Source organism: Phasianus colchicus, chromosome 13 (genome assembly GCF_987193195.1).
Source record: "Phasianus colchicus chromosome 13, bPhaCol1.hap1.1, whole genome shotgun sequence".
Classification (NCBI taxonomy): domain Eukaryota; kingdom Metazoa; phylum Chordata; class Aves; order Galliformes; family Phasianidae; genus Phasianus; species Phasianus colchicus.
Genome location: NC_143448.1, coordinates 9,275,149 through 9,347,237, shown reverse-complemented (window position 1 = coordinate 9,347,237; position 72,089 = coordinate 9,275,149). Strand labels below are relative to the sequence as shown.

The 72,089-nt window shown below is 39.7% G+C and overlaps 1 long non-coding RNA gene across 5 annotated transcripts; it reads right to left on the bottom strand.

Annotated features, from left to right (window-relative positions):
- Positions 1–30,458: 30,458 nt before the first annotated feature.
- Positions 30,459–65,861, bottom strand: LOC116243754 (uncharacterized). Of its 5 annotated transcripts, none has more exons than XR_016470750.1 (5): positions 65,661–65,861; positions 35,441–35,554; positions 34,495–34,704; positions 34,074–34,404; positions 30,459–31,109 (listed from the first exon to the last, which is right to left on the bottom strand). It is a non-coding gene; the product is annotated as an uncharacterized LOC116243754 (long non-coding RNA). The 5 variants fall into 5 exon arrangements; XR_016470749.1 differs by lacking the exon at positions 30,459–31,109 and adding an exon at positions 31,500–31,823; XR_004170048.2 differs by lacking the exons at positions 30,459–31,109; positions 35,441–35,554; positions 65,661–65,861 and adding exons at positions 31,500–31,823; positions 42,487–42,553.
- Between the last annotated feature and the right edge of the window lie 6,228 nt (positions 65,862–72,089).

Sequence of the window (72,089 nt, the reverse complement as noted above, 5' to 3'; positions counted from 1 at the left end):
TGTTCCACAGAAATAAACTGATTTCTTGGAGTCTGAGACTATGCTTTAAGTTGCAACTACACTGATTTACTGCTTCTCTTTGCTTTGTTAGCAAAAACAAAATATTTAGAGTTTCACTTATAAATGGCATCACTTTAAAAATAGTTTGGTGAGCTCTTGAACCGAAGAACATTGTCCCTTGCAGACTGACTAGCTGCCCAGTGCAGCTGGCCTGGAAGAAATTCCTTTCTTGATCATTTTGTTTATAGGATATTTTTTGCTTTGCAACTTCTGCCACCTGCTCTTATTTTTCCAGTGCTATGTGGCCACATAAGCACTTGCCTGCTTCAATCTCTGCTTACACTGAGAAAGCAAAAATATTGTTTTCTCATAATATAAACTGCACATTTGTTTTTTCATTAGTCAAATTTGCTAGTTTGCTTTATGGTTGGACAAATGGGCACCAGTGAGTCCATATAAAGGGATGGGTTTCATATAAGGCTAACTGGGACAGAACCATGCACATTCATTCCACATCCATGAGCCCAAACAGAAGTCACTTGCTTTCTAAATGCCATGCTCACTCATTTGCAGCAGTGACTGGGTGGAGAGACATTAATACGTTTAGCAGTGACAGAGTAAAACTAGTGATGTCAAACATAGAGGAGAGTGGCATCCTTCACCCCACCCTCCCTCTCCCATCTAGCCTTTATAAGTTGCTGCCCAAGCAGCAAGCAGATGAAGCCCCATTACCTACAGTGGTGGCAGGAGAGAAATGGGACAGCCTTGCTCGCTTCTTCCCCAGGGCTCTGGGCCATGTGTCGCCGAAGGTAGATAACTGCAGAATGACTCGATGCAAATCAGCCAAGGGAGCTGCCGCCTGCTTCACAGCTGCAGCAGAACTGCAGCAGCAGCAAGACACTGCTTCAGTAAAGCCACAGATTGAGAATGATTATCCTCCACTTGGGTTTGCAGCCATCAGCAAGGTTGGAGCCAAGAGGCGACATCCTTTCACCATGCCGTCACTGCCAAGGTAGAACCAGTCACAGTGCTACTCTGCATGCCAGTACAGCAAACTCACATGTTAATTTTTAGTGGGGCTTTGAGGTTTCCTTAGTGATGCTGGTTAAAGCCCTCTTATGCTTCAACACCAGAAGAAAAAAAAAAACTTTTTCCCCCTCTTTAAATGCAGCTGTATTTTACTGCAAAGGAGAGGGAACTGAAAATAATTTTCTGCATCAGTATTATCAATTATCCAAAGCCCATTTGCACCATTATGACTTTAATGTTCTCCCAATAGAAATATAATTCTCATTATTTTTATTGGTTTTTATTTTTATATTGCTATTAAATGCATATCACCAGATTTTCTGTTTTCTTAAACTACATGGGCCAAATATCCAACCCAGTATGATAACCTGACTTTGAAACTGTGCCCCTGGGCTTGGCTATGTATGAAACACGTACAGCGGTGATGCTGAGCTAGCTTAGGCATGGCATCTTTTAAATAAATAAAGCTATGCAAAGAAATGTTCTGCTCTTGTAGAACGATAGTCAGGAATTTTACCACAACCACGAAAACATACCTGATAGCACTCATAGTTCCAAATAATCCTCTTTCTTGACCAGAAAGACTGGGAACATTTAATGATGCCCTTCATCACAATTCCCTAAAACGTGCTAAACTGTTAACAGCAGTACTCTAAAAGAACAAGAACTGTTTGAGGATATGATTTATTTGATATATTTCTACAGCTGCTTTAGAAGCAAGACAAATTCAGTCCCAGTTTTCTCTTCTCCAAAGGCAGAAAGGCAGAAGGAAAATGGGTGTATTCCAGCAAGGGACAAATTACTGCTGTGATTCTGGTGTAAGACCAGAATCTGTGTTTGTATTGTAGTCTTCTACGATTTCTTTCCACGTGGATTTGCTAATTTAGTAAGTGGGGACAACCTCTCTTTCATAATCCAGTTTTTATCTGTTATAGCTGTTACTAAGATGGCACTCTTTTCATGTACTAAATCAAAAGAGCAGGCATTACAGAAATAAAACATCTTCTTAAGAAAATAGTGCTCTGCGTCCAATGAAAAATCCAAAGCAGGCACTAGACAAGTATGAAAGGAAGTTTTCAGTGCGCTTGTTTTGCTCTTTAAGTACACTTGCTAAATAAATCCAGAAACAACGTGCTTTAATGCAAAACTCCCCTTCTCCGGCCCCTCAGATCTATTCCTTGGATGTTACTTGCAGTGTTTCTCCAAGTATCACCTATCTCTTACACGTGTAAAAGGGTGGTCTAAAGACCCCTCTGGTTGTTGCCTCATCCTTCATTTTCATTTCTGCTTATGAACAAGTGCTCTTCCAATATTCCAATACATAAGAGGCCAGGCTGGATGTGGCTCTGGGCAGCCTGGTTTAGTGGTTGGTGACCCTGCACATAGCAGGAGGGTTGAAACTAGATGATCATTGTGGTCCATTTCAACCGAAGCCATTCTATGATTCTATGATAAGGCTTCATTGTTTCATGCAGTAGTAGCTGATGTATCAAAACTATTCTTTTTTGCCTTGCAATTCCAGCTTAGAGACTTCTATTAGCCTTAATGAATTTTGTTTGCAGAGTTGACTGGCATCAGGTTAAGCAGGTATTGAAAAGTGATATAACAACCTAATCAACTGTTAACAGGTATAAAGAAACCCAGACAAGGAACAGTCTGAAATCCGTTCATGATGAGATTCTTTCTGATAAAGGGAAAAAGAGAAGTGCAGGACCAATTTATGCATAAATTGGTCACATTTTCACACCTATCCCCAATTATCTAAAAAGGGTTTAACATTATATTTATATTGATAAGCTTAACAATGTTGAACCACGACTCTGGGATGATCTGTTACAATTCACATCCAAAGCGACCAGAAGGAATAATTGGAAACCCTCCAGCATTTCAAGAAATAGAAGCAGCCTTGAAAAAGATGAAAACTGCCGTACAAGGTCTGGCTTTTGCTGAAATTACAACATAAATTCCGAATGAAGGATAGCCAAGAATAATTCAACAATTACAAATTCTCTCTAAAGACAGAGGGAATGCTACAAGATTAGAGAAATTGAGTCATCCCAAACATCTCCAAAGGAAAAAAGTGATTGTAATGACTACAGGCTGACTGGGACACTTGATAGACTGTATCACTGATTGATTGCATGGGGGTTGTAGCTGAATGACCCGGTTTATGCTATGAATATCAATATTTGGCTGTATAAATAGAGAAGGTATTTGCCAAACAATTATGGAAATCCTTATACTCATCAGCAGTGTGCGAGTTAGCCTCAAGGTATATTAGACTGTCTTTAATGGGCTACAATCATTCTGACATCTTCTCCAAGGCAAGAGCAACCATAAATGCCTAACTGATTTCCTGTACAGGCCAAGCCAGCAAGGACAGCCTGTCACATGCAAGTATCTCAAACAATCAGAAACTAAATATCCATCCTTAACCCCCGCTTCACTTCCCAGCGTTAGCCAATGAGATTATGGTTCCTCCTATCTACTATTTCTGTTAACAAGAAAGCATTCAAACAGCTCTGCCCTGAGTACTGCCTACTGGCCAAGAGAAATCGAGGTGAAGTCATGCACAGGCTTTTAAAAACGAATTGTAAAGGAAAGCAAATGACACCATCACCCATGAAACAAGACTGTATCTGGAAGATGCGTGGAAAACATTTATTTTCCCTTTCTCCAAAACACAGCAGAGAAGTACAGTTGTCAGCAGCATGCCAGTACAAGGCATATAGGGGGGAAGACCCATATCTTTCCACCAGTAGCCTTCCCTTATCCACCTCCAGCCTCTGCATGGGCAGCCCATGCTGCTGCCCTCATTTTTCAGGGATCTCTCCCATCTCTCAATCCTATCCCCAGCTTCTCCCATTCCTCCCTTTGGCAGGAATAGTTGGGTCACTGCTAGCCCTGAGCTGATATCCTTACCAAGCAAAATTAAGTTTTGCATATGTGGGTGAGGAGCCTTGAGCTGTCACAGGTCAGGTCCATTCTTGTACCAGAGGTTTTTGTGGCCCACATCATATCTAAAACAATAAAATGAACTGGAACAAAGTGAAAATGATCTTTTCTACCAAAACTCTTGGTAAAGGGGAAGACTAGAAAAGAAATCCTTTGAAAAGGAAAACATTTCTTTGTTTCAAAATATATTTTCATTTAGACTAAAAGTAAATAATGAAATCAACACGACACATAAAATTGAATGAAAATTCAGGGCAAAGTTGACTGAAATAAAGCACTGTTTACTGTTTCAAAAACATCAGAATGAAACTGAATAGAACCAGCGAAATGTCAAACTTGGAAAATTCTTTGTGAGTAACTTTGCTGAGACAAGAAGAATTTAAAAACATTTTAGCATTACTGATCCTTTTTTTTTCCACACACGTAACGATAATGAAGGATTCAAATGAAAATTTTGCTTTGCTTTTTGTACATCAGCACATAGACACTTACACAGCTGATCTGGAGAGGTGATAAATACCAGCAGCTATTGGTGACACATAAGAAATTAGAGCTCATCTTTGGAGACATGCTGATGGCAATGCTGGGTCCCATCCTGAAGCAAGCTGCAGAAGTGTCTGCTATGCTACTGCACAGCATCAGAAAACAGTAAGTCCTAAACAAAGCTATATAGTTATGTAGGTGCACATAGCAGTGGTACCACAGCCCTTTCCAGCATGCACTGATGACACAAGCAACATCTGTCATCTGTTTGCTCTCTCCTAGTTCCCCAGGGGATTAAATGTGTGGAGTATTTAGCTGTTGTGGTCCTTGCCTAGTCTTGGAAGCCCCCCAGATTCCTGATGGGCTAATGGGACTTTGTACAGCATCCAAGAATTAGACGTTGTTTCACATCACAGCCAATAATGAAGCTCAAATTTCTGATCTTTTTTTTTTGGGCAGTTCTCCACTTCTGCCAGTCGCTAGAAGTTGGGTTTGTAATTGCCAAAATGTTCTGCTAAGTACACATCAAGTCAACTTTCTCATGAAAACCAGGTCACCTCTTATACAGACAGAGAGGGATCCAGGTGCCCAAGTGCACAGATCGTGCCATGGCACTTTATAACCACAGTGCCAGCACCTTCTTTCTGAGGGATTTTCAGGAGTGTGCCTGAGTGCTAGAGAGTGGGACAGGAAGAGTCAGTGATTCATCACAACCTTCCAAAGGGCGCTCCTTAGAGGACCTCTAAAATACATCATTGACATTTATTAACAGATCCATAGGAGGCTCTCCTTGAAAGGTAAAAAGACAGTACTATTGTCCCATTTTATAGATGGGAAACCCAAGGTAGGAATTTAAAGATACACACTACCTCATAGAGACACTACACAAACGAGCAGAGACAGATTCCAAACATTTCTCTCCCAGAGTAAAACTGTATTGGAGTGCATTTCTGCAGGAGCTTTTACTCATGGCCAGCAGGAGAGAACAGCAAAAGTATAGGCCACGTGGTTACACAAAGATAGCCAGAAACGTTCATTTTGTAGACTTGGCTCAGGGTTGGAGGCATATCCTTACCATGGAAAAAAGAAACACACAGATCAAACCCACCACCACTACAACAGAACTTTATAACACCACCCTCGTCAGACACAGAAGCCTGGAGGGGTAACAGCCTGACGCTGCCCTCCTGTTGGTGTTCTCCCATCTCCTGATATTTAACATTTCTGTCAGCCCTTGAAAAACAAAATCACAGCATGGAACTGTCTGGATGTTGGCAAAAATAAATCAGTATGGTATGTGTTATCAAAAAATCTAAGTTTGGGAATAGGCAAAACTGAAGTTACTTCTTTTCCCCCCTTTTCCCTTCTCATTTTTCTTTTATCCCGTGATTATCAAATACAGTATGTAACAAATTCCTGTGAGGAAAAACTTTGTCCTGGTAGTTTCTATATGGTGATGCTGTACGTTAGTATTTCTTACACTTGCAAAGGACTTGTTGGATCTCTGAGTAATCAAAAAAATACAAAGTAGGGCAAGACATTCCCACAGTTCATCTTCACAAAACATGATGTCACTTATGTACAGACTCTTAATCCTATTCCTCCTCCTATTTTCCTTTCAAATGTGTGTTTTGTATGGAGTTATCCATCAGACAGCACATTGTCAATGAGATGTGTCACTGCTGTGTGTGCATTCTGATAAAATGAACCTAATGCATATGTAAATCCGCCTTCTCAGGAAAAGTGTGCGGAAACACATTTGACTTGAAATCTCTGGCTGCAGAAAGATTTAAGAAGAGTCGAGACGAAAATTTCCCCCTCTCAAGACTGAAGCGTCAATCTCCGAGTTCTGAAGAAACCCAGTTCTTGGGGAGAGACTTCAAAAACAGGGGCACCCACCTGGACCCGATGCTGCAAGCCCTCGTCTCCCAACCCACCTGGCTCCCATTGCAGAGTTGATGCTGATGCTGCAGAGCACGGGCCGGAGGCAGAGGAGTGCAGCCCCAGGCAGCAGTCCCATAAGTTTGGCAGGGCGCTGGGCAGCCTGGCTCATATGGTGCTGTGGGTGAACAGCACACTCTGCTCGCCAAACCATGCTGCTACGGGCTGTTGGAAATGTGGTCATGGAGGCATTACTGTGAAAAAACACAATAGATCCTGATCAGGGAAACAGGGATACAGCCTTCTAATTGATTTTTTTTTTTTTTTTTTTTTTTTTTTTTTTGCAAAGGCAAAAACATTAGCTCTTTTGAATGGACTCTTAAATACAACCATTTACAATAATTTGTACGAAAAACAATTTGAGGAAAGGATTTAAAGATATCATCTGGCAAATTGCTTTGTTGACAACAGATAGATATTAAGTGCAGTTTATCCCGGCCATAATTAGGCACCACTTTCCCAGCTTTGTGATTATCATGGGTTTTTTTTTTATTATTATTTTAAAGAGTTTACAAAAACATCATAACACTAACAGACACCTTTTGAAAAGATTAAAAACAGGCATATAAGGACATTAATGAAAAGTTTATTTGAAATTAAAAAGTGCATTCCTCTCACAAATAAATAACACCTACTCAAAATAGAATATATATCCAATTGAAAAACAAGCCAGCAAAGTTATTTCTGATGCACAAGGGCATATTTGTATGCAACTTGCCATCTGCATGAGCAAAATTTGCAGGTAGAGGTATAATGTTCCATAATGTGGGAGGAAATTTCCTTTTTATACCATTACTTACCTGCTGCTCAGAAAAAAATAAAAAAGAAAAAAAAAAATTAGTTCTTAGCCCCAAATCAAAGTTTACAGTGCATACCTTAAATGTTATAGACTACATATACAAAGAAAGGCTTTCTGTTCCCTAGCACTGTTTTTAGGATCAGCTGATGGCTTTGTGTAAATCCGCAGGCTTTGAAAGCGCGGAGGGTATCCTTTACAGAAGAAAAGTGAAAACCAAAGCTGTCTGTTTATAAAGTATTTTTATGAGAGAACAAATGTCTCTTCAGTTGGAAAGTGGAAAATATAAACATGAGGCCTTTGTGATCTGAAAATACGGTCGTTTGTAGCTGCACCTTTTAAAAGAATATCTGAAAAAATGAAAATCTTCTGCTGTGCCTTGCTGCTTAAAGTAACAAGGTGCATCCTTCTTTACAGTGAGTTCTACACTAAATCACTCGCACTGCATCTCTCTTGGAGTACGCTGCGCCTGAGCTCAGTGAAAGGCTTTGTTTTGGGCTTTAAGTGCTTTCTAGTTTATTTGAAATGGCAGTATTTACTTCTCATAGCTTATTACTTCTAACCACCCAGTTCAGTAATTAAAGGAGGCAGAGTTGTCTGCTGACATTGATCACGATACAAAAAAGCTGTGGTAAGAAGAGTCTAATAAAATATTTTTTAAATTGTAAAGAAAGTGTAATTACGGGTACAGGCTCCCCCTAACTGTATAATTCTTCTAATGAAGTCAATAGGATATTGTTCAGTTAAAGTAGCAAAGCAAAGCTGGGAGAACACAGAGTTTGCTAGGACACTGACAGATGTACGAATGCTTTTGCAGCTTTCTCATTACTTCATTGGATGACACCTGAGATTAAAAAATATATATGGAGAGAAAAAGCAGTTTAAAAACCATTCGCTGTTTTAAAAAGGGTGTTGAAAAAGTAAAAGCAAAATGATCCACCTGCTGAAAATGGAGCGAGTGACACTGAAATTCATCTGCAGGAGAAGGTGACTGCTTCATTCAAAAGAAGTTCTGTTCCTTTTAGTGGTAACCATCTGTTGATGGTTTCATTGTAAGGGATATTTTTGAAATAGAAGACCGATACATTATGACTTTTCCTCCACACACAGCATTGTTCAAATTTCAAAAGACGCTGCATTTGATAACTAACACTTAATACTTACTGCCCTTTACAAAATATTCTTGGCAGAGGTTTAGAAGCTGACATTTCCAGTTGAAAATAATGCACTGTCAAATAAGAAAACTGCAGGCTATAATTTTTAACACATGTATCTATTATTTTAAACATGAAACATTGCATCGGTTTGACATTAATTTATATAATAAGGACAGAAAAGGATAATGCAATTTTCAGGGGCTATCTACATTTAATTAACTAGCAGCAGTCGCCTGTAACAAAAGAAAACCGCTACAAAAAATAAAGCCTGTTTGTACACCTTCCATCATGCATTATTGAAACGCTCAGTGTCATTATGTGAAATAATAAGTGCTTAAATAGAGGCAGCAACTAACAAATGCAAGCACCAAACTTTCACAAAAGTTTGTAAATACAGTACTGTATGGAAATTCCGATGCGCATTAGCTCTCACATGCACTGTAAAATGTTTTATTATGAAAAAAGTGGGTAAGATACTTATCTTTTAAATTGGAGTTTAATATTTTATTAGTGCCAGGCACATAATTCTCATCAAATGGCAGGAAACTCTTTTTTGTATGGATATAAATGTCTAGAGTTTAATATTTCAAAGATAAGTACCTACTACTGCATCTATCACACTGCAGCTTAATGGAATTTACTTTTTCTTAAATATTTATACTGTATGTGTGTTTGGTTGTCAAACGATTGTATAACTACTGAGGCAGAACTGATAAGCTGGGCAACGATCTCGTGAATTATTATTTTGTAAATTTCAAATGTTTGAAATCCTGAAGGCGGTAAGTAAATAGAAGCTTTTGAGAATTCTCAAACAAGCAATTTTCTCGGAAAAATAGTATTTTGTAATTGACAAACAAACAAAAAGTTCTGCTACACAAGCACTAGATTGCAGAAACCGTCTGACTTTCCTAAAACAAATTACATTTAAAGAAAAACAGAATGACATTAGTGAGAAATATTTCCTGAGAATCCAAAATACACAGTAGTGAGCAAATTAAACCGAGACCAGTCTCTGATATTTCCAGTGTAATGTACAGAGAGCATCATTCAGGCTCTGCAATACTGCAAACTATTTCATCAGTTCTGAGAAATGCTTTCTGATCCATGCTGATACAATTACCTAGCCTTTATTGGCAATTTAGACCTGCTTTTAGGGACATTTTAGAGCAAATGATGTTTTCTTGATATTTTAAAAAAGCAGCACTATTTGCTATACCTTTGGGATAAGGTAGAAATGGAGTTAGAGGCTCATTAAATATCTGATTGGTACAATGTGGTTTTTGTTACTGTGGACTAAACTACCAAAAATGAAGATATGTTCCTGGAGGTTCTGTTCCCCCTTGCAATCAAACGGTATTTTTATTTTGAATATTTCTGTCAAATATCCGCTGGCCTTTACTACTACCGTACTACTTACAGCAGTCCTAAAATCGGCCTATTAAACGAAGGATGTGGAAACTTACCTAATGCATTTTTAATACGAGCATATGTGAAGGGCATACCGCATCTTTCTTTGTTCCTATAAAGATGTGATGGCCAGACTATGACCAGGTGAGCCTGAATTCCTTTCGATGTTGCTGCAAACAGAAGAAAATGAAGCAGTTGTAGTTTAGGTGGAAAAACTAAAATGAGATGCTCTTAATTTTTTTTTCTTTCTTTTTTTTTTCTTCTTTTTACATAGGGATTCAACTGAAATGACATCTGAAATCTGCTGAGTGACATAAAGCCCAAAAGCGCCTCGCAGTTTGTCTCACAACTGGAGCAGCTTTAACCCAGAGACTTACAGACAGCTGCGATTGACTTTAATTTCAGAATTCCATTCAAAATCCTGCTTTCTTAAACTCTGGTAAAGAAGCTAAATTAAGTCCGGTTGCCCTGATTAATTACAACAGCACATATAGTTGAAAGTAGTCTCAAAATGCATATCAGTGAACATTTCTTTGATATTTTCAACTGCCTTCAATTTTCCCCCCTGCTTTTGGAAAATTCACAAGTGTTTCAGAGCTCACTATATTACACAGCTATTTTTTGCCATATTGGTCTGAGTAAACAACATAGAAGCAAGTGTGATAAATCAGGAACGTGCCATCGTGATAAATAAAAGCTGATAATTTAAAATTCTTTTAGATAGAAGTGAGATGCCTCGTGAGAATACTAGTGTGGTAAATAAAATCTGCTAATTTAAGTCTTTTAAAAATAATGCTTCCTGCTGTTAGCATCCAACACAACAATTATTAAGCAGACTTATAGAGGAGATGATAACATCACTGTCACTGTTACCGGAGGAAACTTTTGTTCTGTGAGTTTCTCAAAGGAGACGGATCGAACTCTGCGAATGCTTACATAGCTGACATATATAAACAATTTGGTATAAACAAACAGATAAACAACTTTAGTTTTAAAGCAAAGTGGGTTCAGTTCTTTCAGGCTGCGTGGTTAACGGGCAGGCAGGGAAATTATCTGAAATTCACGTCTTCTGAAATCAGGCACAAGTCCACCAGATAAAGAAAGGTTTTGAATCCTGTTTGTATATTCATAGATATACATATATTTCACATTCAGTAATGTTGCCAGGAATGCAATTACAGGTGCAATCTTAAGAAACACTAGCAGCTATCTGGATAAAAACGTCAGCGGTTGAACAGAGCCAATTATGTTGTAGAAAGAGTTCAAATTTTGGTAGTAGAGTCTGCAGGACAGACATTTGGGCAAAAGCCAAATAAACTCTACTATTTTGAGAGAAGGGAGGTGGAGAACAGAGTTTGTACTCAGCACAGCATGTCTGGGGCTGCTGGGGGGAGAGTGGAGCTGATCCCAGTTAGAAATGTCACAGCTAAGTCAGAGGGAGGAAGAGAAAAGTGATTTGCAAAGCCCAGTATGAGATGCGCAGTGCTCCTTTGACCACGTACACAAAAAAGCTTTTCTCCCCCCTTGTGTTTAAGCAAAGGACATTCAGAGGAACAAACCCACAGCACCTGAGATCACAAGGATTAACTATGCCCCTGCAAAGCACAGAAATTCTCTTGCACTGGGCAGCAGAATGGGAGGACCTGTGAGTGCCAGAGGAGCACATAAATATTGCAGCTGTATCCGAGAGACACACGCTACCAACAGCATTCCTGCCATGATCAAGCAGCCATCCTGCCTCTCTGCATAAATATCAGACCACTGCCACAACAAAGTTTGACACAGTTTGGAGACAAAAGCAACAAAATAATTGCTGCAGTGCCATACGGCATCTGTATTAACACGAGCAAATTATTTTGGTAGGGATTCAATTTCATAAAAGCAGTTTCAAAGGCTGTTCCGTGAGCACTATAATGTGTTTTTTTTTCCTTCTCACCAAAATGAATAAAAACTTTACGATATGTTCAGCACAGTACTTAAGTATTTGTTTTGTTAATTTCTTAAAACAAATTGGATTCCCAATAAATACAAAACTTGGACAGCTGCATTAAGCAAGCAGTGGGGAAGCAATCTCATAACGATTATCATGCAGAAGTGCACTGCAGAAGAATTCCCAGAATTTCATCCAAACTGTTATTTGCTCTATTATAAACCTTCTATAAAACCCAATATAAAAATTCCTGAAGGAAGAGAGAGCATTTCTAAATATTTGCAAATACCCTCCAATGATTAAAGAAGCGCACAAAGGATGAGATGTTACCAAATGACAGCAGGCTAGGAGATACGGTCTTCCTATTTATTTTATTGCATGGTGGAGTATCAGGGTGTTGTAACCATTTTCCTTCCAGCTGGAAGCCCAAGGCAAGGCAGCCCAGCCTGTAATAACACAGCCCAGGTCACAGACCTGATGATCATAATGGGCCTTTTCAACCCGCGCCATTCTACGACATGATTCGGTGATAGGATACGACCTCTTGATTCTTGCAGGTTCCTGCATGATGTGACACCACGCACAACACTGGATCTTCAGGGCTTGGCCCTGTGTATGTCTCATCCACGCTGTGTGGCTCTGGGACTTCAGCCGGCCACAGACACTGGGTAAAAATATCACAAGTCTTGTTGCTTCAGAGAATTACTGCATGCGAAACCAATGAAACTCAGTACCACTCATTGTGCTTGGGATTCTGTGCAAAGACTTTTGTGAACTTCATTTAAATTTGCTTATCCATGGTTGCAGGGAAGCAGAAGACAGGACTGGCTAAAGAGCCTGATGTTCTCACCTCACCAGTACCACCGTACAGCCCCTGCATTGCCACAGCCGCAGCATGTCTCTATAGGGAACCCCTCACCTGTTGTCTCTCACCTTTTATATGGACTTTGTCTTTCAGACAGAAAATAGCTTTGCACAGCAACTTTCATAACACTTCAAGGGGACTCAGGAAGCTTTCTGCAGTGATATATGAATTTGCTCCCCTTGGTGCTGCCATAAGGGAGGTCAGCAAGGAAATATCCCATACAACCGATTGGATTAGAACATCCACAACTCTAATTATCATTTATTTAACCTTGGGAAAAAATCCCACTGTAAAGCAGAATAATAAAAAAAAAAAGCCTTGAAAATAAAATCTGTCATCCCATGGAGCAGCCCTTTGCGGATTTCACAGCTAAGGCAGATTCCCAGGAAGCAGGGGTTTGGGATCCTTCCAAACGAAAAGATTCAGCCAAAAAATTGAATTCTCTCTTCTGTGAGTAACTAATTAGACTTTGACAAGTCTTATAGCCATTAACATCCCTCCACAGGCCTCCTCAGGACACGTTTGCACATGGAATGTGATTCTGGAGAGCCCTGCAGCCTCTGGGAAGAAAGGGTTGGGCTCTGCAAGGCAGCAGTGCCTGGTCAGCCCATGGGCCATACTATCTGGCAGAGCTGCTTGGTATGGTACAACGCTGCGCTGACCTTTCCCCATGGCCAAAGGCAGCATGTGGGATAGCTCAATGGTTTTTGCACCTTGCTCCTTTCACTTTTTGCTCTCTGCTCTGGCTAAACTGGACCCATCTAGTCACAGCCACAGATTAGTCGGAAGCAAACAGGTACACAGAGGCACAAAAAAATCTCATTTCTACCAGCATAGTAAGACATGCTCTGTTTTATACAGAGAAGGCTACACCAACCAATGCATTCCCACACCTCTCAGCCTAGGAGATCAAAGAGACCCTCCTCTGGGTCAGGCCACAAAGGTGATATCCTGCAGTCCTCCTCCATGCTGGCAGGGACACGGGAAATGGGCAAAGCCTGGTTCAAAGACCATAGAGAAAATGCGGAGTGTCACCATCAAGGTAATAACCAGCCCATATTATGCAAGCAGTACACTAATTTACCCACAGGTTACAAGTGTCTACTGCTGTTTCATTAAATAGTAATTCCTGTAAATTTGAGAGTACAACTGTAATCAACCCTAAGGGCACAATGTTTCTATTGTCACTGTTGCTAAACCCCCCACACTTACTCTGCATTGCACGAGGTGTAGTTAATTTTCTCTCACCTGCAACCTGCCTTACAGACAGAGAAGAGCAGCTGAGGGCTGCATGCATGCTCTGCCACGTGCTGCTCTGCTCCCACCCGCACACCTCCAGGCAGGACGGACCCACAGGGCTTCAAGCAGGGGCACGCCTTGAGGGAAAGCATGTTTTGCAAACATTAACATCCCTGGAAAGGGTTACCAGGAGCAGAAGGCACCCATTAGGTCCAAGCAATTCAACCGCAGCTTTTAAAACGGCCAAGTTCTACACCCTGTACAAGCAGATGCAACTTTCTTCATTTCAGCAACAACAAAAATTGCACCACAGTAATACAGAAATACTGGGCAGATTAGTCCAAACCAGAACTCAGTACGTTCTTGAAAGTAGTAGGATTTACCTATTCGGTGCTTTATTTTTAAGTTAATTAGAAATTCCTTTAAAAACTGTAATTTTCACTCCTGGATGTCTAAGTACCACCTGTCTTCTGCACATTTATTTTTAAGACAGTAAATGCTGCAGACTGTAACTGTCCGTATTGTTTGTAACGCGCAGCACTGAGTCAATTGTCAAGACTAACCAAATAAATGAACAAACAATAATGACCTTAGTGATACTAGCTCATATCTACGCAGAACTATTATTTCAAATGATGTTTGATGTTTGCTCCTATACCACTATGGATTTATACACATTATAACATGCAATAAAAACTAATGTCAAAGAATAAAGGGAAATACAGTAGAGATGATACATTTTTCCACCCGAGTAAAATGTCTGCAGACTTGCTACTGGTAAAGTGGAAGCTGTGCAAAGTAATACAATAAATGAAAATGAAATGGGGAAATCTCTTTCATTTGTGCCTTCTCTCTATCAATGAAGTTTTCTTGCTGTTTGGGGATATATTAGCCACGAGGGAAAACCGATCTTTTGTTTGAAATAGAAATGAAGGAAAATTTGCCATTAACACAAAATGACAACAGTTTTAATCTCCAAAATATATTGAAAATACAAACAAATATTTTGCATGATTTATAAGAAATACGTATCTGGCAGGAGAAGGTATAAAACAGATGAATACTACACGAGGCGCTGCTTTACTGTGGAAACACAGTGCCGGATTCCTGTGCATGCTTTCTCCATCTAGACTGCCTGCTTTCTGTGGAGTTGTAGCTACCGAGTATTTTAAATTCCTCACACTGCATCAGGGTTATGGTACTATGTTACAAAGTTATTCAGAAACCTGATTGGCCATGTTCCTGCAATACATTTTCCTAACCCCAAGATAAAGATCCATGCATCTCTTTACCCTTTAAACAAAAAAGCTATTGTAATAGCATGTAGTGTGATGCATGGCATGAATACCAAAACATGTACATGCACTGCTAAACTGTTTAAGTATGGAAGAAGTAGTGTCTAATAGCATCAGGAAATTGAAATTTAAAAATTTTTCTCACTCACTTATTTGATGAGAACTGGGCTGCTGACAGGTGAAGCAGAAAGTCATTTTTCAAGTTAAATGCCAAGTGGTTATATAGCATAATATTCAGTCAAAATTAACCACCTCACTGCTGCATTGACATACAGCATATTTAATGGCAACAGTTTCTGCAAAGAAAACTATAGACCTTGGGGAGTTCTAAGAAAATGGAAAGAAATTCTTGTGAGTACTTCAGTTACTGGCTTGAAACAAAGCACGATGGTGTGCCCTAACTCATGGCAGATAGAACAAAACATAACAATTCCTCAAAATTATAAATACAGGTTTTTGGAATATTTAACTTGCAGATTCCATTTTTAAGTTATCAGATTTGCTAAACTAATGTGCAAACCATGCTGGATCCAGAGTGCATTTCAGACGCAGACAAAGGGCTTTTTGGTGCATTTCCAAAAGTTCTTCCCCGTATCTCAGGCACAGACTCAGGGCCCTGCTTCTGCAAAATGCCATGCCTGAGATTTTGGGACTCATTGCTATCTCTAAGGACTTCACAAAACTCAGCTTCAAGAATACAGTAAATCTCTCTCTGGTTAGATCTTTGCTTCAATCTGGTGGATTTAATCTAGGCTTAATCTTTACAGCACAAGCCAGCAAAATATATTTTCTTTTCCAAATGCCTTCCAAAGTTATGGGGTATTATTTTCTTTAATGATAGTAACTATTCCTAAAATGCAAAAACTTCTTACTAGGATAGGCTACAGGGAATTGCGTTTCTTTTCATTGTGCCCCAAAAACCCAACCCATACAAGGAAAGCTTTATTGTCCAAGTAATCAGAGTATATAAAAAGTGATCCAGAGATGAAGGGAGCATACTCTTTCAAACGGAGAACTCTAAATAGAATATTAAAATGAGAATAAGTTCTTAACTGTAACAGCAAAACAGAGGGAATGACAGGCAGTGGTACACTAAAAAATGCATTTACTTTTGCTAGCCTTTCCTCATAAAAATTTACACTACAGGTGGTAAAATTAGAAAAGAGCAGTACAGAAAAGAAACCAAGAAAATGAACTTCAGTGACTTATCAGTCTTTTCAAGAACACTTAGGCTAGATTTGGAAGAATTTTTCTCCCCAGTGCCACAAAAGGGCAGGCACAGACCTGGCTACTGCCGCTCTGAACCATGGCCATGGGCAAGATCCCCATGCAGGAATCAATAGGAAACATCATAGGATGGGATGGAAACAGCACATGGGTTTGGGGCATTGCTTCTCTCCTGACAAAAGGATTGAGAAACTCACAGCAGGAGGCTGCTGGGACGCTGAGGAAGCAATGGGAATTTCTTGAGGATAATAGAGCAGGAAAAATCAGCAATCTAACCCAAAGACTTCAAGTTATCTGCAGCAAAGGCAGAGAAACTCTTAAGGCCAAAGATCTGCCTGTCCCTTCTCATCAGTAAAGTCAGGCTTCATAGAAGAGTATATTGTGAAGGGAGATTATTAAAGAGAAAAGCAGAGATGGCTTTTTGTTTACATCAAAATTCTTTCTTCTGCCTTGACAGGATCAAGCAAATAATTCCTCAGAAAGTCACAGAGCTATTCAACAGGTGAACAGCTGCCAAGACAATTTCAAAACTCTACATTATGGTCCATCATGTAACTCATGTTTGCTCAGTAAATATTATTCTCCTGGGACATCTCATGCAGAGAAACAGATGCCAGTTGATGACCCAACCTTTTCCTGGTCTTTCACTCTTGTTTATGTAAAAGAAATACAGGTAGGTATTTATAAATACTTATTACTCAAATCTCACCTAAGTGATGTTTCCTTATGTTCCAGTCCTGTTCTGCGCAATATATCTGAGGTTTTGCTGGTAGAACTCCTGGGAGGGGTGGTAAGAAGAAAAATTGTATTTAACATGTATGAAACCATCTCAAGGATTTATTGGTTATGGGAAGAGTAAAAACCATAGATTTGTATAATTTTTACTAGAAAAAGATGTATTGAGCTGGCAGCAGCAGTGAGATGAAGGGAAATCATGAAATTCTTCATAGTATTATATGAAAATTGTCAAAGAGTTGGGATGCCCTAATCATCCATGAGCCAGCTGAAAATAAAGTGTATTTATACTGGAATTTTTCAGCATCTTTGGACAGTAGCTTAGCTTTGTTATGTGCTGTAATGTTTCACAAAATACTGTTTATTTTATCTTGTCATATTATATAGCAATAAAAGAATTGTAAATGTATCATATTTATCAGCATGTCTGCACGTCTGGGTTATCACAGGAGACATAGGCTGTTTTTCCTTGAAGGAACTGAAATGTCTGGTGGTTACTTTAGATGAAAACAGGAGCAACAAAAAGCACTACAGAGATATTCCTCCTGGTCGTTGAATGTGAAGCTTCTCACCAATTATATGTTATACACAGTTATTAGAATATGGTTTAAGGGGTTTTATGACAAAAAGAGAACACATCTGAAATGCGCACCATTATTAGCAATACCCAGTAATGTTGTATTGCATGCTGGAATTTATGCAATAAAAATGTTAAACAGCCAGTGATTGGATTTGTTTACAGGATCTAAAGAGGAAAATTGGGATGAACCCATGAGTAACTTGCCTTGGAGGAGTCTGCTCTAACTGGATACGGATGGATTAGGGCTGGAAGAAGAGACTGATTCAAAGTGACTGTAAAACATTATTCACTTATATTATTACTTGGAGTATACTGACTATCATGAGTAGGTTTCTTCATGGTCAATCAATATCACCCTAGTATTAAAATATTTTTAATGTGAATCATGGAACCTGCTCTTGCAGAAAAAAAGGAAAGAAAAGGAAAGAAAGCACATAAAAAATATCCTGTGGCAATCTCTCTCTGCAGAGCAGGAGTGGAGTCAAGAACCACCAGGCACACAGCGTAGGATCCATCCAAATGGGGCCAGTGCTGCACAGAAGGGCTTCCCAGCCCCATACTACTGGGTCCTAGGGGCAGCAAGGAGGCATTTGTAGGTGCACTGCACATGGTAGAAGTATTGCCCTCAGGAGGACAGACTGTAGACCCCTCCAGCTCCAGTTCTGAGCCCTGCCTATTCTCGTTCCCCTGCATCTTATCCACAATAGATACACAACTGTGGTCCCAAAATTATTAAACTTCAACTGTATATTAATGATCTTGCTGTACACACATTATTTCCACTGCTGTATTGTAGGTAAGAACTCTCAGGATTTTTGTATCATTGTTATTTCAGTTAAGCAGCTCAAAGTTATTTTGCTGGAATTTGCATTAAATTCTGTAGCATGAATGCCGATGTGAGTGGATATGTGGACGCACGAGCATACAAAGCATTCCTGAAGAATATTTAGGCACTTTTTAAAATCAGTTCTCTCTTAAAATAAAATAACTCCAGAGATTAAATAAGATGGGGAAAGATTCTAAAGTGACAAAATCTGAAAACGCTATCAGAGAGTTATGTGATGGCAATGTCTTGCTTCAGAGGCAACACAGCTACCCACACTTTTCCTCCTAGAAAGGAGGGATCAAACTTTTGGATGCAAGGCAACATTTAGTAGCATGTTCTGAAAAACGTATCCATTCAGCAATGCTTAATGTTTTAATTTACTTTCGATGTACTTTGACACAATGAAATCTGTATTTTAAGATTTGATAAAAAACTGGAACGAACAGAAATTTTTGTTGTAACTGTAGAAAATGGCAAGAAGCATTAGCGCTATCACTAGGTGAATGGCACATCTCAAAATAAATTCGGAAAAATCATTTCATTATTTCAGTATAGATATGTGATTTGTGCTACCTGGCTTTGGACGTGAAGGTTGATATTAATTCCTGACCATTTATTTAGTCTTTGAAATGCTCTTGTCTGGTTATTTCCCTGTGCTAATTATATCATTATCTATAAATAATTTAAATCGATACAAGACTAATAGTACATAAAAAGTTGTACTACCGGGCCTTCAATACCACATTTTTTCTCCTGTCATTAAAGTCTATAGATATGAAAGTAGTAAGCTACTCTCAAGATTTTGTAAATGTAAATGCCGAAGTTGAATTTACTATCGTAGCTGTGTCCCTCATGCTGTCATACATCACAGATGTACAAGACCATCAATATATATGATTATTACTCCTATTTTAGTGGGTTGCTTTAAAGATACAGAGGACCTTTATATATCAATCACTTCTTCAAAAATCAGACTTTCTGTGCTGTAGGTCTTGCGCTGACCTTTCAAAAGAGTGACTATTACCCATAAGGAACTTGATCAAGAAAACTCCATACCAGTGCTATTTTTTCTTCTTTTTCAAACTTTAACTTAAAAAAGCAACTCACCAGCAAAAATCTACTGATTAGCTTCTCTCCTCCTCCCTCTACCATGAAAATATACTGATTAGCTCCACCACACATCCTACTCCAAATAATGCTGCTGTCAGCTTTGATATAAGACTTCAACTTCATTAACATGCAAGGTGTGCTCTTACATTTTTTTTTAACTGTAATATCTGGATGGCTTCATAGAGATATGAAACATTAAAAAGAAATGAAAAAAAAAATAAATCCAAAACAACTTACCACGAAACTGGGCAATATTAAGGGGCTTTCTGCTCCCTGGGAAGTACTTCCATGTTGTTCCTGGTTTATACTCAAATGAAAAGAACGGGTCAGGGATAACACAAAGTAATTTAAAAGACTTACACTGCAATACATAGTATTGCCCACAGCTACACCTTGCAATCACCCAGTTCATATTTTAGGTCCTGACATAAGAGTTCATAGTATTTTACAATTCTATGTTCCATGTCAGTGGCTGACTGTGGAGTTGAATATCAGTCCTATTTAAATCTGCAAGAAAATAGCTGCAGGTGACATAACCTTTCATGTAGTACCACTGTGTACATATACAAATAATTGAGGCTCTTGACCCTGTCTATGCACATACAACTGTAAGTACAAACTTGACATTTTGATACTGCTTGTAGCCTTTCCCGTTGTTATTTTCTGTTTCAATAATCCATTGCAGGTAGAAAAATGAAAGAAGGAAGCATGAATGATTAATGCTGTCAAGGTAAAATAATGTATTTAGAAAAATCTATAAATCTGTTATTTGTGGCATTTTAAAACTAAACACGACACTTAGGTGCCATTCATCCTATTTTACAGCAGACAAATGTAAACGTTTTGCAGCAACAATGGCAGCATAACCCTTTGAACACTGAGTTTGGCACCAGAAGTCAAAGGGATCGGCTGTAAACTTCCATGTACAAATGAATATTAAACATATATGAATATTCATACAGTGTTATTAATATTTGATATATATGCATGATGCAAAGAGAATGTGAATAAACCATCCTTCTTACACAGCCTTCCTGCCTTTCTCTTCCTGGCTGTGTCCACACGTGCACTATGCCCTTATGTCTGTTATTTTTTCAGCCTGCCTCTGTAAGAAGAAGGATGCTTGCATCTGACTATATATTTAGTGCTCATACCTTCCTGCCAAACAGGGGACGCTGCCACTTCAGGCCAATCGTGTTCCAGCAGACATAAATATTTTGCTGTGTATTTAGTAGTTGCCATTAAAATTTCAGCCACTGATGGCAGAGCTGAAAGCGTGATGACTGATCCTGGATAGTTACAATTTTTAGTTTTCCTCAGGGAATTTTAATATAAATACATATATTTTTAATTGCGATGGAAGGACAGGTGCCTCGCTTTGCCTTCCTTCCCACGAGCAGCCTGCAGCCCAGCAAGGCAGCCCAACGCCTGCTCCCCTGGTCCCAAAGCCCAGCCATGTGCCACCTCTCCTGGGGCTGGAGCTGGCATGGACCCACACGCAGGGCTGGTTCCCTGTGGATGTCCCGAGCACATGATCAGCTATCAGTGTCATGTGTTGGAACCAGATCTTTGCAGAACAGAATACATGTTAGCGTTACATCAGCGCCCCAATCAGCACTTCTGTTGTTTTCTTTCACCTCCAAAATAACAGTCAGGCAATCAAGGCAAATGTTAATGCATAAACAAGATTTCTCTTTTAAAGCAGTAAGGGGCTGTTCAGGCTAACAAGATGTTTTCTCACTCTAAAGACAAGAGTGTACAACAAAGCTGCAGCTATCTGCTAAAACGTCTTGGAGATGTTACATTTGTTAGGTGCTCTAGCAAGTAATTTGAAATTAAAGTTAATTAAATTAATGTGATATTAGCCCAATTGTTTCACTTGATAAATCTGTAAAACTCAAACTGCGCAGCTCAAGTTTCAGGAGATAAGTGAATTAGCAACACATGTAAATGATCATAGCTGTTCACAGATTCAAAAAATAATTAAAGCAGATCTCTAGCTCGCAGCAAGTTTCACCTGAAGTCTCAGCAACCAAAGCGCTTTCAAATGCAGCCTGTCGCTGGATATCCATGCTGCCTGCAAAGTGCAGCTTCACAGTTTGAAGACAGAAGTAACTACTTTGCAGTATGTCCTGTCTCATCTTCCATCCGTTATTTTCCATCTCCACTGTGCTCCTTTGCAATCAAAAAGTCTTCTCAATTTCATTTCCCAAATTACTATAGCCTACCTATGCAGACTGCACTTATTAGATGCTGCTCTCTGGGATAAGTAGCTTTGCTGCTGTTTATCCAGCCAAATGTCTGAAGAAATGACCATTACCAGAGCACTGTTTTCACGCAAAAGTTACACTCCTACCTAAGTCATGCCAGGTAAGCACTGACTGGAAGCATTAGTCTTTGAACAGCAAATTATTTTCTTCTGCAGGAAAAAATAAAAATAAAAAAAATAAAAAGAGGAAACTAATATAAAAATACAAAGTAATTACCTATTGTTGATAGAAGAAGTTAGTTTTCTTACATAAGTAAGCTTATACCATGAGCTTTCTAATTTTTTCCCTCAGAAAAAAAAAAGCCTTGCAGTTGCTAGTGATTCTCATTGTCTTCAGTTGGAAGAGCTGCACAGCCCAGCACAGGTTGCTCTCCGTACTGAGAGAAAGCTTCCCTTAGCAAGCTCAATGCTGTATAACTTCCCAGACCAGCAAGCAAAACCTTCCAAAACAGCTGTCACATATAGGGATAAAAGCAACACAGGCAAAGTGTTTTAAGTTTGCAGTGGTAGTCAGTTGGAATGTACCTGAACTGCAGAAACTTCCCTAAAGATGCTCACATCATGCAGCCAATGGGGTTTAATAATTTAAAATTAACTAAACTCTTTTAGTATAAAATGTAATGGCTCTGTCAGAACCGAAGTGCAGAATGCTAATTTAGGATTTTAAATAATAATTCTGAATAAATGGAAATGTCATTAAAAGGAAGGGTTTTTTTTTTTTATTTAAGTGCATAAAGGGACACCTTGAATTAATATAAGCCATTAAAGACACTCCTAGAGTGAGCAAAGACTTACAAATGTCAAAACCTTGAGTTAGGTAGAAAGAACTTAGCTCACAATTGAAATATTCTGGGTCATAAACATGAGCACATTCATATTGAAAATACTGTAAAATTCATGTGTGTATTTTGCAAATCATGGAGGTCACAGGGAAGAATCCGTATTTCTACAGGCAATGTTTTCGGAAGCTCAGCCCCCTTCTGGAAATTCATCCATGTGCATATCACTAATCCCCATCACTGCCAGCCACCCTCTATCTCTTCTCCACACTCATGCTTTTGGATTTGTGTGGTCAATCTCACACGTAAGTCACCCCCATCCTCACCAGCACCTGTGACCACAGGCACCGGAAGGATTTTTGGCCAAAATTGTATCTTGTCATCAGGAAGGAAATGCAAACCCTACGCGCTCAGTGGGCTGGGGAGTCCCTATGCAGCACTGCTGGCAGCACCACACACTCATCTCTAATTTGTGCCAGTGCACCCAGCATACCTGACAAGCAGACTGCTGCACACACTGCTCCAGCCATTGCCCTTCCCACAGGTTTCCTTGCAGGTCATCACAATCTTTGTTATCGCAGTGCACGGATCTGGGAATGCCAAACCTACAGTATCATACACAAGCATTTTTAATCATCTTAGCATATGTCAATGTACACGCAGTTTCAGACTACAGATTGCTTTCCCCTCAGCAAACATCTATGAAAACCCTTTATTTCTGGCATCGGCTAACGAGCATCTTCACATTATGTAGTGATAGAAAATGCAAAGGCATTTGAAGCAAGAGCTTGGAGGACATGAAGAGGGCCTCCTTCTGTCACACCAAAGTTTTCCTATTAAAACTGAAAGGAATGGCTTCTTTATCAAATGGGAGATAAGTACTCAACTTGTGCCACGTCCAAAGGATTCACTTCTGAACCCTGTCCATTCCAAAGAGGGAATGATATTCAGTATTTATATACAACAGTGCATATTAAGTGCAAGTTCAAGCCCACGGTACTGCACAGCATGCATGGATTCTGCTGGACTGAAAGACAGCAGGAAACAAATGCACCCATCTGGCCGCATAAATCAATCACTGAAATCTGAAGATACACCCACAGAAGGGAAGAAATGATTAATAGATCTGTGATGTGTAAATTTTTATTTAACTCTAAAATCACACTAGAAACTGCTATTTTAGAGAACACCGTGTCAAGGACATGAGGATTTTGCAATAGAGAGTCTTTTAAATCTGTCAGAAGAGGCAGGTTGGTTGAAGGCACGTGGTGAATGTGGAGGAACCAGCTGGAAGGTGGCTGCCACCACGTATCACTGCCACCTGTGCCCTTTGGGTGTGTGCTGGGGATACTGGGGCACGAAACCCTCACCTGCAGACCACGTAGCATTCTGCTTTAGCAGCTCCTTGGCACTGCTCTCCATCAGTTTTTCTCCAAGTCCAGCCATACCACTGCTGCTGGACCATGCACATGGTGCAGCAAGTGGGGCAAGTCCAATGGACATTTTCCTGCCAACAACATGCTGATACCTTTACAAGCATCTCTGTCAACCGCTTGGGGAGAAACACGACCATGTACCAGAACACTGATGCAGCTGAATCCTTTGATATTTAACAAGTTTTGTCATGTCACAAAAATAGTAATTTTCTCCCTGAAGTTTCAGGCCCAGAAACAGCCTTCTTAATCACAAAAGCCCATCTTACTGCAGGAAAGCCTGGCAAACACTGTCCTTTTAAATTGGCTGACATAAAGCTCACCCCTATCTCTATCAACATTGCAATAAATAAATGATTACAGTCAAAGTACAGCCACTGTCATTATTAGCAGGCTGCGAGACAAAGCCGAATCTGAGGAACGCTGAGGAATGAAGAACTTCTCATCTCTATTTCAAGTCAGTCTAATCCCACTCAAGAACACTTTACATACTCACCAGCACAACGATTCCAGCCTAGGGCTCCTATCACTGTGGCATCCTATTTCCAATCACCACAACGTTTTATTTATTTATTTATTTGTCTTCCTTCGTTCACTGACTTCTGCAAACCTTTGGGAGGAGAAATGAAAACTACGATAGCAGCTTTTAAATTGACTCTTGTATTAAGAATGTTATGTTTTTTATATCTGCTCCGAAAGGGTAATATGAAACTTATGAAATATTTACCAAGTGTGATGCATAAACAACAAATCACCTCTTTTCCATTAAATATTTTTTGCGAAATATATTTTTAATAAAATACTGCAGCTTGCAATTTAATTACAATGAGTAATTAAAACTTAGAGGATAATCATTTTTGGCAAAAAGTCAGTTTTTGTTAAAATTTTAAGATAGAAAAAAGATGCATATTACGACCATAATACTGTTAGTAATTAAGATAAATGCATCAATTATTAAAGATGCAAACATGTCAAGCAAGCATAACTAATTATTTGAGCATGTTAACAGTTGTTTAATGTTAACAAGCAGTGAATTATTAAAGACCCCATGTGTCACATTTTGGACTGCATAAAATATAATGTTCTAGAAGGGTTTATGATTTTCAGGTTTTGCTTAGATCTTTCCAGTCAGATAAGCAATAAATTTAAGATAACTTGCATTTAAACTGTATTTCTAAAATAATTAGCTGCAATTGTGTAATGAAATGTTGTATTTCTCTCTTTATGAAGACTTCCAAATTCCATTAAAATGACCAAAATATATCAATAGGTGTTCTAAGTAGTAAATACACGATTTTTGCAAGCGTGCAGTTTCTTCATTAAAAAGAGATACAGCATTTGGGAAGTTTAAACTGTCAGAGTAGCAAGTAAACTGAGATGAAAGGGAACATTTTATGTGAGCTAATGCTCATGTTGATACCTAGCTTGGTGTCTTGTTGTTTGCATGTCGGCCTTCCCAAGGAGCACAGGTTCTTGCATGCCATAACCCAGTGTCCATCGAGGTCCTGGTGCCAGGCGCTGTGAGGTCCATCGTGGTGTCTCTGACCTTTCATTGTAGTCTCTGAAACTCAATATTTATTTATTTTTTTGTTTGTTTGTTTCAGACAAGGATAAAATTAGGTCTATTTCATGTGAGATGGCTTCTTTGATCTGGATGTTCCTTCAGCAGACTGAAGAGTAAAATCTTTACACCCAAGCATTAATTGTTAAAATCTGAATGCTGGTGAATCTCTAAAGGATTTACTGAAGCTATGAACTTTTGAATTCCTTTACTTTTGCCTAGCAGAGTTAGCAGCAGACAGACAGCTGCTTGCCTACCCTACACCCAGAGTCCCACACTGCCCAGGGCGCTCAGCTTGCTCACGGCTTGCATGGCTGCTGCAGCCCTGCAGGCACAGGCCTCCTGCCCTCACACTCAAAGCAGTCTGTATTCACTCTCACGCTGTTGGTAACAGCAGTTGTTAATCCAGATTAACAGGAGCAGGGAGGAAGCGCACAAGGTTCAGGACAGGTGCTCCCCTCCACTCTGGGGATCCCTGGTTTGAATTGGTGCCGAGGTAGGAGAGCCCTGGAAGCAGCAAGGAAACATTTGTTTGATTGTTTTCGGCAACATATTAATATGAATGAACGTTTGCAAAGCTCTTTGACATCTTTAGATGAAAGACACTCTACGCAAATATTAGGCTGTTAATTGGGTGGCTGGAGGGTATGCAAACAGTGCAGGACAAGTGTAATGCTCATAGTTATTCACACCAAACCCCTCTGCCCTGGAAGTAGGCATAAGCTCCAACCACATTGCAGAAGGCAAGTCCAATCCACAAGCATCCTTAAACACAGGCGTCCTGCACCAACCCTGCCAGCAGCAGCCAGCAGGAGCCATCACAGCAACGAAGGCTGGCTGCACCACCAGCCCCAGTGCCTGCCAGGGGCCCACAGGAAGCCACGGCGCAGGGAGGGGAGCAAAGCCTTTCTGCCATCTTCTTTTTTCTAATGACAACCATCTGATACATCCCCTTCTCCCAAGAATATTCAAAAGGCTACTGCCCCAAAATACAATTGGAGTTCATAAATCCAAGCCATCATGAAAGCACAGAAGTCAAAGCAGAGAGACGAGTGGACAGATGCTGATACAAGTGTTACAGGATTTAGAAGAGCAGCACCTCGGGCCCAAGACAACAGTGGAATTTAGGTGCTGGAGGACAAGCACGTCTTTTGCGGATAATTTACTGCTTTCAAACACACACAAAGGAAGTTTGGGGACCCTACTGGTCTTCTTTTTAGTTTATCTTATTTAGTATTTTTCCCCCAATTTTTCTTCCTGTTTCTAGGTGACCTCCCTCCTGTGACAAGGTCTCCCCATTACGACAGTGAGCTCTGATGATAATGTAGGTAACATTCAGACTGAGACCAAGTGCAGCAGAAAGCTATATTTCACTCCTGACCTTCAGCTCCCCCTCTAGTGCAATGCACACATTATATTTCCCTTCACTCATAGCAGGACCAGTGAAACAGCACCAGATGAAATAAGTGACATTTCTTTAGCTAGGTAGCAGGGAAGAATAAAACAGTTCTGCCATTTCCACTGCGCACGCGATACTTGTCACACAACTTTGCCCAGCCACATTAGCAGCTGGGTTGGCTGCTTAGCAGAGCAGGAGAAGGACAAAGAGGAGGCAGATGCACTCACAGCACACCTGAGATGCTCTGGGGAAGCTCCCAACCCCACCCCACCAGGTTTTCATCCATCCCCACCCATCCCCGCCGAAATGACAAACCCAAAGTTCATGAGATGCTCCTATGGGTTCGCTCCTCTCCACCACCAAGAGCTGCACCGCACAGTAGCTCTGGCAGAGCTCCAGGCACATCCCTTTATGTGTCAGGCCTGAATCTCTTCATATGCTAGGGTAGAGCTGCATGTACAGTACTTTCTTTACTTCCAAGGCGTTTTTGCCATCTGTTTCTATTATGGGAGTTTATGGCACAGAATACCTCAGACAGTACAGTATCTGTTTCTTTTCTCTGCTGCAGTTATGGTTGCTGTACTGCTTTATGAACAGAATGATAAAACTTAGAGCCTTCTTAATTCTCTCCTTTCCACCCCCATTTTTTTCATAGCATGTTGCAGAAATTGAAGGATTTTTTTTTTTTTTTTTTTTTTTTACAGTTCATATTATTATGATGAGAAGTGATTTGAAAGAAAGTATGGAATTTATCAGGAAATGGAAATGTGACTACAAGGCAGCTTTTAAAAATCCTTTAATCATATCATGATTAAGAAGGTTTTTATATTGTTACTTCTACGTTCTGAAGTATATAGAATTTTGTTATAGTCTGAAATTTGCTTTTTACTTTTTTTTTTTTCTAAGAAAGAAGATCATTCTCAGTATATATAGTCCCTCATTCACATCCATTAAGTTCCTACACTGAAGCAGAGACCCCGCAAGGAAAATGGCTCTCTGGATTTTCATGAGTAATACTGCACAATTCTTTGCACCCCCAAATCAACACATTCACCTGAAACCAGCGCTGTGTCAATGCACTTCTGTCCCCAATCCCCCACCATGCAGTCTCTGAGAATCCCTCATTCTTGCAGAGAATCATTACTTTTCTGCTGTAAAGTGGTTTTTTTTTAATTTTTTTTTATTTTTATTTTATTTTTTTTTTTTTTGTGACAAGGAGAGCTATCATTTGTATGCAACAGCATTTTATTTTAACAGCACGTAGATGGTGGATGTTTGCAATCATCCTCATTGTCTCTAGCCCAAGAGGAGGCGGAGCTGTTGCACTCTTCTTAAAGAATGAATGAATGCAGACTTATGGGCAGATTAGATAGGTATGAATTTGGCAAAGAAATCAAATATAGACACAAAGAAATATCCTATTTGCCCATGGCTGGTTTGATCACATGGTGACCATCTGGAATTTAGATCAAGCCTCCAATAAAATGCAAGGGACCACACTTCTGCAGCAATGATAAATTAATATCTGAGCTGGAAGTACTACAAGAAAACAGTGATAAAGAAGACAAAAGCCACATCTCACATACTCCAATTGCACTCCATTTCCTGGTGTTTCTTCACTTCCCCTCCTCCCCCCACCCATTAATATAAACATTATATGAGAAGTATAGTGAGAGCAATAAAAAATAAATGGCAATTAGAGCCAAGATCCAGAGCTAAGACAGGAGGAAAAAAGGAACAGAAACATTGGTCCTGATGGCCTTTTCCTGTTCCAATTTTTTTTAATGTTCTTCTGACCTTGATTAGATCTGCAGCTTCTCATGTGAGGCTTTGAGATGAGTCCTATATTTAGATTTAAAAAAAAGCAGTACCACAAATGAACTGCAGAGCATGCAGGGATCCATACATATTTTGCCACATTTTCTGAATCACACTATTGCTACTTATTTGCCCTCTTGCTGGAAACTGATTTACCACATTAACTCTCCGAGGCAACCTGCAAAACCCCAACCTTGGACCCTCTGAGTTCCTTCAAGAGGGACTGCATCCATGGGCTAATTGCATTCTGGCACATCCCCATTTCCTGCAGCACCTGGTCAGAGCAGCAGCTGTGGTGGGAATCTCTTACATCAAGGCCAAAGCACAAAGCTGTCCCCAAAACACAGAATCTGGTGGCACTGGCAGAGGTGACAATCCCCTTCTTCCCATATGCCCAGTCCTCCATCACTGAAATGCCACACATGGCCAGTGTCCTCACTTGTGGGTAGCACCACACAGGCAAATGCCTCTTTAGTTAGACTACCATGTTGGTTCAGCTGGAAACCAGTTTAGGAGAGCGAACACATTCATTTTCAGCTCACTCTGCAGCTACATGAAGGTGGCACAAAGGATGCCCCAGGTTTAAGCAATCCCAACCTCCATCAGCTTAACAAAATGACCGCATCACACCCCAGTCCTCCCTCCTCCTATGAAGTGCATGGTTTCTACATGACTTACAGGTCCTTTCCTGTTCTCAGGCCAATAACTCACACCTCATGGCAAATTCCCACCTTCCAGTCAGAGATATTTCTGTGGCCTTAAGAACACGGGAGTCATCTCCTTCCTCTGCCTTCTTCCCGAGGTATGGAAAACCACTACATGCTCAGCACATGCATAGTGAAGGCCATTAGAAAGGCTGTGGGAACCCAAAATTCACTGCCACAGCTTCTGAGGGCTCAGTGCCATGGTTTGGACTGCCCCAAGAGCCCCGGCAGAGGCACCACATCTGCACAATGCATTCTAAAATCTCCATCATTACCATTCTTGCGATCTTTCACTTCTTGGTGAGAAAGGCAGAAGAGAAACAAAGTAATTACAATTGCCATTTCCAGAAATATGGATCAGAATACGATTCATTACTCCTTTTTGCAAATCCACTGACAAGCACGGGGCTGGCATCCCACCATCAGCCATGACTATGTCTGTTCAGAAGTACAGATGCCCCTTTGTAAGTCTTCTCCAAGTGAAAATGAAAAGACCTTGTTTTTCATGGACAGGATGGATGCATGTCACTTTGACCCATGGAAGTAAACACTTGTGATGGATAACATAAAACAAATATAATCTATCATGGTAAAAGGTAAAAAAAAAAAAAAAAAAAATCAACAACAACATTTGAGAAAAAAAACAGGGTACTTTGTATTCCTCCTTAACAAATAAAGTGCTCAAACTATGCTTTAATTCAGAGGTAACATTCACCTTTCCTGTGATTTCCTTTCAGTTCTATCAGAGGACATTAAGAAACTCCTCTGTGGCCGTCAGCTCCTCCATGTTGTCAGAGAACAGATTTTAAGAACTAAACAAAAACTAAAGGTTAGAAAAATCCAACAACCTTTCAGTTTCATTTGTATTTTAGGCTTAAAGGAGTGAATTTTTTTTTTTTTTTTTTTTTTTGCTCGCTGCTTACAGATCAATACATTATTTCAGTAATAGAAATACTAATGTCCTTAAATCTATATTTTTTCTGCAAATCACCAAAAAGTCTCTCCCAGATTAGGCCTCCCAAACAACTGATTTAGTAATGTGTCACAGGAGCCTCAGTCCATCATTTTTCTCTTTTCCAGGGCTGAACGAAATGCTTACTGGGACTGTACTTTAAATTCCAGCCAATGGAAAGCAATGATTCACCATTTACCTGCCCCTGACACGTTTTTATGTAAACTGTTGCAAAGGGAAGGGATTCACATATGTTGTACAAACTCCACTGAAATATGAATAAAAGGCATCCAAGGTTCAAAGAGTTAAATTACCCGATGGTTTCCCTCGCTGTGCTCGCCCCCAGCCAGAGCCCCTCTTCCCTCTTCCCTCTCCAGGCTGTGCTTGATTTATGGTGTGATCCATCCCTGTTGGGAGTTGACAGTCACTTTCATTTTCTAGTATTTTTTTTCCTTTCACTGCCAAGGTCACAAGAGAGAGGGCCCTCCAAGTTTTCTGCATTCGTCCTCCTTCACCCTTCCACCGGCTTGGCCTCATGAATCATCCCGTCTTCACATTGAACTCCTGATGCTTCTCTTCCACCAAACTGCCCGACTTCCGCAATTTTTCTTCATTCTCACTAACAATTTGGTAATGAAATATTGATTTTTAGTTAGATTCAAATAGATGTTATTAAGTTTGCATTGATAAATCGTTCCCTTTCTCAGGCTGGAAGTACTTCAGTCAAATTCTAACTGCGCTTTCATACCTGGTGATGTATTAATTTGACATATTTGTCACCCAAGCTGCCTGGCTCAGAGTTAGAGGAGGGCGCCTGTCCTAATTGCTGCTATTTCACACAGAAGGTGTAATTCTCACTGATTTCTTCCAAGGGTTTTATCCCTAAAAGATCTATGTCATTATTTTCCATGTTTTGCTTTTGTTGTTTTTTTCTTAAAAAAAAAATAAAAAAAAAAATTAGGAAAATAAGAAAACCAACATTGTTTTCCAGAATGGAGGGACAGAAATATTAAAAAAAAGAAAGTACTGGACAATTCATCTAAAATGTTTTCTGTTAAATGTACTAGTTAAGATGTTTTAAATACCAGCAAATCAGCCAAGGATTCAAAGTAGTTTTAATACGTCTCAGTGAGAGCTGCTGAAGTATAAGATTTCCATACTATCGGCTAAAAAGTAACCACTCCCATAACTGGTTAAACGAAGTGACCACTGTCTGCTGCAATAACCCCTCAGTCAGAGTTGAAGGTGCTCCACAGAAACAGGAGGCAGCAGAATCCATGTCAGCATTGCATCATCTTTCACCTACGCAGGGGATAAGGTTCCTGAGAGTCCGCTGAGGGCAAAAATTGATAGAAACACAAATAAATTACATTGAAAAGAGACATGCACTTGTCCCCTCTGAAATACCCAGGCCTTGTTCTCTACTTCTGGGCTGCTTCAAAAATAGCTGCTTCCCGGCCCTCCACCCTCTGCAGCTGGCGGTGGACAGAGGTGCCCGATAGCATGGCTCCTTCTGCTGCTCAGGGCAGAGCTTGCAGAAATCCAGCTCAAGCCCAACTGACAGAAAGGGCAGCAATGGCACACACATTTTTGTTCCTGCTCTGTGTACATCTCAAGTAACAATTAGTTTTAAATTACCCACAGCTCAGTTAAAAGTTTCATCTGAGGTTTGCCGTTGCATCCACTGCAGGCTTGTGTTTCAATCAGACTGCAGCTTGAGCTGCCTTTTGCACACAGGTGCCTGCACCAGTGAAAATTCCCCCTTCCTGCAGTATTCCTGCAGCAGGGACCAAGACATGTCCTTTGTGCCACACGTACAAAATGAACTCCATGCTGATTGCGACTGGAAAAGCACAAGTGCGATTTCTTACCCACTGAAGTCAAAGCTAAGAAGTCAACCTCCAAACCAGGAAAAAAATCACCAGCAATATGCTACTACCTGTCCTCTCAGAGGAGTATCGAGCTCTGTTTGCTGACTGATTTCAAGAGACAGGCATTGATGAATAAAGCCCAATTGCTTCCTATGCTCCAGTGTCACACCTTTTTATTTACAAGATAATTTAGAATATAAGAGGAGGTTATTCTTGGAAACTAGCTTTCAAAATGTCAAATGCATTTAGTTGGTGCCAGCAGAAAGCTTAATTTTAAAAAGAAAAAAAATTATAAAAGGAAATGTTTTTCAACACAACAAAACTCTAATTCTGAGCAGTGGAAATATTTACTGTGCAAGAATTTAAGTTTAGGGTCGTGTTTTTCACATTTCCTATGCTACCTGAAGTGAGGCAAGCGCAACGTTTTACCGTCTGCGACGGCTGCTGACTCCACCCATAGCCATCACTGCATTTCTTAAAATAAAACAAACTGGAAAAAAAAGATATAGCAGCATAAAGCAGCCTTCATTACCTCCTCTCCACATAGATACAGTAATAAGACTGTTTAAATGATTCAGACAGCAGAAGGGATGCATAGATTCCTCTGCTTATGTAAGTTCATTCGTTCTTCTCACATTCCTCCTTTAACATACTTCCAGGATTATTTAGTGCAATAAGTAATTATCAATCCGCTTTGGAAAGCCATTACGCATTCACATACTCTTTGAAGCTGCTGTTACTTTTATGGTTTCTAATGCCAAAACAGCAATGTGAGGCAAGAGCCTCTCTAAGAGCAGGTTATAGTGAGTTCAGCATTCGGAATACAATTTGTAGGATGCATATGGGAATGAGTCATTTCTGAGCAACATAAAACTCTGAGTTATCAAACCTTTCTCTAGTCAATTATTTTTCTTTACTATGCTTACTAGTAATGACAACTGTTATGAGAAACACACTGCAGTGTTTTTCTACTCACTATTATTAATCTGGTGGAAAAAAATATATAGCTGGACCAATGCACCCCATTAAGAACACAAGAAAAAAGCATGACAATTTAGAAGGCAAAGCTAAAACTCGGACATTTTCTGCAGCCTATCTATCCTTCCATTGATGGGCAGGTATTACAGAACACAAAGTGAAATGATCCACCAGGTAGCCCCAGTGAATTAAAAAGCTGAGCAGAAGTGCGACTGACACCCTGCCAGAGCAGCCTACCAGCTCTATTGGATAAATACACACACTGGGAATTAAGACACATACATGTCCAAGCAGCATTGATGGTAGTGGCCTCTTGGACCATCAAGTACTAACAGTATATGCTAAATAAGCAAAAATGGTTAAAAAGAGAAGTCAGAGTTCCTAGTTTGGAAAGTTTGGACCACATTCAGAGCCCAACCTGAGTATCTGGCCACACCATCACTTCAAGGACAGCAGCAACAGGCTGGCCATGCCTGCTTTCCCTGCACACAGAGGCATAGTGCACAGATAACAATCCCCAGGTATAGGCACCTCAAAATCACGTTCATAGATTTGACAAGTCTATATGATAAAAGTACAATTCGCAGTTTGTCACTTGCTCCTAGCTATGCATTTGTAACATAGTACATGTGCAGGTGATGCTGTAATTCACCCTAGCAGCACAATTTACATGTCTAATGCTGAAGCACCAGTCCAGACATCTCAGATAATGCAGTAGGAATTGAAATACTTACAGTGAAAATTATTCCCTTGGGGTTGTTTTCTTGGTTTGGGCTTCTGGTAGACTGCAACCAAGATGGGAAGAAGATACTGCTGTTTGCAAGGCTCTGCCCCCTCCCCACAGAGCACACACGTGCCCAGGAAGGCTTCTAGGAGAAATTCCTCTGAATTCTGCTAGGACCAAGTGCCACATCGATAGCACCACTGGGTTTCTTGATGTCATGCCTCAGGGCTGGAGAACAGACTGAGCACACAGCATACAACGTGGTCTGCAGCAGACCTGTGGGGGGTCTCTGCAGACCAGGTTGAAAGGTCATCTCCTCAAGGTTTCTACAACTGGAAATACTGTTAAAACAGGCCGCAGGTCAGACTGTCTTCCACTCTATTCTTCATCTTAAAATAATTTGTTTCAGAAATTAATTAAAAATTGCTTACCGTAATTTGCTGGAGAAATATTGACTTAAGGATGCAGCTGGTGAATGAACCAGAGGTGAAGTAGATAATGAAGCTGATAGCAGCATTATCCTTTTCTCAGCAACAAGTAACAATGGCTGGGCTCTTTCTCAGTAAAAGGACATTCTTATTGCAAATTCCCACCTCTTGCATCTTCCTTCCCATAAACCTGGGCAATCATTGTGTCACTTCCTACACACACAGAAAAAAAGATTTTCTTCTCTTACTGCACTGCCTCCCTTTCTTCCCCAGGAAGCTTTTCTTCTTTTCTTCTTGCTTTTCCTCCATCTAGCCATGGTCCTCTACCCTAATAAGAAGCAACCATGTTGAAAATAACCCTTAAGGATTAGAACCATTTTTGAACCTTGAGCATTGACCAGACTTGGGGAAAACACATTAAAATTCCCTTTAACAAAGTTGGGCAAAAATCAAAGTCCCCACAGCCCCTGGCAGAATAGACAGTTAAGCTGTTTGGTAAAAAGTGTCATCTTTTGCAATGCTGTTTCCATTCAGTTTGCCCTGCGTGCCAGGGAAGCTCCAGATCATCAAGGTCCATCTTTTAATTTCACTCGGGGAATATATTCATATTCTCTGCTCCTTCTCCATAGTGTTCAGCAGAGAAAAAAATACAAGATTTGTTTTCCTTGGGATAACATTGGAGATCAAATCATTGACAACAGTTTCTCTATGTGAGATTGTGTTTTAGTACAGATTGTCTTTGCCAATAGAGAATGCAGAGTGACCCAGCAGGAACCTGGGTTCATTACATCACTGTCTTTCAGAAGCTCTGAACCGAGGATTTGGTAATAACAGAATTAGGCACAGAAGAATATCTTGCACATATAAACAAAATATGGCCTTGAGACTAAGGATTAAATCACCTAAAGAAGCAATTAACAGCTGCTCTGAATACAAAATCAAAACTTACCAAAAGGACTTGAGTACACTAAGATTTTCTTTCCTTCATTCAGCTTCTCTGCTATTCCTTGTTTCTGAAGACTTTTTTTGGTCTGGTGCATTTTCTTTATATTATTAGCTCCGCCTATAAAATATGGATCCAAATTCCATGATCATCATAAAAATCATAAAATTCTATGCCCACCATGAAAATATTACATATTAAATATGATTTCTTTTTGTTTGAAGTACATATTAAATCCAAGTATTGGAATGGAGATTTGCCTCCTTGACATCAAGAACCTTAAGACGCTGAATTACTTCTCAATTGCTATCATGTTAGGTTTCTTTCTTTACTTTAAAACATTATTTCAGAAGCTATTTATAGATTGAGGTTAATATTCATATTGCCATATGCTGTATGGTATTTGCTCATATACCCTCTTCATTTTTATTTTATATGACATATGGTGGCTGCATTATACACAGCACATTACATACATTCTCCTAATGTATTGCATATGTATATTGCATTTAATACAGTTATATATATATATATATATATACACACACACCACATTTTAAATTAAAACATTTTGGACTAACAGAGAAGGTAGATTCTCAAAACTGCATTCATTGAGGCTGGTACACATCCATAGCCAAAACACACTGCAGGGACAAAGAAATGCTGGACAACAGAGTAGGAGGAGGAACCTCACCAGTGGCTCCCACCAGAGGATCTCTCCACATTCTTAGATGGCTGCAGCATCCTTCGGTGGCTTAATCTGAGAGCTGTGTACATGGGAACCTTGAACTTTGCACTGGCCTCAAGCACCCCACTGGTATAACCTGAGGGACATGTTAATGAAGGGCAGAATTTTTCCCCTCTTGTGGACACCAGAAGTTTAAAATTGATTTTATTGCCTTCAGTTGATAGGCTCTTAATCTCACATTCCTAATGATTCCCACATGCAAGGCACTGTGACTAGATCTAAGCAAAATTATTCCACCAAAAGCTCTCTCTCCAATTTAAAAATATATGTGTATATATACTAAAAATATGAAAACAGGAAAACAGCTAGCAAATTCACTTCCACTTCACTGCACCATTTGCATTGGCAAAGCGTAGGCATACTAAAACTTAGAAATCTAATAATATTAGAATGTCTTAAACAGCAAATTTCAAACACTGTAGTTTTCCTTGATGTCTTCTTCCCTTCTATTTTGAAAGATAAAACAAAGAGAAATAAAAATCAACCATCAAGCAAAGGAAAGAAAAAAAAAATTATTTGACAGAACTATTTATCTACATTTAGTATTGCCAAGGAATGGAAACATCAGTTATTCACACAGCTCTAGTCATCATAGCACTCTATAAAGATCAGTGGTCACAGAGCACTCAAGAACTAATAATTAGTTTTTCTTCTTCTTAAACGGAAAAAGTTCTCATGTTAATCATCAAGTACATAATGCTTTCCATTAAAGATTCCAAGATTCAACACATCTACAGCTTCCTAATGCTGAGACACATGACTTACTGAGCACTTTTTTGCAGTTGCTTAACAGGACAGGGCTTCCACCAGCGCTGCCTACCCCAGGCTCTCTGCCACTTGGTGCTCATTTGCCAGGCAAAGACAGAGCTGGTGCTTGCAACAGAAGACTTTGGTCTGCATTTCTGAGAGGTTAATTATAGGATCACAAAGTCAGCAGGGAGAAAGGTGTGGGGGAAGCTTGGCTTGCACTGAATGCTTCTTTGGAACTTGGTCTGTCAGCATTTCAAGGGAAATGAAATTCACCGTTGCCAATGCTCCGTTCCCTAATGGGAACCTGCCACTACCCCTTCAACCCCACTACAGTCCACTAATTATTATTAATAAATAATATTAATATTTATAAATAACAATCAAGAGAACCTCACGCTGCTTTTTACAGACACGCATTACAAATACAAACACCAGCTTCAGAGAAACGAAAGCCTCCCACTTTGACAAGATCAGGGCAGCTGTTTTGGGATATGTTCACAGTTTCCCAATGATTCTGGTAGCAAAACCGAGCCTCGGGGATGCAATTCAGCACAACACAGCTCAGTAGCCTTGTATGCATCAACTGATAAAAGCTTTGAAAAAGTGGAAAAAAAAGAAAGTATTTATTCTACCAAAATTTGAATTTGTATTTGAAAGTTTTGTAAAAGTCTGTTGACCTCAGTGGACTATGTATTCCAGTCTGAGGACAAACCTGATTCTTTTCTATACAGACAATTGTAATGCTATGCAACCATAAAACACTTTCAATATCTCAAATGCATCCCCCAGAAATCCAATGACATATAATATAGCCATTTGATCCTCAAACGCATTTTGTTGTCTGATAGAAGCAGCAAAGCAATGATTTCTTCAAGAGTTCTAGGCTTTAAGTACTGTAGAACAAACAGGGAACAGAAAGAAAAGCCTGAGCAAGATGCAGAAGCCACAAAGAATTTTTAAAGGTAGAGGAAACAAGAATCCATCAAGGACAATAAACATGATTAGGAAAGAAAAGACTGTGCTTTTATACACGTATACCTGCACACACACACATATAGGCATGTGAACAGGTGGCCCATCTCATTTCCTTAGAGCTCCTCTTCTACCATCTACAGAACTGGAAACCTCTTTGGCTATCAATACAAGCAAAGAGCTGATAATATTTTTGCAGTCAAATTCTTCCTTTTTCCACCAGTTCCTGAAGCCATGAGACAAATTCACTTGCCAGAAACTGATTGAGTACAGGGGATTTTTCCAAGTCCCTTTTCTGACCCAGATTTGTGTCCTTGTGCTTTTTGAACAGATGGATAAGATGATCATTCTTTAAAGATCCTAACTTAAATGAAAACATGTTTAGTGGTTCAAGTGCAGGGAAACACAGAGAGACATCATACCACGACAAATTTGACACACACAACAACCTAAGAGAAAAGAGACAAAAAAAAAAAAAGAAAAAAAAAAAAAAAAGCAGGGGGGAGAAGAGAAAGTTTCCCATAGCAAATCAGTCATTTAACCCAGTGATGGGAAAAAAAAAAAAAAAATTAAGCAAGGGAGAAAACAGCACTGCCTCCCCCACTGCACACCTGCCCCATCCTAGCAGCCACTCCCATCTAAATCCCAGTTCCCAGCATTACCAAAACGAGCACAGAAACATGAAGATCCCTATTAAAAAAATCACAAAGCTCCATGGAAAAGGTAATGAGACACATTCTGCTAACTGCTTGCCCTCAATTCACAAATGAATATGGCCAGACTCAGACCCAGCTTAAGTATAATAAAAAATAAAATAAAATAAAACACACCAAGACAACAAAACCCAACTGAATTGTGATTTATAGTAAATCTCTGACATTTTTATGGTCCTCAAACCAATAATGCAAGAAGAAACAGCAGACAGTAAGCTCTTGGCACTGGTATTGACTTCAAGGTCAGTGGAGCACAGCAACCTATTGGTTACTGATAAAATGGCCTCTCCTCCACCCAGCTGCTTCTGGTTTTCAGCAGAGAACTTCTTGGAAACCTGCAGGTGTTTGTTATTTCGTGGTACTCAGCTCCCCTACCGCAGCTGATAGAATAATTACTTTGTTTAAACTTTTCAATCAACAGAATTTCTTCTTCCCTTGAGCCCGGAGTTGCCCTATTTAGTATCAAGACTAAAGAAAGCAGGTTAACAGCCTTTAGTTATTTGCATCTACACAGAAGCCTTTTATTCTTGAATCAAAAACAGTATTTCTGTTATTATTCTTTTAACTCATACATAAGGGTAACACGATTGTGTCTGTAAGTAAGTGCCACGTTGAATTTAATCATGCTATTTATTTGCTTTGAATTATCCTGTATTCATTTTTTTTTTCTGTACTCTTAGGCATCGATAAAGTGGTTCTTAGTATTACAGTAAATTAAATGCACTTTAAAAGATTATCTTTTACATTTGTCATAACAAGAATTTACATGATGTTTTTCTCTCTTTAAGTGGGTATAAAGAACTTGTATACAATTTCTAATTTATTGTGTAGTATTTATTACACGAAGAACGATTTCTTCACTAATCATAACTCATTAAAATCACAGATTATTCACAATAACCCACGGAAAAAGACCTCTTGCATCAGGAAGGGGAAAACTATCAAAAGATTTTGGCTAAGACAAGTTACTTGTTTTTTAATGCTTTTTCTGGGTGAAACTAAGTATCCTGTTATTCAAAAACTCGGTGGGAAGCAATAATCCTTCCAGAGAAGGAGGAACAGAGGAGAAGCCAGCTGGCCATGACCAGCACACCATAGGGCAGGCGAGAGGAGGGGGGGATAAAGGGAGGTGCAGGAGATGTGCCCTGCCCACATCCCTCTCCCAGTGCAATGCCCACTGTCCATTGCTGCCAGCCATGTTGCATGGTCACTGCACCAGCCTTGTGTTTCCTGGAGCAGGCAGTGCCCCCAACAGAACACGCAAACTGTACAAGAGAGCTCTTCATGCAGATCTACATAAAGAGCCATTTAAATCTTAGTTGTTAAATACTGCATTCAGCCTGCCAGTTACTTGCCTTTTTTTGCTTCAGATATGTGGCGTTCTCCACATGTTTAGCACTGAAGCAGACATTTGTTTGGACTATACGCCTCTGTGTACTTTTTTAATGCAATAAAATTGACAGATGACTTCTTTTTGCAACAGGTTTGGTGGAAGAAAATGTTTTTTTTCTTGATGGCTGTTTAGACAGCAGTCTTAAAAAATGACTAGTCACTAAAATTCCTCATGCTCATTTCATATTGTGTTGATTCATATTAAATTCATGACAACAAAAAAGCAACTTGCGGCACTTTTGGAAATGACCACTCTTTAGTGCTTCTCTCCTCCAGGCTCGATAGGCCCAGAGTCCATAAAGCTGCCTGCTGTCTTGTGTCATGAAAAGAAACAGCTTTGCCTGGGAATGCCATTACTGTGTAATGAGGCATGCAGCAAAATATACCTTCAGCAGCCACTTGATGAAGGCTTGCTGACACACCAGACCAGACAGAAATGTTTTTTTGTGTGTTCTTCCTTATTTTGTCCATCAATCACATCATTAGTCAAAGCAGACAGCCCTGTCAGCTGGGCACAGATGCAGACTGGCAGGCGATCAGTGGACAGGTGTTAGAGCTCTCCCAAAACAAGATCTCGAAATGAGAAAAGAAGTGAAGACCTTGTTCCAAGGGCTGGAATGTCGATATATTAAAAGGAAAAAAAAAAAAAAAAAAGCAACACACATGCACAAAAAAAACAAACACCCATGAGGGGAAAAGTTCAGAGGGGGTGCTCAGAGCCACTGCACAGATACTTGGGGAAAGTTAAAAAGAGCTGCCACTTTGCATTACATTCTCATCCCTGCCTGTATCAGCTGGTGTTGGTGGATAACGGCGACGTCCAGCATTTGCTGTTTTGAATAAAGTCTAAAGGACATTATGTAAACAGTATTGTACTTCAGTTTCATTAGGAAAATCCTCCATGGCACATGGATTTATTTGTCCGAAGCTTCTGTCATTAAGCTGAGACACTAATACCCACACCGAGCATATATACTTTCGCTTTGACATGCAAAATGGCAGAGGGCTACACGAGGGATCTCATTTTCATTATAAGAACCAAAAACATAAACAGAGCGAGGTACATCCAAAGTGCCCCTGGTTACAAGGAGCACTAATCATACGGAGGCAGACTCATGCTCCCCATCACCTCGCACAGCCAAACCCCGCAGCCAGCCCCATAGAACGCACTGCCCTGTGCCTATGCTTTTCCACCAGCTCCTTGAAGCCTTGGTGCACAGCACCCAGGAGACACAGGCAACACCTCTACCCAAGCAACCCACCAAGGGCTGCTTGGCTGTGCTCTGCTGAGTGATCTGATCAGTGCCACCTCCATCAGATCTCCTGGCTGCTGCTTTTATATTTCTCTAAACCAGAGCTGGTGCTCTCCTGCAACATTTTTTGTGTAGGTATTTTCGAGCAAAGGGTGTTTCATTTCCTTCCCCTCCTCTCCAGCTAGGATTTTGTCTGCCATCACACTTTGAATTCTAGAAGGTTTTTAATAATGAGCCTAGGTAATATTGTCTCTGGACAGCTTTGCATACATCATGTGCTTTTTTTTTTTTAAAGTAGTATTTGAGATAATTCTCCACCTCCTTGTCACCAGCCACATGAGTAATCTCCAGAAGAATCTCATTGTTCTGTATCACACTATTCTTTCAGATCTGAGCAAAATGGCACTCTTGTGAGGTCCAAAACAAAATCCTGAGAATATACTTTTATCCATAACGTGCTTCTCACAAGCTTGCTATGGCTGATTTGGCCGAATGGCATAAAAAGGCCTTTTTATTAATCCCAGCTGAGCCTAACTCCGTAGAAGGATGCAACAAATCCCTTGCTAAGACGAATGTGAGAGAATGGCCCTTTGGGAAGAGAACTGTCAAGCAAAGAGTGCCATACCATAAGAACTGTAAAAAAAAAAAAAGGGCAAAAACATCCAAGATAAAGCAGAGGAATCAAGCAGCCTATGCAAGGATACCACCTCCAAATGTAGTTTGGTTTAGACTTGTTTTAGTAAGAAAGACAGGCCCCTTGAGTGCAGTGATTCTGAACAAGAAATCAATTAGTGCTAATTCCCAGGGAAGTGGAACCAACCAAAGAACTAACCAGCTTCTCGCTGACAGAAAACGAGTTTGCCAAAACCGTGTCACTTTTCAATTAAAAGAAATACAACTGATAAACTAGAAAGCTTCCCCTATAGAAACAGAGGTAAAGTGGTTTGAGGAAAGGGACAGCAAGTCAATTGAGCAGGAGACATGTACAATCCACAGCTAGAAAGCCACAGTGATAATTAAGGGGTATAAATGGGGTCACAGGTTTTGTTTCTTCTTTTGCCTCCTGCCCATTGCAGCTCCTTTTAACATTCTGCAATTACTTGAGTCTTCGCTATTTTCTCCAGGTCTTTGCTGTCCCCTTTCTCATATTGCCCTGTTGCTCATATTCACACTCTACTTCCTCTTCTGTATTTCAACACCCAGTTGTCTATTATATAGTCTCACCTCTTCCTCTGGGCTTTATTCTGTCTTCTTCCCATCTTTAACCATCACAATTCCCAATCAAACTCCAACCATCTTGTCATTATAGCATCTGCAAAATATGCTTTAAAGGTGCAAACCAACACCATGGTATCTCGCATTTAGATGTGCTATGCTATAAAAATAACACAGGAAGCATTTCCAAAGGCTATGGGTTCAGCACACTCACCTGTTTTAAGTTTGCTTAAACTTCAGGAGCACTTGAAGAAGGTTCAGAGCCTGCGCATCCTGTTTGACCTCAAAGAGACATACCCCACAAATACAAAAATTATGCATGAATATCTATTCTTAGAGAAAAGCTGAGGTTCTATGCAGGATGTTGGGGTCCCTAGATTCAGCGATGTGGTAGGTACTACCTGCAGAGGGTGATACATATGGTAACAGGCTCTCAAAAGTGAGCCCATTTCATTAGCTAGATTATCATTAGCTAACTTATCCCAGTACAAGTCGAAGCATAACAATTGACACAGCTCATAGTTTTACACAACTTTTCTGAAAAGAGATGGCTCCTGGTGAAATATCGACGTAGCCTGGATTTTAATTTGCATCGTTGATGCCTTTGGTCAATTATTTTAGAAACTATTTTGAAAGAGGGGGAAAAAAGGTTCATTCCACTCCAATAAATAATAGTTTGAGGGAAGGAGGAAGAAAGGAAGAGAAATTAGGATCATCAAAAGGTCAGGTGCCTCCATACAGCAAGGGAAAAGGAGCAAACTAGCAGACTTTCTAGCAGACTTTCAGATCTTTCCAATAGCTGACCTTTCTAAAGATGTGCTCAGCATGAAGGGGGCAATACCTGATATAGAGACACACTTCTTCCTTTAAATAAGAATTAAATCCAGCTAACTCTCAGGAGATACTGCTAATCTAACCAGCCGTCAGAAATCTTTGGGCAGATCTAGGTAGGTATGTTTCTCTGGGAAAAAAATAAATAAATAGGGAATGCCTCAATGAAGAGGCATTGTTCTACTCATGTTTTATGAAGCAGCATATCACACTGGCTTCAAACCTGGTGAAAGGTTCATAAAAATGGAAGGAATGAAGAAAAGGGAATGTGACCTCTGTACGTACCCCTGCTGATGGCCAGGGGGTCTTATTTCTGTGGGTTAAGTCAAGGCAAATTCATTCTAATGGCATACAATGTTGACTCAGACTTTGTCAGATCTGGATATTACACCAGACTTCTCTTGTGAAAGAATTAATTTCTCCCTCAGATAGAAAACAAAAATAATTTGGGGCTGGTTTTTGGCTGAACAGATGTGACTATAGATACTCCTATTTAGTGGCAACAGGAATCTCTCAAAGGCTTGTAGTGAATTCCTTGCACAACCATTGGATTTGCTGAAATGTCAAGGTGTGCTTGGAGTTTCCAGGTTCATGCAATGCATACTTGAAGCAAGTACCCACTGGGTTATAATCTTCATTGACTGCAACGCTTGTCACTTCTTCTAGATGTTAGGACAAACCCAGGCCTCACTGTTGGAAGGCACCACACAAAGTTTTTCTGCAGAGAGGAACATGAGAAAAATCCACTCAAGCCAGGCATAATTCCAGCCATACTTATACTGCAGTAACATCATATAAAAATCATATGACATTCCCCCATGTTGTGGTCTGGATTCTGTCTTCGCAGCATTGTCATTGATCTACATTAGGCTCTTCAGCAGCCCATTGGGGCTGATTTGTCAATAATTTCAAAGGTTATTCAAACGTTCAAGCTTTATTGTGATTCTTAATGGGTCATCTCCATAGAGCAATTTAGAAGCGGGAGAAAGAAGGATAGGCAGCAATGGAGAAGAGAGAGTGCCGGGCTGGTGTCAGTGTTGCTGTAACATTGTGTGCTACCACAATTTCACCTCATATACTAGAGACATCATGACAGATCCATGCATATGTTAGACACACCAATGCTTTTAAGAATGGCGCCAATAGTTATTAAGATCCAGGCAGACAGAGAGCTCAGAACTAGTAAGAAATAGCAGTGTAGAGAGGACGACACAACCAATTCCATACTGACACTCAAGAGTGTTGTGTTCTCAGTAATCTGGAGAATGGAGTCTGGCATTCTCACATCTGTCTGTTAAATGAAAAACACGAGATTCAGGAAAAAATCCTGCAGTCAGTTCTTTAGCATGAACTTAGCAATGCCTTCTTGAAGGGTGAAAAAAACATTCATGACAAATAGCAAACCCCTGGTGAGCCCATCTCTCTGAGAGCCTAACCTTCTAAAAGCACATACATACAAATACCTACATCTCTCTGGTACTAAAAATTCTACAGGAATTTGACTTAATTATTATGTCAACTCATCTGTTAGAAATCAGAAATAATTCCATTAACTTTACTGCGGTTAAGTCAACATAAATGAAAGGTGACTTTGGCCCAATGGGACCCAAACCACCAAATGAAAAGGCTTAAAGACACACCTCTGGAAGGGGCTGGAGAAGAGATAAGAGCACAGCCTGGCTGTATTCAGGAGCAAGGTGAAGTGTCAATTCTGTCTACCAAAGACTGCTCAAAGCAGGAATTTTGCCATAGCTCCTGGCCACACTAAAGGCAATGACAGTACTGTCACTGAGTTCATCGGGCCTGATGTTTCATCTGAAGTGTCTTTTTCTCTTTTAAAACAGTCTTAAACTAGACTATTTCATCATTTGAGAACTGCTGGATATAACAGTCATGTTGTTAGAAACTGAAGATTTTATCTAAGCCATACAATTTTAGAAATCACTCTATGAATTTTATTTTTAAAATCTTTATCTGTAGTGTAAATTCAACACACCTGTCAATGAGACTGGCTATATGTCAAAGTTACTACTGAATGACAAGAAGCTGTCCATTAAAAAGTCTTTAATAAGTATGAACTTCTATAATAAAACAAATGAAAACACCTATGTGATTATTGCACAAAAATGTACCTTAATACATTTCTTATATTCTATCACTTTTAAAATAATAATTTCTGAAGTGTAAATATCAGCTGTACATAAGGATCTGCCTGATGTCCCCTTTCAAGTAGGCATACACAAAATTCACATTCAAGATGGCAGCATTCCACTGGTCAGAGAAGTTTTGATGGCAGAGAGAAACAGGCCAGTATCTTGTACAGTGAATATGCCAACAGTGGCTTCAAGTTCACACTCCTTATAACACATATCCTTTAACCATGAATGGCTTCTTCCTTTCTTTGGTTAAGGACCACTCATGTGAGTAAAGACATCAGAAAAAAGAAAGGAGTCATACATAGGTAGAGAACGAAATTACAGACAATATATCTAATACAGAACTGCTGTTTTGTATTTTGCTGTGAAATATATTTCTATACTTTGCATTAGTAGTGCTAGGAGAAAAGTTCTTATTTCTACAGATTTGAGATGCAAGGAATATCTCAGCCCTCATGGAAATCTGAATTGTCAGATATATTCACAAACCAAAGTGGGAAAATAGGGAAAACTCAGTATAAAACAAATGAACAATTCTCTCTGAAACATTTCAATTCTCTTTTAGGTTTTTAAAGGAAATCCGTTTCATCTGAACTACAGTCTTACAGGTTGTCACCTGAGCAGATTTCAGAAGTTCTCCCCCAGTATCTCAGAGACAAATAAATTGCACCTTTATCTATAAACTGGCCTGTTTTGATTAATCAGCATTTTTTGATGAAAAAACATTTCATCAGCAACTACCAAATCAGCTCTACAATTTAATTGCTACTTCACAACTTGAAGAAATTTGTGATAGATCTTTCTTTTGTCATTAGAACTAATCAGTGAAATTCAGCTTGATTCGAAACGGATGCTGTGAAAGTAGAAATCATAATATTTGTAAAAACTAACTTTACATCTCAAAGTTGCTTTTTTCTTTTTAATGTCACTTTTCTCCTTCCAAGGAAAAGATTAAAGAAATCCTAAAAATGCAATAAATAATAATCAAAATATTCTTTAATTACGTTCTTCTGCAAGAAACTCAAACCAGAGACAGCTGACTGAGTTTCCATGCTTTTCACTCTGAAGATTTAATTCCTAAAACTGATTTCTGGATTAAGTAATAAGAAATGGATATTCTTAGAAGAAAACTTAGATGAAATATGTGCAATGACACTGATAGGACCTTAGCACAGATGCCAAAGCTCATTCTCCATCCCATCTAGGTGACTTTTTGATTCCTCTAGTCCAGAAGAAGTGAATTTTTATCAAAACGACTCAGCACAGTCCATTTACTTACTAATGTCAATACTGCTTTTTAGCTCACTTTGTTCTTCTAATTTACAGAGACAACGTACTTGGGGTAGTTGTACTTAGACTTTTAAGGGTTTTAAAAACACTGGGACAGCAAAGTGAGATCTATTACAGTTGTGGGAAAATACTATGAGTTACAGCACAATTACCACCATTGCTAGCAGCAGCATCATGTAGTTAGGATGTAGCTTACATTAGGTAAAAAGGCTCAAATGCCGAATAGAACAATGTACCACCTATAAATCTCCACACATCTTCTATTATTAGGAAAACTCCTTAAAATTCATACTTGATAAAGCAATAAACTTGGTTGATGTATAAGACCTCACATACCAACTGCTGAAATACAATGAGGGTTGTTAAAAGAATAAACCTGTTGAATAAATCTGCTATGTAAAAATTTATCTCAATGTTATATATAATGAAACCCTTCTTAAACAAAAACCTGATAAAACAATAAACCTGTTCAAAGATTAAATTTGTGGCACTCCAGGGCTATACTTCTCTGCTGTATTTGGAGCTGCCAGACAACTTTCAACCTGTTTAATTTCAGCAGTCCTCCTGTTACACCATTTTTTGGCTATTCTGTTTCTATCAGTCCTCCCCTTGTAAAATCTAGGGATTGTCCTACAGTTTGAGTGCAATTTGCTGTAAGTTTTGCCAATGAAAGTTAACAGATTAACTTTTTCATGTTTTTTTTTTTTTTTTAAATACATATAAAAAGCTTCTCCACACATGACTAATAGTCACTCATTAGCTCATTATTAAGAAAAGGAAGAGAGTAGAGATGCAAAAAGATCTATGTTGCAGAAACACCAGAGTGCCCAGAGCAACTGCTCGTCCCACCCTGGACTGACAGGGAATATCTGCACAATCTGTCCCTGCTAGTAATGACGTCCCAGTGGAATAGGGGAATGTGAAGAAAATTTTAGTATTTCAAAGTGGCAACCACTATGCTGCAACATTAACCAGTAAGATTGGCTCTTACTCATGAGATTGATGGTCTATTTATTTGAACAAAAGCTCACAGATTTTTGCCCTGACTTCATAAAATGACATTGTAGGCAGGCAAGAAGCTTTCCTAAAAAAAAAAAAAAAAGAAAGAAATAATTCAGAACATCTATGACTATATCAAGCATCTGGAGTGTTCTTTAATAGTGAGTAATGATATTTCTTTTGTCAGGCAGCTGGCACCTTCTGCCTCCTGGCACCCTCTCACATCACTCTTACTTTGAAGGCCTTTGCTAGCTCCCAGCACCCTCCCAAACCTCTGACTTCCTACCTTTGCACTCATCACCTGAGAAATGCAAGAGAGTTGCCACCACCAGGACCTGTGGCCTGTAAGGTGATTTCAGCTTGCAAGAATTGGTTTTGCACTAAGCAACCCATTTCCAGCAAAGCTGGAAAGCGTTGGAACAGGAGTTACAGATCTATTGGTTATTTAATTTACTAAATTACTTTGTAGCTAAAGCACAAAGATGCTGCCAGACACCTCTCTTAGATGTTGCAGCCTTTCAAGGCCAGGCATCAAAGAAATTCCCTCTGCTGCTGCTAATCCAAGGTGGCAAGCAGCCTCCCTGGCATCTGAGCTCTGCCCAGGGCCACCCCTGCCTTGGGTACAAAGCCTAACTGGGTCCGCAGCTGCCTGCTCTCCCTCTCCATGTGTGGATGGACACGTTATGCTGTTATAAGAACAAGTCTATCCTGATTAATGTTATAAACTCATTTTTTAATGATATCCCAATTAGGTGTGATTGTAGGGGGAAAAGCTCAAACCTTTGCTGCATTGTTCCTATAAGCTTTTTTTTTTTAAAAAAAAAAAAAGGATCCATCCTCAATCTCAGGTTGCAAACAGCAGATGTAACTTTAGTCCTGATGGTGCAGTGGGTTTCTGCTTCACCCCATCCACATCTTCTGAGTGAGACCTGGGGGAACACAGAGCACTGGTCCCTGTGCTACAAGTAGGGAAATAGCACTGACAACTGGGCATTAAGCTCCCCCATGCCTGCAACAGAGGTGCAGATAGAAATGAACTCTTTGAAAATTGGCATCAAGTGCTGCCAGTAATATTCAGGATTCATCATTTTATTTTGGCAGGGATTTGTTTCACTGTAGGAAAGTACTTCCAGAGTCATCTTCCACTGAAAAATGTTAGGTACTTCCAGAAACAGCAGCGAACAAACCAATTAATCCTCTCTCAGTTCCTTAAACAGAACTCTAACACAAGGCCTGCTTCCCAGAGACAAGGTCACTCCCCAGGAGCAGTTGGGCTGGCAAAAACCCTGAAGTACAGAGACATGCTTGGAGTGCCTTACTCAGGCTCATAGCTCCAGAGCTGATCTACAAGACCTGATCTGGAAGGAGCTGCAGGGACTACCTCACTGACAGCAAGCACCAGGCTCTGGATCTGATGGGAGCTAAGCATCCAAGATCAGCCCACACACAGAGAAGCTCAGATCCAAGACCTCATCAGTTCCTGACTTCTATTTAAAAAAAAAAAAAAAATCCCCTTTCAGAGGTACAGAGAACATCCACCACATGCCAGCTGCTGCTGCCATCATTAGCAGTGCTGGAGCACACAGGACAGCTCAACTCCTGCTTGCAGGAGTTTGGTCACTCCCCTCCCATCACCAGACTCCTGTCAGCAGCAGTTTGCACCATCCTCTCTAAGCAGTGTCTCTCATACATTCTAATGCCCCTAAAAAGCCCTCTTTCAATTGCCATTTATCTTCTTTCTACTCTCCACCCCTTGAAATCTATAGTACCCACTTCAACCAGAGCATGCAATTCTCACACAGGGATGCAGAAGTGGATGGCTGGGCAGTAGGCATGACTCTGCATGGGTCAGCAGCACAGCCCAGCTCTACAGGCCTGCTGGTGCCCAGCAGCTCACTTCACTCAGCCACAGTCCTTCTACTGCCTCTTGGTGCTATTAACGCACTGCCTGACCAGCCTCTTCTTTCCAAATAACTTAAAAGCACGCACAGGAAGGAGCGGATGCCAACAAGTCTCAGGCTTTCTGTGTTGAGGAGCAAGTCTGAGCGCTGCTGTGTAGCAGGCAATTGAACCAAGAGGATAAACCCAGAGCGTTTGTGCAAGAAACAGGGAAAGCTGTGAGACACTGGAAGTCGCACAGAAATTACTTACTGCTCATTGGCATGGCTGAAAAGACAGTGCTGAGGACATTAGAGAATAGAAGATACAGCACGATGTTGCCAGTGATGCGATGCCTATCACACCTCTTGGTCTCTCACAATCCTCTTACTGCTAATGAGAAATAAATGTTAAAACGCAACACTAAAATTATCAAGAGCAATTAACAGTGATAGTATCTGTGTGTCTCCATAGCAATTAGGAAATGAATCAGGCTGCCACACCACTGTGCAGGGCTTTCCTTTCACCTTTCCCTCCCTGCACTGCCCTGGGCAGGCGATGGCTCTGCAGGGCCGCTCACCTCCACCCGTGTGCTCTGCTCTCCCCTCCGCAGCCACCGGACTCAGCTCAGGCAGTGATCTGTAATCTAGCAGCCATTTTTCTGAACATAAGCAGCTTGCATTTAAAACTCTCCTGCTCATCTGTCTTCATTTGAAGACTGGGTTAAAAAATAAAATTAATGATTGCTATCAGAGAGAAGATGAGCAGCATCACCAGTGAAAAGTAGCACTGCCACATTTTACCAAGGCTAACATTTTTCACTGGCTGGAAATGGCTGGATATACTTGTAAACATTATTAAAAATAATAACTTAATGTTTCCTTCCTGTGACTAGCTAGCATTAGCAAGGTATTTTCAATTAGCATTTCCTCCAAGCAATGTAGGTCTTTTACTTCATTTTATTTAAAAAGGGATTTGTTTTCTAATTTTTTTGCTTCTGCTGTTGTCAATAATAGAATTCAGTGGAATGGCTGTGGCTTTTTTCTCCCATCACTTACAGTTTGTAAGCCACTGAAAGGGAATGTATGCGTTTGATTTTATTTGCTTTAGCATAGCTGTCCAAAGAAAGAAGGAGACATAAGTATGCATTTCAATCTACTGTATAATATTATGCATGGCTTTAAAATACGAGTAAATAGCATCGTGTACTTAAATCAAGTCATTTTATTTTTAAGGAAAATAAACAAATAAAATGGTAAAATAATATAGATATCTGCGTATTAACAAATGCGTTATGAGCAAGAACACTTTAAAATCCTTCAGTCACTGTTTAACTCTTCTGTATAGAGGAGATTGTTGCATTTCCAGCTCTTGCAAGCACCTTCTTGATGGACTAATCTTACTTCATTAAAAAAACCTGTACATATATGTTTTTGAATACTAAATAGGCAAATATTATTGCAAATGCAAAGTTGTATCAGGGGTTTGGCAGCCTCAAGGTGATAATTTCCTTCAAGTTCAGCACAAAGTGGTTGAATATTTCAATTGATTGCAACGGGCAATTCTCTATTCATTTAATCAGATTAACATATAACTTGCATATTCAACACCAATTTTACACGCTCTAATTGTATAATGTATAAAAGGCTGCAATGCAATACAAAAACCTGCACAAAATACTGTATATATTGGTAAGCTTTTAAGTAACACATACATATACACACAGATCCAACCAGCGTAACCAATTACCTGCTTGTATTGATAGAAAACAAGTTTTGAATAGAAGAATGCATCAATTCCTCATTTGGAAGCAAAGATGCATGCTCTACGTATAACATATTCATCAATTCCAGAAGAAAAAATTATTTTCTTTATTAATATATCTGCTAATTAAAAATTTACTTTTTAAGTACGGCATGGAACCTTCAGCGTCCTTAAATATTTTATAAACCTCAAATACTAAAACTCAGTGACCCATGTAGTAGTTTACAACTGCTCTTAACACAGGACCTGATTCATGAAGCCCTTAAGTGCTGACATTTCATTGACTAGTCACAATTTCTAATGTGCTAGCAACAAAACAATCCTGGAATGTAAGAATCATAAACTTAGCTTATCAGTCCTTCATTCAGAATTGCTTTCATAAAAGAATTATCAATGCTTCACTCACCTACACACAATGGTAGCATCAAACAGCCTCTTACACGGCTACAAACAGCCTGAGAAGTCAAAGGGTGTTTAACCATGATTAAACATATTTCATACAATAGCAATCTCTTCCCAGGAAACAAAAGCTTGGTATGCCACCATAATTAGACAAATGTTGTTAGTTACAAAATGAATGTCTAAACACAAGCTAAAATTAACTCAGCACAACATCCTAAATCCATAGTTATTCCATGGAAATGGAATTATTGGCATATTAAACCTTCACATTTACTACACACAACAAATATCAGCCTTCTCCTGCAATCCCAGGAGGAAAATCTATCGCACCAATGCTGAGGTCCATTTAAAGTGCATATGTACATAAAGGATTGGGCCCTAAATCTGTACAGACACTTTTATATTCAGATAATGTGTTATATGGAGCCGGTACAATGAAGTCTTAAAGTGAGACAGAGCATAATAAAAATAGTACAATAAGAATGGCAGTATGTTGGCACAAGCAGCACTCGGTGTGCAAACACACTCTAGTTCTTGCATCAGAACATAACATGATTTGGGGCTGAAATCAAAGGTTGTTTAGCAGCTGATCAGCAAGATGGCTCCTGAGTTGTGCAAGGAATGTGTGACACCGTGCACCGTGAGCTGGACTCGCTCAGGAGTCAGTGAGGCTCTGGCTCCTACGAGCTCTGTTTCTACCCCTCTTGGAGTTAATCCTGCATTTCTGTAGTTTTAACAGCAAACAAACAAATTTTTGTTTGAAAATATGTTTAAAATATATGTGTGTATATACTGTGCATACACACATTTGTTTCCACACTTGCCATAGAGAGAAAACCATTTTATGGCAGGTATCCAACCCTTCACATTATTTCTCTGGCAAACGTTAAAATGTCTGTCAACATCATGTAAACAGGCTGGCAGGGAATTTTGAAGAAAGAAAATGAAAGCTGCCATTTATTCTGTGCATGACACCATTTCAACATTTTTCAAAACATTAAATGTTGAATTGCCATTTAAAATTTTGAATCATTCATCAGTGTGACATAAGGTGGCATGCATGTCCTTATAAATTCAAACAGATCAATCCCAGAATGACCTACTAAAAAGCAATCAAGAACCTCAAAGCATGTAAAGGTGCTATAAACCATAGCAGATAGCACAGGGACAGGATAATGTTAAGCAACACATCTGGTCTTGATCCTCCATGCAAAGACAAAGGTGGTTTAGTTTTGCAGAAGTATAAGCAGTTAAAAGGAGACAGTTTCTCACACTGGCTTTGGAGTTTCACCAAGAAACTATTCCATTCTGGGAACCTGCTTGCAAAATCACATTGCTTTGCAGGTTAGCAGTTAAGAGCCACCAAAAAATACAGAGAAGCAGCCAATGGAGACAGTGCTTGCACAAAGTAGAAGTCCCAGCTGGCCCTTCTGAAGTGCCTGCCCTTAGCTGGACCATGGAAACCCAGGAGTGCTTGGGTCTTGCTCTAATTTCATTCCAACACATGTGATTCTCAAAGTTTTGTTAAGAACTCCAGCAAGGAATAACATCATTTAAAAATTCCTCCGAATTCATCCTGCTGATCCTAGTGATTTGTTGGGCACCTCACTGTTTGTTGTGTGACAAGTTGGACTTTGGACAAGGTCAGCTCTTGAATCTTGATTATGTTTTTTTTTCCCCTTGAGCCAGAAGACATTGATTTGTACATCTAGTTTACCTTGTTTTCTTAGCCATTTGTGACACACTACAACAGTTCCCATCGAAAAAAGTGTCATGTAAATAAATTACAACTTAGGACGTATACATTAAATAATTTTATAAATGAACTTTAAAAATGAAGGAATAAAAAATGCCAGTCCAAGCTTCTATGGCTGCAGTGATTATTCTGATCATGTTGTCATGTGTAATGAAGCACAGTCCCGTCATTAATCAAAAGAACCAATCAGATAACTAATTTAGGCAATATTCTTTACCACAGGACATGTCGGTCAGTAAAAATGCATTAAAATAGCAAAAGATCAATAGCAGACACTAGGGACTCTGTTTACAAACTAGTCTTAAACTTTAGGGTATTATATTCTCAGTCATACTAGGCACCTGTGCGGGATTGTTTTTTGTTTATTTAAAGAAAAATATGTAGGATAAATACTGATACTTTGTTTTCAGTTAAGAATGTGCATTAGAAGTGGTATTAATGTCTGTGCTATTTAATTTTTTCCATAAAAACATCTTTAGCTGCTTTCTGAATACACTAAACAGACTGATACTGCACAGGAAAGAGTTGCAGGATCAAAATTTACCGATGTGTGTCTTCAATACCCTGCGTGGAAGCTCACATCAAACACAATACCTGGCAGACACTATTTACATCCTGCCTTGGGCAGCCTTGTGTTTTACGTAGCCAATACCCTTATTTAAATGCAGATTGAAAGGACTTGTCCCTAGCAGGGATATACATTTTCCAACTTTTTCCTTTTTTTGATTATAAATAAGACTTTTCTGCAAATTATTGTAATAACAAAGGGTACATCAAACTAGAAATCTCTCAACAGCATTGAATCCTTTCAAGATGGGAAAGAGAAAAAGTAAATAGAGTCTTGAACAACCTTAGCCTGAAGTCTTATTGTGCCCTACCCAGCAGCAGCTAGCCTAGAGAGCTACTTATGTGCTGATCACAGCTTAAAGCCACAGTGGAATTATAAGCTCCATAAGTAGTCCTAACACTTAACCAAAACTATAACAAGTCACATTATTCAATTTCCACACGCAACATACGTGAACAGAGGGAGCACTAAAATACCTATGACATCTTCATGAATACAAACTGTATATTAAACAGATGCAACACTTGCATAATATCTGGGAACACACAACTTCTTTCAGAAATACTCAGAAATTTCCCATTCTGCTTTCAGAAAAGCAGGCCTGTAAACATCGCTGCAAAGGAGAAGGCATTCTAGCACCTTCATCAAAGGGTTGGCTTCATCACGGGCTGGCTGATACATGCTGATGTTTTCTTCCATTTCTCCACTGTCTTTTCATCTTGTCACAAGCCATGACTTTTTGACTTCTCAAGCTAAAGGCCATATCTGCATATGTACAACCAATCACACTTAGTGGACTATTTGTGCCTGAAATCCTTAAATTCTTTCTCAAATTACACCTATGGCCTTCACAGCATTCCACACACTGAGGTTGGTTTTGTAACATGTAGAAAAACACTTCCACATTAAATTTTAAACCTTCAGGCCAGTAGGTTTGTGCAATGTCTCCTAGCTCTTGAACAGGGTCTCCCACCTCTCCTCTCTTTGTTGCACATCTCCTGTGCCATGTCATCTGACGGCCATCTCTTTTTTGATTAAAAGAGCACTGGTCTACTTAATCTCTCATCAACCCAGGCAGCAACTGCACATCTTGTGGGCTTCCTCAGCACCTTCTCCAGTTCAATAGCACAGGAAGTACTTCGAAGGGCTTTGGGGGCCTATAAAAATGAAATCTGTTGGACCACCACCAGCTAAACAACAACGTACGTGACCGGCATGAGGACCAGATAACAGCTAGGAATGGGGCCCTCTTTCTTCAGAACGCTGGAATTAGTCTCATTGAAAATGGCTGTAATGCTCATATGCTTAACGATAAACATATTCTTAAGCATTTCAAGTGTGACATTTAACAAATGAACTGACAGAAGATTACTACCATTGTCTAAAATACACATAGTAGTAATTGCTTTCAGAGAAGCAAGGAAGCAGTTAAGAGCTTTTTGATCTGATGAAGGTCCTTGTACTCTTCTGCTGTTTCAAAAGATTTTGCGAGATAATACTTGATTTTTTCCTCAAAAATTCGGGGCTTTATTTTACAGCACATAATTCAATTACTTCCTTCCATCCAATAAAATAATCTCATTCAAACAAAATCAGAATTACTTCCCTTTTTTTGGCTTGGGTTCAGCATCTTTTGTACCCAGCTAAGCAATCTTCACAGTGCTTGGCAATAATCCTGCTTAGAAGGGCAGGATTTAGAACAGATGCAGAATTTTCCATGTCGGGGTGCTACCAAGTTCTCCGTTGATTAGTAGGGTGCATAATTGGGTATGACAGAATATAGATTTCTGGCAGAAAATCATTTCTAATGGGAGAAGCCACTTGCTGTGGACACCCACTTCAATTAAAGGTAGACCAAACCTCTACGTTAGCACGTTAACCCTGTGACTTCTCCCATGCACAATCTTCCTGCTTTTAGGATCCAGGAGTCGTAGTGTCTGACTGTACATTAGATTTAGAAGTGGAAACAAAGCTTTGCCAGAGAAGAATGCACTAAAGCTATCTTACATGCAGTGATAACTTTGATCATAGAACATTATGCACAGACTCTACGCTCTGATATAGATACTAAATTTCAGCTATGTGAAAATTCAAAAAAAAATTAATTTGTAAACTAATCATTGCTGTGGATGTGCAATGTTAGGTGAAAAATCAAATTTCTGATTTACCACTGAATTTAATGGCGTATTTAGGCACCTCAGTATGATTTCTGTTGAAAAGCCCACTGTTTCTGTTGGTTTAAATAACATCTGCTCTTTTGCAGAAATATAATCTACATAATTAATATAAAGACTAGTTTTAGAGTATAACTAAAGTTGCTAAAACTTGCTTGCTTGAATATATTCATTTGCTTGTTTTTGATTAGACAGCACTTTCATCTCACCTTTAACCAAGCAGAAGGGTGAAACATAGTGTGTCTTACAGACAGACCTGGAGATACAAGGTTTCCAGATATGAGGCCCTGTTTTAGCATGTGGTTATCTCCTTGAAATCAGCAATAATCCTCACGTGCTTAAAGTAAGGCACAGGCACAAGTGCTTCATTTGATTAAAGCCTGATTGATTGTACTAAAGCTTTTGATCTTGGCCTCTTCTTTTGAAACAAAATAAAAAACCAGGTAGGTGCTAGACAATTATATTTACAGCATGACGTATGCCACTGTTGCTACTTTGCAGGAGGGATGAGATTATCTGTGATGAGAGCCATGTGCATTATGTATTGCACAGTTGCACTGAACTCCTGGAGCCTGCAGACAGCAGCCTCCAACATTTACTCCCATTACTTCTGTAGCACCTTTTTCTTGCACAACTGGTTGCACTCTAAATCTTTTCACGAGTGCCTCGACTACAACCACCTACAAGACTCACACCTAAGATCCTGCAGTTCACAGAGTAAAAAAAAATGTCAGCTGCTTAACTCTATAGAGCAATAGTACAAACCGAGATGTGAAACACATTGAGCTGAAACTACAGGGGAATTTCAAGCACAAAACGTAACTGCTCAAACTGGAATTTAGCCAGCACATTGGGATTCACACCCATCTTGCCAAAATAATGCAATGAGGTGTGTGAGAACCACAAATAATCATGACTTCAAATTTATGACTTACAGGCATCCTAGCGTGCCATTCCCAGCAATACTGCCTTCCCCCAGCACCACACTGGGCCACTTAGTCTGTATTAAGTCCAAGAGGCAAATAATGCCAATTTTTTTTTTTTAAACCAGCACCACTACAGGAAGTGCAGTGAGCCTCCTCAGAGGTCCTGTTCTGAAGTAATGATGCCTCATAGCTTGTGAGAAAAGGCAACATCATTGCAAATCTATGAAGACTCTATACCTTCTAAAATTTTCTAAGATACTGATTATTTTACCTAAAGCTTTTAATAAGCAATGCAGTATATTTTTGCTGTACTCTTGAAGACAGCAATAACAAACACAAATAATACAGAAAATATTGAGAGTGAGATAGGCTACTATTTAATTCTTTATTACATTTATAGTTGAATTTATGCCCTAAAAAAATTTAACTGCTGTGATCTCTTCCGTATTAAAAAAGATTTCATGATAACACAAGTCTAACGTTTGCCATCAAAATGTTTTTAGATAAATTCAAATCTGTTTCATTAAAAAGTGTTTCAAGGAAATATTTGCTTTCCGTTTAAAAACTGTTGGGAAATTAAAGAATCAAAAATGTACCACAATAAAAGTACTTTTTTTTTTTTTTTAGGAAGAGTCTTGGGGAAAAACAACAGAGCATAGTGTTGATGCTTTCAAGAAATGACAGAAGCTCTCCTTCCTCCACAGCACATCCTACATTTCCATCAGAAAGCAAGCAGAGGACACACGGGTTAGGAAATGCTGGCCCAACCCCTCGGGCTGGTTTGGCTCTTTGGGGTGTTCACAGTTTGCTTGCACAAAGGTACAGACTGACATTTTGCTCTCATTTTGATGCACATTTTTTGGACTACACAAACCAAGCAAAGCAGCTAAGACTCTGAAAGCCTAAGTAAGTCTTTCAGTTGTATTTTTGAACAAGTTTTGGTATCGAGCCAACAGACTGAAGATATGTATTTTCAAATACAACACAAACGCTGCAGCTCACTGACCTGTGAAGCAGAGGGAATATGAAGAACAGTGAGGATTAAACCACTTTAAATCCCTCCAGCTCTCACTCACACTGCACACTGAAAGAAAGTACAAGCAGTTTCATTCGCACCAAGTTCTGTCGTCACTTAGAGAGCAGTTCCATGACACGTACAAACTGCAGCATACTGGATGGTTATTTTGAACTGTGCTATATCTTAAACAACACTTTTTAAAGTTAAAGGAGTCTGGTTAACTCAGAGTTCCAACTGACAGAAAAGTGACAAGGTCCAGCAGAAACAGATGTTCCCTGCAAGTTGCTTCTTCCATCCCACGCATCCTTCAATTCCATTTGGCACATCTCCCAATATTTTTTCCTTCATCTTTAATGCAATCATAGGAAAATGTGATGCTTATCTCACTGCTATAAATTTAATAGTAATATTAAGGAACATCACTCATTAAACGTAAGAAAGCAAGACCATGATAATGATATGTAGTTTTATGTTAATCCATTTCTAATACTCTTAGTCTGTGCACCCTTTGTTGCTTAATACTCTGCTCAAGGTAGATTAGCACACCCAAACCTCCTGCACTCTGTTAGAGACCCTTCCTCTGTGGGCAGGCTAGATTCTCAGAGACAGAAGGTATTTTTGTAACAGGAAATTGGGCTAATGGTTCATTCCTATGAACCCAACATTTAGGATCAGCCAAAACCACAAGTCCCTGCAAACCAGAACTCGTCTTTTAGGAGAGTATTAGCATACAGAAGTATCAATGCCTTGTGGAGGAATCCTAAGTAAATGTCCCTTAGTGCTTCAGTGTGGAAAGAGTTTAGGTAGAAAGATCCCAACCAAGCCATCATACCTCCTGAACTTTAAAGCTTTAAAAACAAAAGAAGGGAACATACATGTATATATATTATAACAGTTTAATAACTCTACTCTAACTACAAATTAATTCAAATCTTGTACTTGCATTAAAAATGAACTCTATCTATTTTATGTTGATCATTAACTAAGAATATTTCACACTAGAGATTTGTCATATTAAGGAGAATTGAAACCACTTATATCAATTAATTGTGTTATACATAATCTTTACATAGATTACCAAAAATAATTTAAGAAAATATTAAATACAAATTCCGCAAGGAGTCATGACCCAAACTCCTGTCTAAGTAATATTTTAGGATAAGGAAAGGAATGATAAAAAAAAACTGTTAGTCAAGAACTGATGGAGAGTTCTTCAGTGAATATTCTCCAGTGAAAAATGCAGTTTAACACTACTTATATGCTTCATGCAAACATGTCAGTGTGCTCAGGGACATGCTGGAAATGGAAGGGCTGCTGTCAAGTGTGCCAGCAAGAGCAGGAAACAGGAGGTTCTACATGTGGCAGGGTGGGAAGCTGAAGCTAATTCTCCTTCATGCCAAAAACACTTGTCTGGGGGTTTCCTCTCTCCATTCATGCTGTTTTTGAAAAAAAATGAAAAAAGTTTTTCTTCTTGAGTATTAAAAGCCTCACACGAGACCTCAATACTACATTACATCTCATACATCTCACTTTTCACTTTTCTTTTCTAAGCCCACAGAAGACCACATGGTCAATACAGGAGACAAAACAAGTGGCACAGCTGATGGTAGGCACAGCCTCCCATTTGACATCTGCCCTAAAAGACCATTTACATTTTTTATACAACTGTTATGACATCTCCACAGAAATGCACATCTTCTACATGTAAAAACAGAGCTATAAGATTCTTTGTCTTTTGTACATGAAAGAGGAAAGAGTAAAGAGTAAGCTTCAGCAACAGCAGTCTCCTTGGATATGTGTGTCTCCATTGTGGTGTTTTGACACAATACAATGCCTGCCCTTCACATACTCTGCAAATAGCTCAAATACTTCCTCAAACGAGATTTCAATACAGAATTGCACAGAATGTTATAGGAGGCACACTCAATTTTTGAGCATAACCTTGGTACAACTGATAAGAAGGATTTTGACACATTAACTACCAGATTTGCAAGCAGTAAGTAGATCTATAGATCTACTTCTGATAACATTATGCTCCTTTCAAAAAGGGAAACAACTTGGCTGAATATTTCTGATTTTGTTTGAGCTCCACAATCACCAAGCAGTCCATACAAAGAATACCTAGAAGAAACCCCTATCATTTCTTTACCCTGATTAATTCTCTGCCTCAGTGTTGTATCATCCTCACATCCATCATTACCCCCTGCCTTTTCCATGAAGGAGAGATTAGCAATAGGGGAAAACTTGAGACATTCCACAAAACCCTGAAAGCCAGACCCATGTGTGCTGCCAGAGATATCTCAGCATGCTGCAAAGGCAATTTGAAAATTTGGGTTTGGAGATGGGGCTGTTAAGCACCAAAATGATGCAGAGAATCAATTAATTACCAAGCAATGCAAGGCCTCCCCATCTCTTCCTGTCACTGTCCCAGTGGGAAGCAGGAGGACACCAAAGCTCCTGCAAGGGCACAGCTCCCACTTTTAACAGAGATGAGCCCACATCAGCACTCGCTGCTGTCACATCAGTAGCATCTGAACTGCTGAAAGGAAGGGATGGCAGTCACACCACGGAGAGGGAAGGAAGGGCTGTTTGTAGCACCACCAAAAACAGAGAACTCAAAGATGGGCACGCTAAGTCAGAGTGTTCCTTTATTGAGAAAAGTGGCAAACAGTGAAAACGTTCATTAACCATTCTGATAGAATTTTTATTGTTGCCTTGTGGTCAAAACTGGAAACAAAACAAGATCTCAAACATTCTGGAAAACTTATTTAACTCCTCTACATAGTAAGCATCCCTTGCGCTGTCTGCCCAAGAGCAGGCCTCAGAGTCACGGAGCCTGAACTCAGTGTGCCACCAGAAGCCAGCTCTCCAGCCCCTCTTCACCAGTTTCAGCAAAACTAGGGGAATTTAAGATTACAGGTGTGTTATACTACAGTTGTGAACATCAAACTGCAGAATAAAGGCAACCTTTTATAATAGGGACAGTCTGTGTAAATCATACTTCTTATGTGCATTATAGACCAAAATCGTGCTGTGCTTAAAAAAAAAAAAGTCACACGACACCAGCAGCCAAAGTGTCTTCTGTGTTTTTGTAAGTAATTGCAAAATTGCACCTGCAGCCTTTTCATCTAAAAGATGAAGATTATTCTAATGGCCTGACCACTGCACTTCTTATCAACCTCAGCTAAAACAGGAACTTTGTTAACAAGCTTGCAAAGAGGATACAAAGAATGACTATTCATCTGGAAGTGGGCATCAGTGAGCCCCAGCTCAGCCTCTGGTCCTCAACTTCCCTTCGATCTGTCTGCTCAAAGCAGATAGATAAAACCAGAAAAGTACGTCACAGCAGTCTTCATTCAAACCACTGCTTGTTTACTTTCTGCCATCTACTTTGTCTACAGCTTTCTTTCAAGTAAATCATACAATTACTCTTTCCCACCCACTCTACATTTTAAGTGACATTTGATTAACAAATAAAGTAACTCTTAATAAGAAAACTATTGTCTGAATAAGTACTATTACTTTAAATACATCTAATTATGTATTTAATCAGGATTTAACAGGATATCCATTGTGTGATAACAAACAAAAATTAGTTTACTTAAAAGGTACTTATGAGGTTTAACTTGCTACAGCCTAGCATATCTGATAAGTTTCAATTTCCTTCAAATAAAGTTAATGAAACAAGTGTTTTAGTCCAGGTATATCACCTGCAGTCTTTCTGTGAACAATACATGTCACACAAACAGGACTGTTTCATGTGATGTGCTTCAGTGCCTTTCACCTGGAAGCATCAAAGCTGATTTCTACCTCTGGCCCATGAGTCTCGCTAGTTTTTTTTTTTTGTTTTTTTTCTTTTCTATCTATTGGCAAGTGAGAGGTGCCAAATTCAGAACTTGTGGTCTGCAGGAAGCGTCAACATCGACAAAACAGTTCTCATTCAGATTCAGAACAACTTTTTGTCTTTTTCCCTAATCTTTTCAGAGGATAGAAATCCACCCAAGCTGCCCCAGAGCCTGCAGGGAAGCCGGGGGTCTGCCTAGGAAGGGTCCCTATGCCCAGCTCTCTTCCTACACAGATGTAAAAGCAGAGGTCTCAGATCAGGGCAGGCATTCTAGCATGGCTACCTTAGAGCTGCAAGCGCTGGCAGGCAGCCAAGAAGCCACGCAGGTGACCTGGCAGGAAACCAGACAGATTTACAATGAAAATCTGCTTCGCAGGCTAGGTTCTCCGGGAAGATTCATTGAAAGCCAGATGTTTTCATGAAATGTTTTGCTTTTGATGAATCGGCATTTTCTGATAAAAAAAACCCTTTCTATCAGAAAACTTCCCCTGAGCTCTGCTGGCAGCCACTGCTGAGAGCAATCCCAGGGCTTTGCAACCTCCTGGGCCTCCACTGGGAGGATCTTCTGAGAGTGGATGCTCCCAGGCACCAGCAGCCTGCCACGTCCCCAGCCAATGCACCATGCCCAGCCTTGCCAACAGGTCCTCCGGGCTGCAGGTCTTCCTGCCACGTTCTGCTGTCCAACCACCCACACGAGAACCAGAAAGCAGCTCAGACAGCTGCTCCTAAGAAAGCCATCCCTCACAAAAATAGACACAAAAGCAGAGGCCTGAAGCACCAGTTGAGTGCCCAGAGCTTCTTTCAGAAGTTATCAGAGTGGCACAGGAGGCAGATGCATGAGGAGTGCTACTGAACACCGGCTTAAAGACAACTTTGAGACCAGAAATGCCATACGACTTTCTCTCAGCAGCAAGCCAGGCCCACTACTTTATTCCTGGTACTACAGTAAAATGGTTTATCTTAAATAAACACCAGGACTTCAGAAACTTCATCTTTGATATTATTTTAAAGGAGTTCAGGCTGTGAAAAGCAAAGTCATTTTATTCTCTAGCTATCTTACAAATCAAAGGTAATTTTTTTAATACACAAAGTATTAATAAAACCTCTTGAATCCAGCACATTTAGAACATCTGTCCATCCCAGAACATTAACACGTATATTCTAAATACATTGGAATACCCAAATAACTCTGCATCAAATATAACACTTTCTTGTGCTGGTGAAATCCAGATGAAATCCATCAACTTCAGTAGATTGCAAAGTTAGAGGTCTGTAAGAAAGGAAAAATTTTGGCCCTGTGCTTTAATTAACATTTTAAATCAAATCTGCATTTGAAAATGTTCCAAAATGGAAAGAGGTCATAAGTAACCTTGGTTTGCAATATTAGGCTAGAACATACTTGTGCATTCTTTGCTTTAAGAAGATTGGTTTTTATCAAATAACAATTATGCCCATGCTTAAAGCGATGCCCTTAAATTCTTTGGGAAGTTTAAATGACTACTGAATATCAATATTTCCCCTTTATTCAGGGCTGCACAACAATTCCCAACAAAATGTTGGGGACAGCGGATTTGGAGGGCTATGTCATTAAAAGCCACTGTTATTCTGCTTACATGCTTGTTCTGCAGAGACCGTTCTTTCAGTAATAAATAATGTTTTGAAACAAACAGGTGATTTCTGTAAGAAGAATCGACAGTATTTTTTGAAGGCAGCGGTTTCTGTAGAAACCTTTCCTCTTTGTCCTCTCCTATCTGCAGGGTATTGACAGCTCTGACAAGACTTTGATTATCTAGTCAGCAGGAGCCTGAGACTTGTCACTTGTCAGGTGCGAGCCGGCAGTCACGCAGCTGATGAAACAATTGAAAGGAGATAGGCTGAGCATGAGGAGGATCAGGGTCATCAAACCCAGAACGTACGGCTGTCTGCTAAGGGGATGGCTTACACTCTCATTAATGACTCCAATAAGGCAGGAGAGGGAAACAGGGAGGAGTTGAAATGGAAAAATAAGAAATGTGCATGATGCAAGAGGTGGAGTTGCCAGCATCTTTCTTGCCCAGAGGTGGCAAAGAAGCACCCAGCACAGGCAACACCTGCAGCAGCAGAAGCCCCACACTCCCAGTGCATGCTCCCAACACCCTAGGCTGCCTCTGCTGCCACCAGGCAGGCAAGTTACAGTTAGACAAAGCTTCTACCTGAGATTGAATTTCAGGTGCAGCCAAAAGAAGGTAAAAATGATTTCATGGTGGAGCAGGATTTGGACAAATGAAAAGATTTTGGAGGGCTCCTTTTCCAGCTGGGACAGTTAACGCCAACTCACACAATTGCCTTTCAACTGCTTCAAATGTTAGGAGGAAATCTCGGCTGTGACAGATGCCTTCGGTTCTAGAGCTGAGTACACAGGGGTGAATTCCGCTCCTCATGGCCATTGCTGTCCCCACACCATTAGGGACATCTGGCCAACAATCTGCACTTCAAAACACAACTTTGCAACAGGAAATCAAAGAGGGGCATTTGCTAATCCAGGCTTAGTCAAAGAGGGCAATACAGAATAATAGCGCTTGTCTTGCAATTGGCAGGACTTAACAAAATGCTTTGTGGAGAAATGTCTGTAATCCATAACTAATATCCTCTCCGCATATATTGCACACAACTAGTGGGTCAGTTGATAGGAGCTTATCCTAAGAACATTTCACACAAAACTGGATTAGCACAAAATGCTTTGCACTGGAAAAATCATTCACAAACTTCAGCTAGTGTAAAACCCAGGATGATTTTTTTGGTTGGTTCTTCTCGCATTATACACTGTCTGTTTTTCAGTGATCTGCATTAGTTAACTATTCATATTAAAATGTAGTTCAAGGTGTGCTTCGCAAGATTTAACAGGAAAAATAGTGCTGCCTGGAAAGTCTCTTTTAAATTTAAATGACAACATAAATTATTATACACATTTAGTTAATGCCACAGGAAAGATCATGAATATCGAGGATGAAATCTGTCAGCTATATGCATGCAAGCCTGCAATCATTCCACTAATTCCCAAGCCCGTGCTGACACAAGGCCACTGACAGCAAAGTTTGGGCTGCCACCACTAAAAAGTTGTGAACTGCACTAACTTGTTTGTCTGAGCTCTTGAGAAAAAACACTGAAGCCTCTAAGTTCGGCAGTTGTCCGCTCTTCCTTAGAAGTCTGATCATTGATGTTCATTAAGTCTTTGGGATATTTAGGCATATGGATAGAGTGGAATGCCCTGTTACCAAAGACACCCCATATCACGCTGGACTCTGAGCACCTGATGGAGCTGTAGTGTCCCTGCTCATTACAGGGGACCTGGTCTAGATGACCTTTAGAGGTCCCTCCCAACTTCAAATGATTTTATGATTTTGCTCTGAGATAAGTAGGCAATGAAAATCCACAAGAAAGAATGAGCAGAGAAGGCTGAGTTCTCAGAGACATGTAAAATCAATAAGTATACAGATGTTATAAAGTACTGGATGATCAATAAGCATACAAAAAAAGTTAGGCTTCGTAAGATTACCCCATTGGAAAAGATAATAAAAAATAAATGCAAAGTACTCACTGGTGTCGTAAGCCTCACAATAAACGCCACAAGAAGCAATCTCCAGAAAGAGAACCTTCTTCAGGAGGAAGTCAGCCCTTAAGTGGGGTCCACTTAACCAGGACCAGGTCCACAACCAGGCTCCACCCCTTCTGATCACACAGGTAAATTGCCTCCACCTGTGCTCCCACAGCTGACTCAGTTCTCGCCTCAGGTGGTCAATCAGAGTTCAGGCTGTGATCCAACAGTTCCCCTTCACGGCACTTGCACACAATGGGACTCTATGACAGAGAAGAGGCTGCTTAAGTGAGAAGGAACAAGAAAAAAAAGCTCTAACATTCAATTTGTATAACAACAGAAGTTTAGGAAGTTCCCAGTATGGTTCAAAACCAGAATATGTTTCAGGAAATACAGCATATAGGGTTACTTATCCTGTAGCTTCTATATCACTGATCACAGTGAAATAATTGAATTTCTTCATAAGAAAGCTGGTTCCAGACTTATAAACACGGATCCAGTATGGAATGGATACTTGATATGAGGATGACAGCATGATAAATAAAACGTTCACCAAGAATACCAGAGAGCAATGAATGGCAGGCACAGATCAATGGACTATCAAGTGTGTTTACAGTCATCAGTTTATTGTTATTAATACTTTAACTTAATCCTCAGCTTTAAAGTAAACATTCACTGCTGTCTTTCAGATTTGATTTCTCATCTAGAGCATTGAATCAGAAATATAACCTGAGAGTGATAAATGCACATCAGCATAATAAACTCACTGGAATAAATTGTTTATGCCATTCTTGAAGAGGGACACATTTGGATGGGTGCATGGTAAACCCTCTGCCCAACAATGCGTCCCAAGTCCCTGTGCTTGGCCAGAGCAACCTGCAGAGATCTGGGGCATGTGGCCACCTCTGCTCCTGGAGGAACAAGCACAGTCATATTGCTCCTATTTCTGGGGACAGCAGAGTTGGGCTGAATCCTGTTACCTACACCCTGGGATGTGAGCAGGCTTGCCGGCAGTGCTACAGCATTCCTGCTCCTCACCATGTAGACAAAGGGCTTTCAGTTCCCCTATTCCTTCAGCAGTGACAAAACTACACGTCTGAGTTTTCCTTTATGCTCTAAAAGTAAACAGTGGCCTCCGGAGAGTAATGCTTACTATGCAGTTAAGAGATTGCCTATTTGAAGGAAAAGCTGAGGAGCAAGTCTGGTTATAGGTGGTGCTAGAACTTTTCTGTACTGATTTCTAACTCATCAGCCTCTCAGTACAGGGGTATATTGTGGGCTTGCTCACATCCAGAATTACATAAAATAATGTACAGCAAGGTTTTGGCTGCTCTAGGCTGCACAAGAAGAGGGATTCAATGACGTGTAGAAGGGTACTGAATTATTCTGATATTACTAGTAATTCCATGAGTAATACCAAGGGCTCTCCAGCACTAGCAATGAGCTCAGCTCCTTCATTATTAGAGACAAGTCTATATCGCAATATATGGCTCTGTGCCTAAATTATGATTTTCCCCATTCACCAGACTCCTGTTGTTGTTGTTTTTGTTTGTTTGTTTTTAGCTAGAGACCCAGCTTAACTACATTGAAACCTGAGAAATATTATCTCCAAGTAAAGCAGTGTTTCCTTCAGCTCCAGCAAAAATACAGGAACATTCCACCCGTGGAAGAGAGTCCTATCACCATCTACTGTCAACCGTAATAATTCATAAAGGATGCCACAGAGATTTGAATGTATTATTTGATCACTTTTTCAGCTCTTGTAATTTTCTTACGAGAGCAGAATTTGTGAGAAGATCAAGCCAGAAAGCTATCAATATACATATTTTCTGGAATACAAGATCCTCCAGCTAATATAAAATAATTGTGGAAATGGTTGGCAAATTAAAGATGGTTGTTATAGATTCCAAAAATACTTTTGCTTTCAGCAAAATACATTTTTAATTACTTTCCTACTAGCTGTCATTTTTCATAAACCAGTCTAGACAACTCATGCCAAATCATGCAAAAATTTATTTCAATGACATGCTTTCCTCTAATACCAAAGATCAGAAAATGTTATCTTTTAAAAAAGCACGTATGGAGTTTAACAAAACAGTTCTAGGTAAACCTGGCTCTTCCTGGTGTTAAAAAAAATCATAAATTTCCTTTTGGAAAAATGGATATATTAAAATACAAATAAATCCTTTTTCCAGATTTAAAATAAACCTGAATATATATATATATATGTCCACACTGTGTTTGTTTTTGTTATCCTCTGAATCAAACTCTTTTTCCCAGAGCATTTTATTACAAAGCGCACTAGCAAAAATCTGTCATCTTAGTTACATACACGCATCTACCAGGCCTTTTATCTTAGTTATATTGTCCTTTCTGAAAAGGAGAGGAAAAGCATGAAAAATAATCTAAATTTGTTTTTTTGTTTTACACTTTTGAATTTGAATTATTAAGCTGAGTTATAGTACACAGAAGTAAGGAATTATGTATAGTAAAGAATGTAGATTTTGCTTTTAGCGTCATAATCAATGTCCAAATCTAAAATTGATATAATTGACTGTTAATTAATTCCCTTGATATTTTCATTAGCACATCCAAGCAACAAGTCTTCTGTTTGGCACTTCTGAATTATTCAGGAAGTACTCAGATTTCTATAATGAAGGCGTTACTGCCTGATACTATGCTTGCTAATACAGTTGAATACAAGGCATGCTTTTATTTTTCTATTCTGATTGGATAATCAAAGATTTCCCTTAAGATATGCGAAATGAAGTTTCAGAGTTGCACAAAAGAAAAAGTCAGGAGAAACGTCCAAATGTATTTTTGTGAAAAAAATCCATCTCTATACTTTCAATAACGGTAGCTTTCCTTTAAGTCCTATAACGCTGCAACAAGAAGGGTTGCTGTGTGTGGCACTTACAGTGTTTTGAACACTTGTTTGGTTTTCTGAGCCAATATTGCCCATGTTATTTGGTAGCATTTTCCCAGAAAATGCCCAAGACCACTTCTGGAGATCACCAGACCCCATCAATGCCTTATCTCAATATCCAGAGACCTGCTTCTGGCCCAGCCAAAGGACAACCAGAGATTTACTATACAGTTGTAGCAGTCTGTCCGTTAGCAGTGTTATTTGGCATGCTCCCAAACACACCTACAAGCACCCAAGCACCTACCTGAGCAAGTTTTGGTGCCCTTACGAGGTAAACCCTCTCTGATCTCCAAAGTGATTTTGCTAGAGGAAGGACTTCAGGACTGGTCTAACCATGTGTACAACCAGAGTGCTCTGCCTGGATGTTTTCATTCATTGCTATGTTGAAAGCCATGACACTTGGTAGACTTTTTACCAAACTTGGCAGCTTTGTGTCATTTTTTAATACTGCTTTTTTCTTATAAGGTACTAAGTGGCAGAAATCCCATAAATCTTGCCATTCCAAAAGAAGAAGCTCAAGGGGACTGGGTGGTACATTTGATGGATGCACTGTCCTTAATGCACTAGCCTCTTCCCTAAGGGATTATGGTTTTGAATTTAGTGTGAAGAAAGAACTGTTCCTCAAATGATGGCAGTAAAAGTTTATCAGCAGAGGATAGTTTTACCTTTCAGATTGTCACAGTGTTCTCTGACATGATCCTACTCTATACAGATCCTTCAGTGCCACTCACAAAACCAATAAATAGCCACTACAAATGCAATTCAAGGTGTTGGTGGTATTGTTTTGTGGTTTTTTTTTTTTTTTAATTTTTGTTTTTCTTTTTTAAAAACAGAATGCATCTAGTCCTAATTAATTTAATATTTGTCACTTGGACACCATCTCCCATATGACAACCTCCAAAGATTTTACAAAGATTAATGACACCCCATTATATCAATGAAGCAGAAAGAATAAGAATTAGTTCGCCCATCACTGAAAAGCACTCTCTTCTGGGGTGGAACATGACAGCTACTTAACAGTGTATAACATGGAGGAATGGGGCCTTGGGGAATCAAGAACCCAGCAGTTCCTTCAAGTGAAATACTGGTCCCACAGCAAGAAGCTGTTCTTCTCAAGAGTTGGTCAATGAATGGATGTGTTCTTCCCAAGCCTACTTGGGATACCATGGCTGTATGAAGACACTGCACAACTGAAATGGAGGAGGATACTTCTGAGGTAAAAGATTATAGTAGCACAGACTAACATCAGCAGGGATATAAGTGTAGACACCTGTAATGCAATGGAAAGCATGACAAAACAGCAGGGTAACAAAGTCTGAAGCAATAGAGAGCAAGGATCTGCTTAGATATATAGCAGAAGGTGCAGAACTGGACACAGTATTTGAGATGTGGTCTCAGCAGAACAGAACAGAGGGGGAAGACCACCTCCCTCGTCTTACTGGCCATGCTACTTTTACTGCACTCCAGGATCCCCATTGGCCTTCTTGACCACCAGGGCACACTAGCGGCTCATGGCCAACCTGCTGTCCACCTGGACCCCTAGGTCCCTCTCTGCAGAGCTCCTCTCCAGCAGGTCATCCCCTAACCTGTACTGAAGCATGCTGTTATTTCTCCCCAGGTGCAGGACTCTACACTTGCTTTTATTGAACATCATCAGATTCCTCTCTGTCCAACTCTAGATCTGTCCAGGCCTTGCTGAATGGCAGCACAGCCTTCATGTGTGTCAGCCAGTCCTCAGCTTTGTATCATCAGCAAACTTGCTGAGGGTGGACTGTATCCCTTCATCCATTCATGAAGATATTGAATAAAATTGGACCCAGCACCAACTTTTGGGGAACACCACTAGTAAAAGCCTCCAGCAAGACTCTGTGCTGCTGATCACAACTCTCTGAGCTCTGCCAGTCAGCCAGTTTTCACTTTGCCTTATCATCCACTCACCTATCTCACACTTTCTCAGCTTCCTTACAAGGATGCTGTGAGAGATAGTGCTAAATGCCTTCCTGAAGTCAAGCTACACAACATCAACCACTGTCCCCACATCTACCCAGCCGGTGATGATATCAGAGAAAGCTACCAGGTTGTTAATGCAAACATTTAGCAGATTTGTTTAACTACTTGCAAGTACAATTAAATCTTGTTGTGGTAGAAGGGGTTAAGAAATGGAAATGTTCCTAACATTCAGAAAATTAAAAATATGCATGCTTCCAGTCGTTTATACTCACTTACTGAACAGGTTACTGTAAATAGCTGTGTTTACATTCAGAAAAGCTGGAAACAAATATTTCAAGGTAGTTAGTGGCAAAATTCCACTTAATCAGAGGACCAGCATGAGACCTTTCCACCTTTGCTTCCCCATATGATTTAATGGAGACTATGTGGAAGCTTTGTGTGGTCCAAAGCAGGACAAGCAAAAGGGAATTTCATTTGGTCTGAGTGGTGTTCTGCAGGAATTTCTGATCTGGTCAGGATATTACTCTGCATGGACCACAGACGTCTACCAGTCTAAATCCATGAACACAGAAATGATAGAAAGACGCCAGAAAGCTGCAGCACTGTAACTCTGCCACCACTGAAGTCAGTGAGTTCAACCCAGAGCTCACAGGTAGCAGCAACAGGGCAACCTTAGACCTTTTGAGAATTCAATCCTAAATGACTAGTGTCTTCAAGCAAAAAGGGAATTAATTTTGTTTAAACCAACAAGGTTATACAGTGTTCCCATTAAATTGAAAATCATTTTGCAAAATAATACGTTTCTTTTCCAAAATATATTGCAATACATAATTCAATATCCTGAAAAGTTCAGATTTCACAGGCTTATTATATACACTAAGAGCTAAAATGTAGCACATTTCCCTCTTCTTTTAATTAACAATTGAAAAAAAAAAAAAAGCCGACCTAGAAAATTTTATCTCAGTAGTATTCAAGATATCATGAATGGATTCATTCAAAACCTAAAGGACGTTTACTGACATTTGTTGTCTAAGCACTATATGGCGTGAAGGACATATTGCACAATGAAAGCCATCCAGATCTTTCTTTCTGAAACTCACAAAGTTGAGATGTGTTTTGAAAATACATCTTTGACTTCATTTCTTCAAAGAAATACTGAGAAGAGGTGAAAACGGAGAGGCTGTTCGAAACACTCCAAAAGGCCTGTGTTCTTCCAGACACTGTTTAATTACCAACTGAACTGCCAATCCTTTCAGAAATGGATCAAAAAGCCAACGAAACCAGTGACTTAGCAGAAAGAAACAACTTCCTATGTGTTGTTTCATTTAGAGATAAACTTTTTCTCTTTTTTCTTTGCATTTCCAGAAATTTTACAACTACTGGCAAGCATTCTTTGTTGAATGGCTCTTCCTCTTTAAAAGAGAAGGCACATAGCGTTCAATAATGCATAAGAATGTCATATTTTCTAGGCTTTACCTCACTCCTGTGAGGTCACCAGCCTTTTGATATTTCTAAATTTAATCTCACTTGAGAGCAATCAATCACAGTTTAAAAAA